The sequence below is a fragment of the Aphidius gifuensis genome, linkage group LG1 (assembly GCF_014905175.1).
Source record: "Aphidius gifuensis isolate YNYX2018 linkage group LG1, ASM1490517v1, whole genome shotgun sequence".
Taxonomy (NCBI): Eukaryota; Metazoa; Arthropoda; class Insecta; order Hymenoptera; family Braconidae; genus Aphidius; species Aphidius gifuensis.
Window position 1 is genome coordinate 27982962 of NC_057788.1, and position 72089 is coordinate 28055050.

General features: G+C 26.3%; 6 protein-coding genes and 2 long non-coding RNA genes across 9 annotated transcripts in view; 3 read left to right on the plus strand and 5 right to left on the minus strand.

Moving 5' to 3' along the window:
- Window positions 1-15922: 15922 nt before the first annotated feature.
- LOC122859667 (protein groucho-like) lies at window positions 15923-41907 on the minus strand. Of its 2 annotated transcripts, none has more exons than XM_044163362.1 (11): window positions 41425-41907; window positions 31035-31132; window positions 30172-30235; window positions 29474-29518; window positions 26636-26773; window positions 21492-21771; window positions 20924-20949; window positions 18658-18798; window positions 17987-18540; window positions 16979-17858; window positions 15923-16231 (listed from the first exon to the last, which is right to left on the minus strand). In XM_044163362.1, exons 1-11 carry the CDS (start codon window positions 41485-41487, stop codon window positions 16124-16126), a joined length of 2397 nt encoding a protein of 798 aa, XP_044019297.1. In that variant the 5' UTR covers window positions 41488-41907; the 3' UTR covers window positions 15923-16123. The 2 variants fall into 2 exon arrangements, with proteins under 2 accessions (XP_044019297.1, XP_044019290.1); XM_044163355.1 differs by having other exon boundaries at window positions 18646-18798; window positions 41425-41893.
- A 7084-nt stretch (window positions 41908-48991) lies between these two features.
- On the minus strand, window positions 48992-50156 carry LOC122859684. The gene is made up of 3 exons (XR_006374378.1): window positions 49958-50156; window positions 49808-49857; window positions 48992-49100 (listed from the first exon to the last, which is right to left on the minus strand). It is a non-coding gene; the product is annotated as an uncharacterized LOC122859684 (long non-coding RNA).
- Window positions 50157-50824: 668 nt separating this feature from the next.
- LOC122859692 (large proline-rich protein BAG6) lies at window positions 50825-55844 on the minus strand. The gene is made up of 6 exons (XM_044163380.1): window positions 55605-55844; window positions 55352-55449; window positions 55086-55203; window positions 52162-54998; window positions 51974-52084; window positions 50825-51897 (listed from the first exon to the last, which is right to left on the minus strand). The coding sequence occupies exons 2-6, from the start codon at window positions 55412-55414 to the stop codon at window positions 51475-51477; spliced, it is 3552 nt and encodes a 1183-aa protein (XP_044019315.1). The 5' UTR covers window positions 55415-55449; window positions 55605-55844; the 3' UTR covers window positions 50825-51474.
- A 114-nt stretch (window positions 55845-55958) lies between these two features.
- LOC122859714 lies at window positions 55959-56822 on the plus strand. Its single transcript, XR_006374379.1, has 3 exons — window positions 55959-56186; window positions 56243-56377; window positions 56706-56822. It is a non-coding gene; the product is annotated as an uncharacterized LOC122859714 (long non-coding RNA).
- Window positions 56823-59972: 3150 nt separating this feature from the next.
- On the plus strand, window positions 59973-67130 carry LOC122859703 (insulin-like growth factor-binding protein complex acid labile subunit). Its single transcript, XM_044163391.1, has 8 exons — window positions 59973-61336; window positions 62359-62527; window positions 62839-62972; window positions 63040-63301; window positions 63405-63677; window positions 63749-63994; window positions 64077-64278; window positions 65138-67130. The coding sequence occupies exons 1-8, from the start codon at window positions 60666-60668 to the stop codon at window positions 65353-65355; spliced, it is 2175 nt and encodes a 724-aa protein (XP_044019326.1). The 5' UTR covers window positions 59973-60665; the 3' UTR covers window positions 65356-67130.
- Window positions 67131-67231: 101 nt separating this feature from the next.
- LOC122859723 (GRIP and coiled-coil domain-containing protein 2-like) lies at window positions 67232-68435 on the minus strand. The gene is made up of 4 exons (XM_044163409.1): window positions 68213-68435; window positions 67773-67994; window positions 67503-67709; window positions 67232-67418 (listed from the first exon to the last, which is right to left on the minus strand). Exons 1-4 carry the CDS (start codon window positions 68352-68354, stop codon window positions 67249-67251), a joined length of 741 nt encoding a protein of 246 aa, XP_044019344.1. The 5' UTR covers window positions 68355-68435; the 3' UTR covers window positions 67232-67248.
- A 531-nt stretch (window positions 68436-68966) lies between these two features.
- Window positions 68967-72089, minus strand: part of LOC122859734 (60S ribosomal protein L17-like) — a 3717-nt gene continuing 594 nt past the window's right edge. Inside the window, exons 3-6 of the mRNA XM_044163420.1 lie at window positions 71895-72054; window positions 71632-71802; window positions 71387-71533; window positions 68967-69666 (exon numbers count right to left, since the gene is read on the minus strand). Of these exons, the coding sequence (XP_044019355.1) occupies window positions 71388-71533; window positions 71632-71802; window positions 71895-72054 (477 nt within the window). The 3' untranslated portion in view covers window positions 68967-69666; window position 71387. The remainder of the gene's footprint in view (window positions 69667-71386; window positions 71534-71631; window positions 71803-71894; window positions 72055-72089) is intronic.
- Window positions 69726-70995, plus strand: LOC122859745. Its single transcript, XM_044163431.1, has 4 exons — window positions 69726-69902; window positions 69978-70106; window positions 70173-70328; window positions 70408-70995. The coding sequence occupies exons 2-4, from the start codon at window positions 70053-70055 to the stop codon at window positions 70687-70689; spliced, it is 492 nt and encodes a 163-aa protein (XP_044019366.1). The 5' UTR covers window positions 69726-69902; window positions 69978-70052; the 3' UTR covers window positions 70690-70995.

A 72089-nucleotide genomic window follows, 5' to 3' on the forward strand; every position in this document is an offset into this window, starting at 1 on the left:
ATTTTTTATTATTATTATTATAGACTATATATACGCGTTCACCATAAGCTCGTCGCTTTTCCAATTTTCTGCCTCGATGAACGACTTTCTTTCATATACTTTTTTTGACACGTACGAACAAGCACTTCACACAAACCTCATGGATTTTGATGATTATATTCCTACTTCATCTATCGTCATTTATATATTTTTATTTTTTTTATTTTATTTATATATTCAAACACACATACACACACAAATAATATATGTATAATATTTTTTTTTTTTTATTATAAATTCATAAATAATTGGTACACGTAACAATAATAATGACAACAACAAAAAAAAACCAGCTGAATAACATTAATATTTAAATTGAGAGTAATGAGTGTATAATATAAAGAAAAAAAAAATTAACCGATACAGATAGAAAAAAAAAAAGGAAATAAAAAGCGAGCAAAAGACGGAAGATTTAACAAGAGGGATATTATAAGGTTTCAACCCAAGATTTCATCGGCCAGGGAATTTGATTTAGCCGATTGAGAAACACGTTTTCATTCGTGCCATTCTATACCATTAACCACAAATCCGCCCTCGTATTTACGCATATATATATGTATACGAAAAACGAGCTCTATCTCTTTAATAATCTCTCTTACTCAGTTCAATACATTTGCACGGTGTATCAGTCACGAATAGCTTGGCAAGGATTCTCCACCATCCACAGAAAATACCTTTATTCATATATACACAATCACACTCAGTGAGTTGAATTGTATATATATAAAATCTACCAAGCTATCTCAACCCCTCACAACAATTCAACACAATACTCTTTGCTTTTCTATACTCATACAGTTGCATTGTACATAAACAACCTACATATCTGTATGTCTGCTGTATGTATATTTATATATGAAAATTCAGAGAATATTTAAGGTATAGCTTGGTGTTGTGGTACCGGTATTCTCACCACAGTAACCGCGAACAACTTACTCGACTGTATAAAGGTGGAGTATTGTCGAGAGAAAATGAGAGATGCAGGGTGATGTTAGTAATGGCATAGCCATGAAGAGGTGCAAGCAAGACAATTGTTATGAAGGATACAAAGTCTTGAAATATATGTATACTCGACATAGACAAGTTGAGTCGGTATTATAAATGTGTGTGTGTTTAAATGTATTGCAGGAGCTTTTCTAGAGAAGACACAGTGAAACCAACTGGCATTCTTGGCTATTAGAACATCCGCACACGGTAGTGAAAATTTACTGTCGTATAACCCAGTCCTAATGCACTCTATATAGTCTTCTCTATATATATAAGCAGTTGTACAGCTTTATAGAGCTATAGTTATATGAGCTGCTCAACAAAGAGACATGTTATATCAATGTGAATATAATTTTGTATATGTATTTGTATATATATATTGTGGTAATGTATATTTATGCACATATGTCTTTATGTATGTATATGCATGTAAAAGTAGAAGGGGTTTGTCTGAGTCAAAGTGTAAGGTATCACTAACACGTGAAATCAGGTAAAGCAGAAGCCGTAAAGTGTCTTTACTGTATAGGCGTTTGTGTTCTCTCGCTTCTTGATGTACTTGGTTTGACCTCTCTAGCTATATATATATATTTAGTGGCAAGCAAGCACTTTCAAACATTGGCACCAAGAGCCTCAGTGTCATGCTGCAATGTTATCTACCATATGTATACCCTCCTTCTTCTATACTATCTTTGCCGTGTCCTCTCATATACCAGTAATGGCTTATGACCATATAGACCAACAGCCTCCTACTGCTCATGATATTCACTACATCTTATACCCACCAACTCTATCATATTATATTATTATTTCATTGTCATTTGCATTATTAAATTTATACTTGTTATTATTGTTTATTATTTTATTTTTCATTTAAAATTGTTTAATTTATATTAGCAGTGATATTAATGTTAATATTTTTTTTTTGTGAATCAAAAATTTAAAAATATATTTTGTTATTTTGTTAATTTATTTTTATATATAATTTGTTTTATCAACTGATTTATTTAAAAATAAAATTTATCTTTAAACACTTTAACACTAATTATATATATTAATGAGAATATTTAAAAAATATATATATATAAAATTCAGTAGTCGGTAGTTTTCAAACTGTCCATCATGCTTTTACAGATGCCTCGCAGAAAAGTATATACTGTGAGGTCTGTTGAGTGCCTGTTGAGGCAAAAACCTATATAGCTTTGTTATTTACACTGACTACTAAAAATAACTCAAAGAAAAAAAAAAAAAATTTTAATAATAATAAAAGTAAATTTAAAACTTGAAATAAAAATACTAAGAAAAAATGAAAATAAAAAAAAAAAACAGTCTGAATGCAGGTCAAGATGGTTTTGAAACTTTAGACAATTTTTTTTTTTTGGTATATATAGGCAGGTCGAGAATTTGAACCTTTTGCGGTCCTACCTAGAAAAGAAAAAAAAAAGAACAAGCTAAAAAAAACCTAAAGCAATATATTTACTGATTCATGGGGAGCCTCAATTCAATACTACTGCGAAACTAAAACTCTTATCTTGCTTCTTTGAAATCGTGCCAGTTCGTATGTGCTGAGTTGTAGACACTGCAGTAAAAAATAAATAGTAAATAATAAAAAAAAAAAAAAAAAAAGCATTGAGTACGCTCAGGAATATATTCAAAGGCTTGTAGTAAAATTATTTGGATACAAAATTTGTATGTATATACATAAATGTGTATAAATCGTGGTGAATAATCTGCACGATGACACAAACTTTTACCCAAAAAGGGTCCTTTGAGAGTTTTACGTACCCAGAGGCAATATTAATTTAAACGAGTCTCCATGGATAGTTGTAAATAACGAGAGACAAAATGTTTTAAAAAAACATCACAGTTTTATATAAGGATCATTTGAAAGTCATTCTACTGTACATATATAAATAAAAACATTTTGAAATTTATCTTTTTTGCTTTATAACTAAAATTTTATTTGAAGGTTACTTCAAACTTTTGTGCTATACTAAATTATCGGCGTTTAAAATTGAGTTAAACTAGAGTTAAAGAAAAAAAAATTAATGTAAAAAAGAAAAACACCATTCAACAGACAAGCACACGCTAGTTAGGGTCCTTTGGACGAATTTAAACAGGGTATATATTTGTGAGGGCAATGTGGACACAGTCCAGACAATACTTGACACGCTTTCAAGCAAGAGGACCATCCTCTTTCATAAACCTCCTAGAAAGTCTAAAAGTTAGACGTGTTTTTTTTCTTTTACTTAATCTTCTTTTATTTTTATTTTTTTTATCCATATATGTTGCCTTCATTCTTTTTTCTCTACCAGCACAAGTTGGAAAAACAAATTTATGAGCCGAAAAAAAAAAAGAAAACAAGAATTTTACCAGAAGAAATTTTATGATTCTACGATTTGTGTTTAATAAATCTTATTTCTGTCTCAATAAACTACCCCATTTTCATTAAATAATATTTTCAAAGTTTTTTTTAAACATTTAAAAAGCAGAAAAAGAAATTTATTATTTATTTTCTCTTCTTTTCTTCAACTAAATTTATTATTTTGTTTTATATATATAAACACACATACGTATGTGCGAATACATGTGGGGATATAAAATGTACAGCATCAATTTGGCTGTTGAATCATATGGCATATCAGTTGAAGCATGTATTTATCCTATATACATGTTCATATGTGCGATAGTGTAGAACGTAATGGTCGTAACATTTGCCACAGCCACACGAACCTGGCGTTTATTAGCATTGGTCCAGAAAAGTTGGCTGGCTGGCTGACCATCGAATCGTCCGATGTGGTTACAAGCTCGACAGCAACAGCAGCAGTACTACCACTGACCAACCAGCAATAGCCTTCCAGCAAAATAAAAAGCGAGACAAACACACACGTAAAGACAAACAAAGACAGACAACACACATAAAATCAGAACATGAGAGTGCTCAATGAGGACCAAAAGCACCTAAAACCATCAGACACAGAGAGAAGACAGATAGACAGTTACAACAGAGAATGAGAAAATATATGACACTACAAGAACAATCACCATCAACATCAGTAACAACAGCACCACCAGCAACATCAGTAGTAGTAGTAGTAAAAGCACTAAACTCAAAATGGCCAACTGACTCATTCCAAAATTTACCAACCAACCAACCAACATACATATAAATATAATTCATTTATTTATTGAAGGGTTGGTTGAGAAAGTCCGTTGACGAATGATGGCGTGTCCACTTATTTCTCATAATGATCAACGGCGTGTGCGCAAGTGAGCAAATTATAGCGAATGATCGAGGGGAGGTTACCACATGTTTTATCCTTCTTGCATGTATATGTTAACTAACCCACACACATGTGTTAAAATATATACATGCTCTTGCATGCAATTATATGTATATAGGTTGAAAATTTGCGGGTGAACATGCAAGCCACGTGTTATGTATCGCTGTATAGCTTGGCCACGGGATTAACGTTAAGTCGGCGTTAAGTACGCCAGAAGCTCGCGACAGGGTTTGCAAGTTGATAGGCAATTGGTACAGTGTGTATATATAGATATAGAGGGAAATGAGATGAAATTTTGTGGAGGATGAGGATATCAAAATGAGACGAGGGAAAACAGAAGAGATTATTGTATCGACCGATATTAAAATTGCTTGCCACAACCACGTTGTTATATGTGCATATAAATGCATATATATATGACCGGTTTTGCATTTTATATATAGCATGAAATATATATACAAATTCCAACGTCAGTGTTAGGTGTTATTGCTTTCCGTTTGCCAGATATCTCTCGGTTTAATATGTCATAGTAAATTTATTTTTTATATTTTATTTTTTATGTTTTTTTTTTTTTTGTGGCAGTGTTGGACGTATAGTTGTTCACTTTGCATATGGAAAAATGTGTGCGACAGATTGTTGGCTGTAAGGTTTTACATTTACATATGGTATCTTTGAATCAAGTGCTTGTAAATATATATATTTTTTTTTTTATATTTGTATATATATGACGTGTTAAAATGAAACACCTCGGTTTGAGGAAGCATTCGTTATTATTTTTAATAGCATGAATATCAAACATAAACTAAATGGTTAGTCATTAGTTTTTTATTTTTTCCAATGATTTCTGTTTTTTTTTTTTTTTTTGATAACAAGTTTCTATTTTTGAATGTGAATAAAAATAAAGATAAGATACAGTGGCAAGTTATTTTTATTATTGAGGTAACAACGTCAAGTGGATAAAAAATATTTTTAAAATTGGAAAAAAAAAATTGGTAAATATAGTTAAACAAAATATACACGACGTAAATTATTTATTATTTTAAATTAATTTTTTTTCAAATATATTATTTCGTGTTAAAAAAAAAGAAAAAAAAAAGCTGGCTTGAAAAATAAATTTTCAATAAATATAAATAATATCTGTAAATCAACAAAATAAAATCCTAAATAATTCCCCACGACATTTAATAATTTAAATAAATAAATAAATGATATATTTTATTCAAAAGAATATTTATAAAAATAAAATATGCTCTCAATAACTAACAAAAAATAAATTTTAAATATTTTCATGATAATAATAATGATAATATATTTTTTATTGTATATCATAAAGAATACTGTTAACGTTACAGACACATTGTCAAGTACTTTTGCTGCAGACACATGCAAAAAAATACACTTGGATGCATTATAGAGAAGTACACAGTGGTACTTGAAAACACTTATAATGACACATACTCACAGACAGGCATTCAAGCCACTCAACAGAAACGACCTCTTCCTCACAGACACCCTCTCTCATCAAGATCTACTCATAGACGCACTCATAACACCCTCTCACATATGTACTTGCCCAAGCACACACCAAATAACATTATAACTTTATTATAATATATTATATCCATCATATGGAAAATATATTTTTTAAAAAGATAAAAATTATTATCATTAAAATATTTAATTCTTTTAAAAAATCATAATAAAAACACACTAAAAATTACTTTGTATAATTTTTTTTCATAAAATTTAAAATTTAAATAGTCACATTAAAAAAAAAAACTTGAAATTCAACTATTTTTATTATTTTTTTAAATTTACTATAAGTAGAAAATATTTAGTAGATTAAAAAAAAAAAAAAAAGAATTACGATAATGTAAAATATTTTAAGTGTTGTTAACTAATCAATGATAACATCAAATTTTTATTGAAAAAAAAAAATAAATTATAATAAAAGCCACAAGCTATTTGATGTTTGAATTTATTTTTTTTTAATTCTCATGAAAGAATTAACACTAACAAAAAATATTCAACCAGAAAATTGAAAAACAAAATGAGTAAAAAAAAAAAAAAACCAACAACAAGTGAATAAGAATGATGAAATAATAATAATAAAAGTAAAGAAAAAAAAAAAGGGGATAGAGCAGCTAAGCGAATCAACAGTCAGATAACAGTTGGACGTAGTACGAGATTAAACAATGTGATTAGACACAACGGTAGTAAATCACTAAAGAGGCTAATAAATATGCTGGTACCATACGACATTTTTTCAAAAATAATAAATAAGAAAACAACATGATACGTTGTTGGTGTTCTTGTTGAAAATCTACAAAAACACAATCAAAAGATAAAAGAGTCAAAAAAAAAAATAAAATAAAGGGTTGTAAAGTATTTTAAACTTGGCAGAGAGCTTTTGTTGATTTTTATATTATTTTTTTAGTTTGACCTCATTTTTAGTAGTAATTATTTTTTTATTCCAAGCTTGTTGCCAAAGTCCATGGAATATATCTTTTTCATAAATTAAAATTAAGAAGTCAAAGCTCACTAGTGGGGTCGTCAAGCATCATTTATAACTAATAATTTGTCTGTTAGCTGTACAATCACGCTGACATATCTCACTTTTATTTCAAACACAAAAAATATATTTTTAAATATAATGATTCATACTTGAAAAAGCTATATGAGAAATATATTTTATATTTTACTTAATTTTCTTTGTACAGAAAATTTAAGTAAAAGCTTTTGAAAGGCTATATGTATTAACTTAACAAAAACTATATTATTTGTTTATCATGTGTATGTCTTTGAATTCAATTATCCAATTAGTATAATTGCATTAGACATATACTCTTGTAAAAACAAAAAACTAGAATAATAAATTAAACTCAAATATAAAAAAATTTAAAATATATATTTAGATAATTATATCTTGAAAAGTTGTATATAAATTTATGTCTTTGAATTATTATCATTCATTAAATTATTTATTTATTTTTTTTTAATTTGTAGTAATGATAATGACTGAAATATTTTATATCAAAAGTACAATGTCTACATTGATTTTATTCTTGAAAAAAAAATTTGATGACGTGTTCTTTCAAACTGATTTTTATTTATGAACAAAATTTTTATTTATAATTGTGCGTATTTTTCTTTTATCTATTTTTCATGATAAATTTTAAGCACAAAAAGTTTATTCTATTTATTTGAGTTTATTTCCTGAGTATATATTTTTTCACCTGTCTTGCAAAATACTTGGTGTATCACTGTATGAAGGCGTTTATATAGGTTGATTTTGTGCTTACATGTTCACATATCCCTGACCCGCATTGTCCGGGTATGTACATATTACATACACAGAAAGAGAGATAAATAAAAAAAAAAGAAAAAAAAGTGAGATAGAGCAAGAGCAGAACATTGACGGCTGCCAGAAAGACAAAAGAGCTTGCTCCTTGGGTGGCTCAACGGTTGAGACACACACAACATCCCAACACTAAACAATCTAGCAATATGTGCAATATCTATACACTGTGATAGGTAGTTGTAGTAGTTGTATAGTTTCAACTTCACTAAAGTGTCTTGATGGTTGAAAATTTCACGATTGGCTGATACAGTATTTTCATTGGTGAATGAACATAGTTAAGTCCACGCGGACCACTAAATATCTCCATCATTGTTTAACTTTTGCAATAACAACAGTTGTATAACTATCTCACTTTGACCAATGAATAAACCAAAAAAGTACCAGATAGTTGTACTTGTTTCATCTTGCTCTTGCTCTCTTGCTCTTTGCATATATATATACAAAATTTCTCAGCGGCAAAGCAGCAAGATCCCTCGATGAGATATGAATTCTCTTCTTCCTTTTATATTCCACGCTTGCCTGCCCTCCATTTTGCTTGCTCGAGTCCTTGTCTGGCTCGCCGATCAGCGACTACCGTATGTGTAGTTGGAGCCGCGGAGCTGCTTTATCTCACCCGCCAGTTCTCATTCCAACACACTCTACTCTTTTCATCTTTTTTTGTCTCTTCATGCTCTTCTTATTCTCTTGGCTCTTGCCCCAATATACCATGTCTATATATATTTTATCAGAAAGAAGAAAAAAAAAAAACCAAGACGACGACGACGATGATGATGATGATGATGATGATGAAGAAGACTTTGCTTGCGATCAAAACCTTTTCACTTCTTCTTCTTCCACTTTTTATGTACCAGTCGCACATGTCCTTCATATATATATTTTTTTTTTTCGTTTTGGCAGCTTATTTTTTATTCATTTTTTATCCATCTATCTTATTTTTTTTTTTCATGTTGCCCTCACCTTTTTAAAACTGCACCCCAAGGAGCCCTCTTATAAAGTGAGAGAGCTGTATATTATATATTATACGCTCCGGAGGCGTCTTTCACTTTACTCGATGAGGGCCAATGCTTTATTGTGCATGAGTGTTGAGAAAGTATGTACATCGGGTCACATCCGTTTCAAACGACAGTCTGGATAATGTATGTATTTATTTGTTTGTACACGTGGTCAAACGAGACACAAGACTCAAATATAAAATATAAATAAAAATAAATAAATATATAATTGATTTTAATCTTTATATAAGCATCATGTTTTTTTTTTTTTATTTTCATCAATTAATACTGTACAACTTTCCATCATGTAGCTGTTTTTTTTCGAATATTTTTTTTTAACTTGTTGGATATATATTTTCAATAATATATACACATAGAAATTTATATCAAGTGATGCATGAGCAGATTTTGTGTTTAATGAATGTTTAATGTTGATTGTTTTGTCAGTATAATGAAAAAAAAATTATTTTTTCTGCATGAGATGTAATAATGAGTTTGAGAGATTATATAAAGTACACATATTAGTTGAATATATACATATCTATACGCTTTTTAAAATACATATTCAATGTATTTTTTTTTATTTATTTATTTTTCATTTACACACGCACAATCATGCACTGGATGTTTAATACAACCTGGTGCGTGTTGAATATTTTTTTTTTTTTATGTTTTTATTATTCTCTTTCATGCTTGGTTGATGCCAACTCATTAATTTTGTTTTTTTTTTTTAACGTTTATTACGATATTATTATAAAAAAATTCACAATATAATTTTAAAGTGTTTTTTTTTTTATCATTATATTATCATTTGTTGAGTATTAAATTATTATTTTTTTTATACAGTCGCAGAATATGTTAAATATAATTTAAAATATATATAAAGATTATAAGTGTATTTTAAAAAAATAATTTATTTAGTTTAATATTTTATTGAAGGTCAAAGTGATGATAAAATATATATTTTTTTTAAAAGTTATATATGCTAAAAGCAGAAAGCACAGGTTGTGCTGCTGTCTGCCTGCGGATAATGTGGTTAAGGGTGGTTGAGGGTGGTTAAAATAGAGCATACCACAAAGGGTGGTTAAACCACAAACGAGACCACCGGTGCTGGCTATCTGCTATCTGAATATAACCACAATACACTAGACTATACGATGACGACTATGACGACAACGACAAAGATGACAACGACAACAACGACTCAGAAGACTCAGACAACTAACATTGTACATGCCACATGAGAAAACTTGTACATATATATATCTCTCATGTGGCATAGCACCACTGGATGGAAATACCAATACCCGACAGGTTGTTAAAACCCTTGGGGCAATCACCCTGCACATATACTCATATGGATCAACCCCATTGACTCAACTATCACACTCTCCATGTATAACTTTACAAATCCCATGGGCTATTATGAAAATTATTTGTCGGAAAATATTCTAGACACATATTTTTAAAAATATACTTGTTACATCAAATATAAATTTATTTATTAATATATATTTACAAAAACCCTGAATTTTTATTTTTTAAATAAGTAAATTTTTCATATATAATATAATCTAAATTTTTTTCAACTAAAATTGATCCATAAAATTTAAATTAAAATAATAAAATATTGTTTATTATTTTATCTATAGTAATTTAAAAAAAAAAAAAAGTCAATTTAATAGCGTTTATAAATTTATATGACCAGATTCTATTAAACACTGATGTGTGTAGTATTATAATTTTCATTGTAACCCCAAACGAGCGCGAAATAATAGCAACGATGTGGTATCCATGTGGAAATTTTGTTTGCTGATATTTCGTGCACACGCGAATCATTACGATGCAACGGAGGAAATCGCTGGGGAAAACAGTGAATAGCTAGGTGTATATATGTATATATATATTATGTAGAAAGTGAAACAAAGCAATGTAGCCAGACAGAGGAAGTTGATTCGATTGGTCTAGCAAAATACACATGTACACTTGTGCATACGTATATATTTAATGTATGCATGTGTGTTATTTGGTTGTTACTATGCATTGTAAATATATATACAGGATATTTGTTAATTTGCTGGTTTTGCCCACAATATGTGGCCGTGAGACCACAGAGAGATCCCTGAATGTGCGAATCTAGCTCTATTTATTCACAACACACTATACCATATTATCTGACGGCTATTATTATCTTCATTATTACCATAAATTATTTTGCTTCCGAGTAAAAGCTTATACACAATATTTTCTTTTTTTTTTTATTCTTGTATAATTATTATATATTTTTTTATTTATGAAATACAATATTTTAATATAATTATATACTATTTTTTTTATTTTTAAATATGTATTATGTTTAAAATATCTTTGATGGTGTTTTTTTTTTTTTAACTTCCTCAGTGACTGCAGACTACTGTCGTTTATAAAATCATGATTATAAAAGTAAAACCGTTATTGTTGTTGTTGCCTCAAGCTATGATATATATAACAAAAATAAATGCAGCATGCGTAAAAGCTCATTTCCTGAACTCTTTTCATTTTCAATTCAATTGACACTTGTACAAATAAACACGAGAAATTAATATAACCAAAGAAACAAACAAAATAAACACGTAAATTCTTTTTTTTTTGTGCAATTCTTTTTACTTTTTTTTTAAATAAAAAATTGTTTAAAATTAATCATACTAAAAAGAGTAAAAAAATCATATTTATATTTAGATTTATTTATTGATATTAATAAAATATTTATGAATAAATTTATGGCAAATATTTTTATTGATATATTTGATATAGAGTTTTTTGAAAATCAGATAAATTAAATAATGGACTTTGAAGTATAATATATTCAATAAAAATTCCAATGGGTAAATTAATGTACATTGTACATAAACACATAAAATTTAAAAGGGGAAACATTTGTGGGCTATTATGTGTATATATGTGAATTCCCCCTTTAAAGTTTGTTGTTGTGAATCTTATACAACGTGCAAGATTAGCACCTTACTTTTGATATATTCTGTATATATGTATATTCAATATACATGCACACAAGAGTTATAACGTGTGTTTATGGATATATACCCTTCACATTGCGTGATCAAAACAGTTTTAGGGTGATTGTATTTGACTGTGCAAGCGGGTAATATTTGTTACCACATTAAATGATTGTTTATCACGAACATCAAGCTCCATTAACCGTTTTTTTTTTTTATTTTGTTGAATTTAAAAAAAAAATTATAAAAAACAAGAAACAATAATCAAATGAAAATTAAACAATTATCATTATTTATTTATTGTTTTTTATTGTATTTAATAATCAAGTTGTTATTTGAACTTTGTAATAAAAATATTTATTTATTTTTGGATGGATTTTTAAATTTATTATTTATTTATTATTTATGATGTAGTTAATTAAACAATTTAAAATTTATATAAATTAATATTTTTAAATATTATAAATTTGATTTTTTAATTACAATAAAAAAACTATAGGTCAACGCCATTGATTAAAATAAGCATTTTTTTTTAATTTATATTATTAGTTTTTAGTTTTATAAAATATACCCCCTTTCCCCCCTAATGTTATAAAAAAAAATATAAAATAATAAAGATTAAAGTGTCATAAAATACTAGACACTAAAATAATAAAAATAACAATTGAAATTTAAAAAAAAGAGCTGCATATTTTGACAGATGCGCAAGGTCAAGATCTGTCTTGTTATTGTTTTCGTTTTTTTTTTGATAAACCTAATTATGTAGAATTTAATCTACTATGTTAATTATTTTTTAATAATGTTTTTTTGTTAAAAACATGTTGGTTTTATTTTGTAAATATTTTTGAATCCACTCGCGATTATTGTTTATATTTTTGTCACGTTATGTAAAAAAGTTTGAGGAATACGACGATAATTTATTTTTGCGTTTATTTTCTCGGTTGTTATTGTTAAAAAAAAAAAATTAATTATTCGTATGATATGAATTAATTAATTAGAAAAATATTACGGCTAATAGATAAAATAAAATTACATTTACCTTTGGTTGACTAAACTTGCTCCAGTAGATCCAACAGCCAATTACGTCATTATTTATTTTCTTCATAAACTCCAAAAAAAAAAAAAAGTAAATAGCTCAATTTTTATTTCACACACTTAATTTTCACAATAAATTAAAATATTTTATTAATTAAATGTTTTTACTAAAAAGTCAAAAAAAATTCATTTGTATTTTCCCGCTCCAAAAAAAAAAAAACATGGCCGGTGATCAAGTTTTTTTTTTTTTTTGTTTTATTGTTTTTTTTTTCTCGCGGTGGGGGAAAGTACGTAATACGATAGAAAAAAAAAAAAAAAAAAATTGCCATAACTAGACAATGACACGCAAATAATAATAATTAAAAAAAAAAAAAATTAATAATCACTCACGATGTAGTCACTTGTCCCGAAAATTATAAAAATTATTTTACTCACGACACTGTAATTATAATAATTATAAATATATTTTATAGAGAAACAACGACACGAATAAAACCTTGACCAATGACAATATGGCGTCTTTTTTTTTCCACAAAAAAAACTAATGAATAAATAAAAAAATTTAATTAAATTATCACTTTGTCAATGCTAATGCACATGCTAAAAATTAAATTAAACTGCCTGTTAATTAATAATAACCCGATTAATTAATTTGGAGTCGAAATCACGACGACAATATTTCGAAAAAGAAAAAAAAAAATACGACGCAATTTTTTTTTTTTTTACAATAATCAAAGAAAATACACAATATAAAATTATAACTTTTTTTTTACACCAATGTGTTTTCCTCTATTTAAACTATTAAATTATTGTATTTTTGTTATTAATTTTCACTTATAATTAACAATATAATAATCGACAATCCGGAGCGTCGTAACTCTATGCGTGACCGAGACATAATGAATTTTCCCCTTTTTTTTTTTTGAGGAGAGGGGAGCGCTGGACCAGAGCCCCCATAAGATCCCCCGAAAAAAAAAAAAAAAAAAACAAAACAACTTAAAATAAAAAAAAATAAACAAATAAAAATTATTTTAATTTAATTATTAATAATTAATGTGTAAATTAGTATGTAAATTAGCTTTTTAAATTTTTAAATCAGTATAATGTCAAAATGTGCAATGAAAAATTTAAATAATAATTAAATAAAATAAATAACTTGTATTTTTTTATGAAAAAAAATATATATATTTTTTTTATAATAGTAAACATGATAAATATAAAATTATTATAGTTGTTAAATTTATGACAGATGTTATTATATAAAATGAAAAAAATAAAAAATTATTATTCATAAAAGTGATAATTATATTGTAAAATTGTTATCCATCAATCAGTGAATTTAATACTAGTCAACATAATCCAGTACCTAATAATTTCAAAAGAACAATAGAATTTATTTATTTTTTTTTCATCGAAATAATTCTAAAATATATTACAACTATTTTATAAATATTTTAAACTTATAAAACATGATAATATATTAGATGTATCGTGACCCTCGATCATTATGTTTTACCATTAAAAATCACAAAGGGTAGATAAACACTCTGAACAATAAAACCAATTACGTAAATGAAAAAAAAATAATAAAACTATCAACAGAAAAAAAATAATATTTTAAAAAATTTTTTTTCTCTTCATCATGAATTTAAAATAGACTTGGTTATTTCAAGGATGAAAGAATATTCATAATACCACACACACATGAATACTTAATCTATATTTTATTTTTTTTGTGCTTTTTTTTAACTCTGGTTTCTGGTTGGCTGGATGATGGTACGTGCCAGTGTCCTGTATAACACTTTTATGCAAAAAAATTAAAATAAAAAAGCTCAGCCACAGTAGCAAGACCATTTCCAATTGGCATATGTAAAAATCCAATTCAACTATCATAATAAGAATAACATTTTCGTCCAATGAACCTTTTTCATATATAAAATACACCATGGTTTCTCTTGTGCATGCAGAGCATTGCTAATTATACACTGAATGTGCAAAATGCCCACTTTTTATCCCAACATTATTTTTATGTTTTATTTTCATTTTTTTAAATATTTATTATTTTACTCTATCTCTTATTTCTCGTTCATCCCACCTCATATGCTATATACATTAATTTTTTTTTTTTACCTTTTTTTTAGCTTGATGCTTTTAACTATCCAACCAACATTTTTGCTCTTGTACATGTGAGGCACGCTAATCTTCTCCGTGACTGTGTTGTATTTTTTTTTTATTTTTCCTTTTTTTTAAATGTGCTCCTGGAATTTGTATTCCATGAAAGTGAGTCCAGGTAGAGTTGCAAGAATATATACCGCGTGCCTCACTTTGAAACGTGAGAAATACTCCAATAGCGTGATACGATTCTTTGGATTGACGGTACACGTTTGCTTATAAGGACAGCTTGACTATACACTAAAAAAACTTAAATAAATAATAATAAATATATAAATAAATACCATATTTTAAAAAACACAAGTCTCGAGAATTGATGAAATTTTTCTCAAGGGATCATTTCAGGTATATCATTAAATTGAAGAAAGTTTATTCGGATTGTTAGTTTGCCGCTCACAAAAAACAGCCGAGACGATTCATATAGAAAAAAAAGAAAAAAAATGTAATTTATTTTTATGTGTGTGTGTGTGTGTTAAATAAAATTAAAAAAAAATAAATTTAAAAGATAATCATACTTGATAGAGGAATATAATAAATAAAAAAAAGAATTAAACAGTTTTATTTTATCTGTTTTATTATCAATTATCATTTTTCTTGCTTAAAGAAAAAAGAATACGTGAGACATATTGTATATATATTTACAAAGCTTAAGAGTAAATCGATTCTACGACGTATAAAAATATGACAGTATGTTTAACGATGTTAATATATACAAAGTGTACAAGAAGTAACAATTGTGTCTATCACTTTTATTTTTACGATGATGCATTTAAAGCATATCTTTTTATATTTTTTACTCCTTTAATTATTATTATTTTTTTTTACTGTTTTATATTTTTAAAAATCATCATAGAGTTAATGAGACAGTATTTGTGTTCAAGTCATGGTGTTGTATTTATTCTAAAATGATGGCAAACATTACCTTTTGTTTTTTTTTTAAATTATTTTTCATATAATAATTATGTTAAATAAATTTTAATATTTAAAATAAAAATTAAAGATTTTTTTTTTTTTTACTAAATAATGAATTTAAGATATCAATATGAAGATAGCAGCAACAACAATAACAACAACAATGATATTGATGATAATATGTAATAACATTGATAACTATATATTTACAGTAAAAGTTAAATTTTTATCATTGTTTAACTTTTCATTATTATATTGTAGATTTTAAATCTTCAATAATATTATTTTTTTTTCTTAAGACAATTATATCTACACGTTGTCAACAATCAATTTCTTTTTTTTTTTTTCTTTTTAGTAAATGACTTCATAGACTGTTGCTTTCTTATCACCTGAACCTGTTACGATGTATTTGTCATCAGCTGATATGTCACAACTCAACACTGACGATGATTCCTTTGACTGAAAAAAATAAATAAATATTTGTTTTAAAAAATATACATAATACTATTTTTTTTTTGTTTTTATTTTTATTAAAATTGACCTATTTTAAAAAGGCGGCCAAAGTGATATACACTTAATTTGTTTTGGTTGAGATAAATTTGTTTTTTTCAACTGGGTAATCAATATCAATATTAATTAAAAAAATTAATTAAAAATTATTAAATATCAAGTGGAAATATTTATACGTATATGCTTGATACTTTTTTTTTTTTTATTTATTGCGGTTAATTTTATATGTAATTTTATTTTTTTATTTTTTTGTAAATTCAATATTCTTGTTATAGGAAATAGTGTTGAAGAGCAAATGTTGTCGATCTGAAACATGATTCCCATTTGAATATGGCAAGTGGGTGGAATACTCGCATGTAAACATGAACACTCACTCGAGGACGTTGTTACGCCGAGGCAAAACAAGAGTGCTTATGACGCTCTCTTTGGCGAAAATTCAATTTTTAGCATACACCAAAGGTACTTGAGAATTTATACATGTTGCAAATAATTATATACAGAAATTATATCAAGTAAGTTATTATGAATATGATTTAATTTAATGAAAAAAAAAAAAAGATAAAGATAATTTCAGCAAACATATATTATAATACAGATATAATATTAATGATCTATTAAATTTGATTATTATGATAAATAAATTTATTCACGATGTAAAATGTATGAGAAAATAATATAATTAAGTAATTTATTTACCTGGAATATTGATGCTCCATAAGGTGTACGCCATGCATTTAATAAATTATCTTTTCCTGTTGAGACAAACCATTTTCCACATGATGCAAATCTCAATGAAAGTACACATGATTCATGTAAATGAAGTTCATATTTATCAGGTTTTGTTGCATGTAATACTTCGACATTACTATTTTCCATACCAACAGCAAGCCATTCACCAGTTGGACAATAACCAAGTGAAAATATTTGTGATGAAAAATCATGTTGTTGTAATTGTCTACCTTCTCTTAAATCCCATGATCTAACTGTATTATCAAGACCACCAGTCCAAAGTTTTGAACCATCAGCAGATATATCAATACAAGATGCACCATCAGTATGTCCTTGAAATTGTCTAACAAGTGTTTGATTATGTAAATCCCAAACTGCAATATGTCCATCACTACAACAACTGAAGCATACTTTTGAATCTGGTGATATTGCCAATGCATAACATGCTGGTGCTGATGATGTTAGCTCAGCTTTTATTCTTGGTGTTGAACTTGCTAAATCCCAAATACTAAGTTGACTTGCTTCACCACCGACAATTAAAGTTCTACCATCTGGTAATAATTTAACTGATCTAATATAATTATCACGTTGTAAACAATCTAATTGTGATACTGGTTTTGCTGTACCACCACTACCCTGTCCAATATCCCAAACTTTAACACAACCTTTACCACCAGTATAAACATATTTTGTTGGATTTGATATCGTTACAGCACATACAACCTCACCGTGTGTCAATGTATTTATTTGTCTAGCATGACGTGGAATTCCTGGACCAACTAATGCATCAGGTGGAAATGGTACTGGTTGCATTTGACCCTCACCTGGTACATGAAAACTATAAGCACTAAAACACACACAAAAATATAAAATTTATTTTCATTCAACCCTTTAAATTAAAAAAATAAAAAAATTATTTAACAAAAAAGAAAAAAATAAAAATTAATTTAAAAAATTGATTAATTAAATACTTACGGTTTTCCACCAGGTACACCAATTGATCCTGGAGGTGCTCTCATTCCATTATGTGGATCATACATTTGTAATGCTGATGCTGGTGCTCTTGGTGCACCATAACCATTGTATCCCATCATATCAACATGTGGATGAAGTTGTCCACCAGGTGGCATATGATGTGGAGCTGGTCCAGGTGGATAATGATTTGGATATGGTCCAGCACCACCTGTTGGTGGTGGTGGTCCTTGTGGTAATTTATTTGAACTTGTTGCTTTAGCACCACCACCACCACCACCACCAGCTGATGTTGGTGTCAATGGTTTTGATATTGGTGTTGATGGTTTTTCACGTTCTTCCATTTTTTTAGCTGATGGTGTACTTGCATTACTACTTGTACCACTACGTGGTGAATGTGGTGGTATATCTTTTTTAACTTGTACATTTGAATTATGAGATGATGATTTATCTAAACCATTTTCACGTGGTGATGATCTACCATTAACAGCTGGACTTGTTGGACCTTCACTTGCATCATCAACAACTAAATCTTGATCACTTTTTTCACCATCACTCTGTGTATCAATTATTATTAATTAGCTTTTTTTTTCTCTTTTTTTTTTAATTAATAAAAGAAACAAATATAAAATTTGTTGATTTTTTTTTTGTGGATTATTTACCGAGATACTTACATGTCCAATGTCTTTATCTTCTTTTTTCATTTTTTTAATATGCATTGGATGATCATGATGATTTTGTGAATGATGACTGTGATGTGATTCTTGTGGTGTTCTTGGTCTACTATATTTATCACCAGGTGATATTGAACTACGCTGTAATTAAAAAACAATAATAACAATTAAATTAATCATCTTTGATTGGTGTGATTTTAGAACAACATATAAATTAGTAATATAGATTGAAAATTCAATCACATTTTAAATAAACTTTTGCTTGTTCACTCGCTTCGATTTCATTGAACTTGACAAAATTAATTAAAATCGTATTGATGTATCTATACGATTGTGCAAACGTTCAACTAGCCGCATTTTCAATTACCATCCAATAAGTGACCCAATATATATATATATGAATATATAAATTTCACATTGAATGAAATTGATTGGGCATTTGTCAATTAACACATTTTCAATACTATCCATTATTATTATCCTTATCATACCACAACTGAATGATCATTTTACTAGTCACATAATCGTGGTCATTTCATCAATTCAATGATTTGTTCTCTTTAATTAATAAAAAAAAAAAAAACAATATGACGATATAAAAATACAATCTAACATTTCATTTTGAGTTATTATTCGTTTCGAATTGTGATACATGCAATATGTATTCAATCCAATTTATATAATTGATAATAATCGTAATTTCACATGTAGATATATACAAGAGTGAGCATGAATAGTGGTTTGCTTTGATGAATTAATTATCGGCTTCTTCTTCTCGTTAAATATATATATCACAACCACACTGAATTTTGAATATATAACATAATGGTACTCGTCTATAATTGGCAATCGAAATGTGTTTTACTCGTACTGTAAATTGATGGATCAAAGTTACTGACAATTCGAAAATTTAAAATAATTATCAAGCTTAATTTCAAATATATATTTTAAATAACTTTTAAATTACTATTAAATGATTTCATGATTTAATAATTTTATCACTAATCCATCAGTTAATTTTAAACTTTTTCATATATTTTATTAACAAAAATGAATAACTCAAATGAATATTGTAAATTGTTTATTATCAATCATTATTTTTTTCTATTGACTATTTTAATTTAAAAAAAAAATATATAGATAAACAAATGAAAAAAAGAATGTATATATAATAAAAAATAGCTATTGTAAGAATAGAGGATGGCAAGAGATGAGAGGTGGCAGTGATTATAGGTATTTGTAAAATAATAGGAAGGTGCTGGATGTGAAAAAGCATTATGGAGAAACAACGAATGAAGAGGATAAGACAATAGATTGTCGAGATGGAAGATGAGACAGCTACAGAGCGGTAAGAGGCGCTTTAAAGTATTAAAGAGGTTTTATTTTGCCGGGAGGAGATGAGGTGTGCAGACAAGAGGAGATAAATAGACATGAAAAAAATAAAAAGAAAAAATAATAATAAAAATAAAAAAGAAATATAATAATAAAAATAATAAAAAAAGAAAGGAAGATATGTACATTCATGAGTACATTTGTAAAAAATAAAAAAAGATAAAATAGAATGGCAAAAGAATATGAGTGGGCGTCGATGGGCGTTTCGCGGTTCTACGATGATTACAGGCTTGCCAAACCTATAATACTCATCTCTACCATATCCTCCTGTCACCCCCCTTAGCCACCCTACTATCTCACAATTTTTTTTCAATTTTTATTTATGTATTTATTTTATATATATTTATTTCTCTTTTGATTTTTTATTTTATCTTGTATACTTTTCTCTCAGTGCACATCAACAAATGTATTTTCATCATCATATAAAATATATCCCTCGGCGCATTTGTGTCTCTTTTAACTTTATATATACCTTATGGTAAATCGGATTTTACAATGTACAACCTACATGATCCTTTTTGATAAGTGACATTTGTATGTACTCATACATCACACTAGGAGTCACATCACAATGCTCACTCAAATCTCATATGCATACTTGGCCGCAAGTATAGAAATAAAAAAAATATTCATCTAAAGGGATTTTCATCGAGATAAAAAAAATTTATATATATATGAATTTATTGAATAGAATATTTATCAAATACTTTTTTAAAATGTATTTATATTTTATTGTCATGATAAATTTTTTATTTTGTATTTTAGTATCAAAGTTTATCGAATTAATATTTAATAATCAAAAGTTGGCAGAAGCAATTTTACTATAGAAATTTTACTATTTTTTAATAGATAAATAAATAAATAAAGTACTTACATGTCGTTCTTCAGTTGAACTTAATCCTGCAACAAAAAAATAGAAAAAAAAATTATTAAAAATGATTTTTAAAATAAATATGAATAATTGTTAAAAATAAAAAACCACCAATCAAAAATTACAGTTTAAAATTTGAAAAAAAAAAAAAGAAAACAATGTATGTGTGTGTTGTTATTTTTTATAATTCATTTGTATTATTATATTTATATTTTTGTCGACATTTATTTGCGCGATATGGCCATGCAGCACATACTGTGTTTGTATGTATGTCAATGTTGTAGATATACATATGCACATGGCGTCACCAACTCTATGATAATACCAATATAACGAGGCTTGACATACGTTTCCGTTAAAGCTTGTATGAATGATTTTCATGCATATTTATAACCGCGATTTTCACAAAACCATCAAGTTCCGATTTCACAATTCCTCGCCTACGCATACATAATAAATATGCATTGAATATACAAACATAAATGCTTTGTATCAATTTTTATATTTTCATATTGAAATTTAAATGTGACATTTAATTATATAAATAATTTAAAATAATAATAAAACATACCTCCATTACTCTTGAGATCATCTGGTTGACTTCTATGAAGTTCTTGTTTTCCCAGCATTGATAATGGATGAGCAGGTGTACCACCAGGAGTTGGTGCTGCACCAGGATTTAAACCAAGACCAAGAAGTGAAGCGGATGCGGATGTGGGTACTGGTAAACCACCAGCTGGACCAAGACCAGGTAAACCAGGTAAACCAGGATGTGGTCCCATTGCTGCACCCGGTGGTAATTGTTGTGCATGCATCTGTTGTAATAATCTTGGTATATCTGGTCTTTGTTGCTGTAATTTTAAAAATTAATCATATTATTATTATAAAAAATTTAAAATAAATCATTATTATATAAATACAATGTAATTGAACGTTTTATTTGGGTAAAATTTGCAATCACATTGACCAAAGAAATACTTAAACATTAACAAGGGTGCCACACCCTCATTTACTGGATAAGGGTTTACGACAAATGAAGGGGGTAGAGATATATATAACAGAAGTGATTAAACGCAACAGCATGTTGCATTTGTGCACGCTCTCACACGTGTCAACCCCCGTTTCCGTTGTCCAAAATACTCCCACAATATATATATATAAACAAGGGACACAATTTACATCAGGAGATAGTTATAGTAACCACCACAGTTTGTTGGATAAAGAGCCAGAGAGACAGAGAGAAAAAGACACAAGAAGATCTGGCATTTTGGTATAAAATCGACTTTAGCTCACCCCTGTTTGACAAATACATATGACATTGATGTCGAGTGACATACCCTCAGGTCATAAATGTATATACATTAGACAATACACACACACACGTATATATATTTATTTTCATTTAAAATCACGTTGTTATATGGGTATATATATAACATCTATAAAATCTTTCAACAAAGTGTGAGAGCACATATTGGGGAGTAAAAAAAATTTAAGGGTAACTTGATGTATCTCTACCCTTGTGTGTATATATATTCCCCTGGCATCTCGATAAACTCGTTACGGGCGCGAGAATCCTGCTTATCACTTAGGCATTTAGGGGTGAATATCCAAGTATTATAATAACCCATCATTCAGTTTTTTCTTTATAATGTATATCTATAGTTTTTATGCTTTTATTCATGTTGGTTGTATATTTAGAAAAAAAAAAAAATAATAATAAGGGTGAGGGGATAATATAATATACATAAATTTTGAATGGCAACTGGGCATGTTGCTCTGAAGCAAGGTCAAAAAGAGAAAACAACCCCTGTTCAACCAATTGCGATATTTTTTCTATTTTTTTTTTTTGCTTTTTGTATAAGAGGGGTTGGTTGAATTGGTGGCCACACACGCCGTTACCGGCTGTCAGAATATACTTTCCCCTCGTTGATCTATTCCCCCCTCATCGCCCCCTTGGCCCATATGCATTTACACAAAAACACTCACATCTATTTATCTTGATACACAAGGGGGTAGATCACTGTGTCGAATGCTGAAGGGTGATAGAAACCATGGGGAAAACGATTGGAACGAATTTTATCAGGACAATGTCAGGGAGAAAGTTAAAATTGGGGAAAAAAAAAATAATAGAGAAACAAGACACAATGAGCGACACGGGTATACACAATTTATTCGTTATAGCATGTAATTCGTTGGGGAATTAACTTTTCGTAAGGATCGGAGAGTGCATTAAGCTCATTGGAAATTAAAAAAGACCTCCAACTGATTTAGGCTTGCTGGGTCTATCTGTGTGTGTGTGCAAGTATACTTTACTTTTACAATTTTATGTACTGATTTTTTATTTTTATTTAATATTTTTTTTTTCATAATTCATCATATATTTTACATCCCTTTCTTGTTGGTGTTTTTTTTTTTTTCTCACCCCCCAGTGTCATGACAAATAACACCCTGTATTTGTTCACTCATTTTCTTCATTGTTATAAAAATGACTGACACTACCCTAGTTGAGTATCTATTTTAATGTTTATTTGCTCTTTATTATGTTGGAAGGATATAATGTTAATTTTTTTTTTTTCATTTTTTCTTTTTACCTTTTTAGTTTTTTTGTTATTTGCTTGCACAGATGTGCTCGTATTGACATGTAAACTTTTAAAAAATTAAAAAAATAAATTAAATGTATACAAGCCAGTAGACTGTAGTATTTTAATTCGTCACAGCAAAGGGGAGAATTTAATTTTATATATATATAAATCTTTTTTTTTTTTTTTTTTTTATTTTCCACTTGATTTACAATAAAATTACAGTTGATTTGATAAATATATTTAAAAAAAAAATTATTATTTCATTATCAATTGTGATTTGATCAAAGTAATTTAAAATTAATAATTTTAATATTAAAAATTATTTTTATTGATCAAATAAAATTGTTGAATAATTGTGCATCAAAATATTCACACTCAACAAACATACAAATGAATTTTAAAATTATATTTAAATAAAAAAAAAAAAAAAAAAACATGAACAAAAAGCAAAAAAAGGTGGAAAAAATAAATTATATATATATTGTCCAACCAACAGTATTCACGAGACGCAACGTAATGGTACAAAACGAGGTTTAACACACCGTGAATAATCTGGTGCATCGATGTGTGGTGAAAGCAGCACACAAATGCACAGTAACAGCAGTAGCAACGCGACAACAATACTAGAAAAATAAAATTAAAAAAAAAAAAAGGGTTGGGGGTAGTATACTGGTACCTGCAAACTTTATTGCATTCAAAATATAATGTTGATGGTATTGGCATGAGTGAGTGAGATGACTAGTCCACATGGACACAGATGATGATAATATAAAAGTGGTACAAACATACATACACAAGAGAGAAGAGAATAGTAAATCACTAAAATTGGGAAAATATATGTATATGTATATATTTATAACAAGGGTGCAAATCAGCCTCTCTACCCCCTTGATCTAGTGTCTGCCAGCTGGCTCCAAGTTGATGTGTGTGCGGGGTGTTATTAAACGAAATATTGATTCAACCCCTGTTTACCAAGTAATACATATTCATGGGGTTGATGCTTTGGTCTGTTTGTCTCACCCTCTTTCTCTTTGCCTTGCTATATATAATTTTACATCATCAATGTATGCGTGTATATACTATTTCAACTCTCACAGATATATGATGTATATGATTTCCGGCCTTTGGCCTTAGTCAAAATGTATCTACCACCCTCTTTTTAAGCTCATAGAGTACAATCAACCAACCAACCCTACTAGATATACATCTTTATATCTATATCCTTTTTATTTCTATCTCTCTTCTCAATTCTCTTGTTCACTTCTCACTTAACCAAAGCCATCACCTCATCATGCTCTTTATATAATATATGTGTATTTGTTATTATCAATCTGATGATGCACGCATGCAAACGCCTCGTGGCAATGTTGTACACGTGTACATGGACATGTCACTATTTCAACCAGTTGTTTAATCATATATGAAACTATCAAATTGTATGTGTGTGCACAAGTATTGATGCAGTCTTGTAATTAGAGTACTCATACTGCCACTGCTGCTGCTACTGCTGCTACTGCTGATGCTATTCTACATGCACATGTAGATTTAAACATTAAATTTATATTTGTTTTAGTTGATATTAATGTTGTGATGCACATCAAACATGTAGTTCTATTTACTGATAATAATATTTATGATAGTTGTTGTTTAAAACTTGGTAAACATTTTGTTGTGGATGATCATTGTAATATGCTATTTTGGCAGGTAATTATAACGAGTTTTATTTTTATTTTTTTATTATACATTTATGTAAGTGAGTAATTGTTATGTCAATTTTAAATATTTTTTAATCAATTATACATATGAAATTTAATCTAATTGTGTGGGTTATAAATATCAATGTCAAAATATTATTCATGAATTTTCAATATTATACAATATCCAAGAAATCAAGTTATGTATATAGTGTTGTCAATGTTTATAAATAAATATGAAATATCTAAATATACATGAATTTGAGTTTGTTTGACCAAGCGAAAATATGAATAGAAATATATATAAATGTTTTTTGTTGCAGACAAGTTTTTATTTCCCAAAGCGCGATGAACTCGTACAGAACAAATTGGATTCTGTCGAATTGGATTCACATTGGTGTGTATATATTTCATGAGAAAAAAACATAAAAAAATAAATAAATGACAAGAGAGGGTCAAACCAGTATATCGACAACGAGCAAAAGTCAATTTCCAGTTAATTTTATATTTAATAATATTTAATTGATGAAGAATAAATTCAGTATGAATTATTAAACAATAAAAAATAATTATTAAACATGTTTTAAATACAAATATAGTTATTAAGTAATTTGCATTTTTTGATATTAATTATATAGTCATTAGTGTAAAAGAGGTCAAAGATAATAATCAAGTAAATTACTAGTACAGATTTAGATTGTCGAAATTATGATATTTCTAGTTTATAGATATATAGAGAAACTCGACAAATTATTCACGTCACATGGTTTGTACCAAAATCTATCCAACATCATCAGCCAAAATAGCATTATACACATAGATACATAAATATATATATATGTGTATCAGTATAGCAAGCAAGAGTACAAACTCGGAACTCAATTATACAGGGACCACGCTCGAATGCCAATTTCATCGCTTATCTGTGTAATACACACTACAAAATAAGTCTGATGATATATACATGTATAGGTAACACACACAATCATCGGTGTCGAATAACGTGCGCTACTGAATTTCAATGTTCACATCGATAGCACATCATCCATATCCTCTATCATCCCTCACACTTTCAAATTCTATCTCTCTTTGGCGCTCTTGCTTTTCCAACCGTGAATCGATTAACAATTATTACTATATCCGTGAATGGATGACTGTTGCGCATCGTCAAACACAATTAAAATTATCAAACTTTCAATAAATGTATTTGAAATGTACGACGATAAAATAATATTGTTTTAAATCATTTAAAACAACATGTCATTGCAAATAATAAAATACATGGATTATTTTTCCCTCTTTTTTTTTTTTTTTTTTCTTTATGCGATGATTAATAAATTGACATTTAAGGGATAATTATTTATTGACAGAGAGTAATATTAATGATATATAGAAGGATATTATTATTGAAAAAAAATTTGTATTGTATAACTTACCCCAACAATGGTATTGAGTTCGGTCATTGTTACTTGCTTTGCTCTGTCAACAGCAGTGACCACCTGCTGCTGATGTTCTTGAGACAAGAATGGCAACATTTGGTGAATTATTGCATTTAGTCTTTTTGATATCTCTGTCTGTAAATTGAAAAAAATATTTAGTATACTTTGTTGGAAATAAAATTAATTAAAAATAATATTTTTTTTGATAAGAAAAATATATTTGATGATGAGACTAAAATGTTTTTGTGCCTAACTTCTTTTTTTTTTTACTTAATATTTTATTACCAGTGATAATTTTTTATATTAATTTTTATTAATATACATAAGCTGATTTTTTTTTCTCTTTATCTTCTTTATATTTAGCCTCTGATTTTAAATACATTAAATTATTTAAAAATACTCAACTCAGTGGGAGATTACACGTCGCGTAGGCCAACTATAAATATTTTTTTATATTTTTTAATATTTACGTAGCAACGTACTGGGAATTAATATTTTTTTAAAAACTTTCAAAAATTTTAGAAAATTATATATATTAAAAATTTATGATATCATTGTTTGTATTAAAAATGTGAAGATAATAAATTTTAATTAAAAAAAAAATTATTTAGCTTTATATTGAAGGAAAAAATATTGATGTAATAAAAAAAAAATGTATAAATAAATATTTAAATGTAAATTTGTTAATATCTGTTTTACACTTGATTTAATATTATTTTAATGTATTTATTTTTTTATTTTATCATTTTAAAATCAGTTTAAAAAATTATTCACGCATTAATGCGTAGAAATAACTTGTACAAACTTATTTTGCATAAAAAAAAAATATATATTAATCACCAGACATATGGTGATTAAAATCGCGAGAATAATAATATTCCAATTTACTTGATAACGTCTCACCAAACTTATCATTAATCTTTTTTTTTAAATAAATATTTGTATGACGAGTTGTTATCAGTTATTGTATTTCTTGAAAATTTATATTGTCAACAAAAGAAACAGGTGAACAAGCAGCGAGAAAATTACATTCAATAAAAGAAAAAAATATCATTCAAATGAAAATTACGTATAACGTTAATAATATTAAACGATAATAAAATAGTTAATTATTAATTTAAACAATAAAATAAATAAATGAAAAATTTACTCGTTGAAAAAATAAATAAATTATATATCAATTAAATTCAATTAGAATGAAAATATAAATGCAGCGTTTAAATAACTTATCAAATAAAACATATCAGCCTATATATTTTAATAAACTCATTTATAATAATTATCAATAAACTAGAAAGTTTAAATATATTATCATAATTGTCAATAATTAAAATACTCGTATAGAAATATAATTAAAGAATTTTTATTTTATTTCATAAATAATATTTCAACACTTGTTTAAAACTGGTTAGAAATTATTATAAAAAAAAAATTTATTTATATTTTTATTTTTAATAAATACTGTACTAAAATTTATAAATAAATAAATAAATAAATGAATAAATGAATAAACGGAAATACAGTCTCGAGGTGTTATTTATTTTTATTTAAAAAAATTTTGTTTTGATTAGTATCGCGAATGAATGTATCACAGCAAATGCAATTAGATTTTTTTTTTTTTTTTATAAAAGAATATTTTATATATAAATAAATAATAATAATGAATAAAATATTATTTATAATGAATATACGCGAATGAAAATAAAAACGACGACGGTGTTATAGGTACATGTAAAAAAGAAAAAAATGAATAAATAAAATAAAATATAAAGGTATAAAGATTGCAAAACATTTGGATAGTTTTAAACCGGTTTGAAAGTACAGGCATGAAACCACGACGAGTGTGTTAATTCACAGGTGTAAGCGTAGCCATTGTTATTAATCGAGGAAAGCGCTTGCTGAGCCGCACCTCGTAAAAGTAATTAGCCCGTTATCCTTGCCACAGGGGAGTATCAACTGTTTGTATGTACATACACTATATACATGTCTACATAATAGCCACGATGCTAGAGGGGCAAATTACTAAAATAAAAAAAAAGCCACTTATAATTCTCAACGAATATAAAATATATTTTATCCACGTATATTAATGCAAGTAAAAAAAAAAAACAAAAAAATTATTTTACATATTTTAAATATACACGTAAATAAGGAAAAAAAAATGTTTTTTTTTTTTTTCATATATTATTTTGTTGAGAAAAATATAATTAAAATAAATATAATTTGTAAATATGTAAAAAATAATTTTTGATAATAAGAATTATAATGTTGAGTGTTTTTTAAATTTTTTTTTGATTTTTTTTTTAAATGAAAAGTTGATTATTGATAAGCTATTATGTACACATCAATGAGAAATAAATACAATGCGCAATCAATGCTGATATTGCGCTGAATGAATTAAAAATTTACATAGTTTATTTTTTTTTTTTAATGCCTGATTCACACAACTGTAAATTTTTGCAATCTCACTAATCACATAATTACATAGCGAGTGTTATTTGACTGTGGATATTTATAAGCGTGATATAAACAATAATTGTATTTTTTTTTATTGTTTTTATCATAATTATTATTAATAAAAAAATAAGTTTAAATATGTTTGGATTAATACGCGACTGTTTTATGAAAATAAACTATGAAAAAATAATAAATTTGTTTACTTGTTGTTTAATGATTGTTGTATTATTTTTAATTAAAAATTTTAATTGAAATATTACGTTACAATGTAGCGTTAATTTTGTATATATATTTTTAAAAAAATTTGCATCGAAAAAAAGAGTATTATGTTTTTTTCTAATTAATAATTTTCATCGTAATTGAATTTTATTTTTTTACCTGTTTGTGCATTTCCACGTTGAGTCCATATGACATTTCGTAGTACTGAAAAAATTGAAAATAATTTAAATTAATTTAAATATATTATTCGATTTAAATATAAAATTACTGTTAAAATATATATTTAATTAAAAAATAAATAAATATAAAGTCAATTATAGAAAAATAAAAAATTGAATTGATGTTTTAATGGAATAAAAATTTTTTAATTCAAACAAAATTTCAAAAGATATATAGTAGCTCAAAAGTTTTTAATTTAATGGACCATTAGCCTGATAATTATCCGAGTAAATTAATTGCAATAAGAGTGAGCTACTTGCTAAAAGAGTCATCTCGGTGAAAAAAAAAATTTTTCAAAATAAATAAAGAGACCAAAGTGGTAATGAAAAATGATGTTAAATGAGAGATGAAAAAGAAAAATTGTATTTCTTGTATAATTTAACTTTAAAAAAATATCATCTCTTGTTCATTGAATTATTTAATGAATTTTATTTTTATAATTGAAGCCAAGATTTAATTTGCCATTAATTATATCGATTAGTTAAATAAATGATGAAAATTTTACTCTTGAATTGAATATAATTGGACAATTTTAAATTATCAATTTTCTTATTTTAATTTCATCATTCTCACGGTGTTTATTTTCATTTAAAATAAATATAATTCAATTTAAATTTGTTGTTTATTAAATATCTTACCATGACATAGTGTCGTTGCACTTCAATTTTATCTGATGCTAATTTTTCACACTCGAGTTTCATACTGAAAAAAAAAAAAATAATGAAATATTATTGATTTTGGTATTGTGTTACAATGTATGTACATTTATTCTTGTAATTTTTTTTTATATATAAAAGCAATACCCTAAGGTAGTACAAGAATATATATATAAAAAAAAAAAAAAAAAAGCAAGCCAAGTAAATAAACGATGAGAGTGAACAAAGTATAAGAAAAAGAATATACAGAAAGAAACAATAGTAAAAATAAAATAAAGGGAATATAACACGTAAAATAAGGAAAAAAAAAAACTGGTAAAGTGCTTTGACTTGAAATATAAATGAAGTTCGTTGAAACAGTCTTTTTCTGTGATGATGCTCGAATTTTCTATAGTTTTTTATATAAAATAGAGTAGCTAAAGTCCAAGAAAGCTTGGCTTGCGTGTTAGCTTTTTATTTTTTTATTTTACCCGTCAGCTGTATTATTTCCCGCGCTTACTTTGAATGCACAATTTAAAAGTACCAAGAATAAAAAATAAAAAAAAAAAAATTGTATAATGTAAATGGATAAGAAAAAAGATGTTAAAAATCTATAAAGCTTAAAGAATTTGCACAGAAAATATTAATGCTAAAAGGGAAATTAAAAGCATCTAATGAATTTTCAATTTACTGAAAAAGCTTTTATTTTTTTAACTGAAAAAAAAAAACATACAATATAAATATATAAAATATTCAAATACCCTCATTACAAAGACTAAACGATTTAAACTTTGATTATAATCATCAAAAACAAAAATAGGCGTGTATGAATATTATTAAAATATTTAAAAAAAAAAGATGCTTACTTGTGATACTGTGCTTGAAGAAAATTAAACTCCTCCTTGATTCTATCACATGATTCGCCAACAGTAAATTTAAATGGCTGGCCAGGTTGTGGTGGTCCCTAAAAGCAAAAAAAAAAAAAAAAAAATTATAAACATAAATACGCTAATCTCATGTTAATGAAACATAAAAAAAAATAACCTCAATAAATAAATTTAAGCCTATTTTCACAGGTGAAAAAAATATATATAAATTTCAATATATATTTCCAAGTAAATGATGATAAATTTTTCATTACATCATGTATATAATTTAACAATAAAAAAAAAAAAAAAAAAACTACATACATCTTATAATTTATAAGTATAAATAACATCATGTATGATAAATATTGATTGCATTTTTCTGTGTAACATTATGAACAAACAAGTCTATATAATATTTACAGTAGTCAGACAAAAAGTGTGAAAGTATTCATCATATGATGCCTTGTGTCACAACACACATACATATCGAATGATTAACTTTGTGCAGCTGCAGCAAGTATACTCATGAGTAGAACAGCAAATAAAAATATGAAAGAAAAAAAAAAAATTATCCTTAAAAGCCATCAGAGCATCTGTAGAGCAAAGGGAAAAAAAAAAGAAACAAACAAATAAAAGTAAATACTTTTTAGTATGTATGATACAACCGGTCTTATCTTTGTTCCTCTTAAACTCGTTTATGTATTCAGTTCAGGTACAAAACACAAGTACCACCACTACCACTACTACGTCATCTTGGCAAGACATATTTTTAAAAAGAGTACAAGTACTCAATGTATATACATAAGATGATATTAACAAAGTGAGTGTATTGGAAGGGAGAGTAAAGAGGGATGAAATCAGGCTCGTGCACGTTTATTGATATAGTAACACTGACTGGTGTGTGTGTGTATATATTATTCAAGTTGATGATTGGTTTGATGGTGATCAAATGATCAGGTGGTCATGATGATGACGATGCTGCTGTTGTATAAATGCATATATAAACACAGAGAGAGAGAGAGGTATATATAATGCAAGCAAGATAATCATGAGTGAACATGGTCCACAATCGACAGAGACAACTAAAGCAAGTGTTAATTACATGTTTGTGGTGTCCGGTTGGATTACACACAACAATATAGCCAAAACTATGGGACACTGTATGGCTGACCAATGTATCCCACTAAAATTTACACACCAATGTCATGATGCATGTTACCAACGCATTGACTACATTTATATATTTTGTATATAATAATACATTTAAAGTCATCATCATATTAAACCACAGTTTAATATTTTTTGTAAATGTCATTTATAATTTATAGTTTTGAAATTTACATCAAATATGGCATTGTATGTTTTAATAATTATACTGTGTATATATTTAATATTATAATTAATTTTTTTTATTTAAATCAAATATACTGAGAATTTATATTGAGTTTTTTTTTTGTTTATATTACTGAATGGCATGATAATGATTATCAGAAATGAGGTCACAATAAACGTGATAAATATAATAACTAGTCAAAAATTTATTCGAGTGTATTTTTTTTTATTTTTTATTTGATCTTAACTGGAGTGTTAATTTATATTTTTTTTTAATTTATCATGAGCATGGATAGTAAATTGATTTTACAAGAAAGCAATGAATTAATTTTTTTTCTTGTCTCTTGATTTGTTTTTTTTTTTTTTTTACTGATTATACAGAGATTCTTTCTTGTTACTTAAATTTTTTTATGTATAATTTTTTTTTTTTTTTTTTCGACGTAATTTTTAAGATGGTAAGCTAAAGCTAATTGCTACTGATTTGAAAAAGAGTCAAATGTATATAGAATAGACTTTGTAAGGAGTAATAAATAAATTTAAAAAAAAAGCTGAGAGACAAACTTCTGGATAAGCAAAACTGGTTTTAAATTTCGAAGGAAGTAAAGAGCATGAATCAAGTATTTTTTTTTTTTATATAAGTTAGTGTGAAAAGAAATTCGTGGAAGATGATGTGGAAATATGAAGAGGATGAGGTTAAAAATGCAGTGAGTGTAAAAGAACCTGGATAATAAAGATGAAAGAGGAAAAAGAAACGAGATAAATATACTTGAAGATATATTAAAATTCTCAGAGAGTGTAATACCAGTGGTTGAGTTCACTCGACTGTTAGAGACTTGACATATGCACATGCAAAATATCCTCATCTTGTGAACATATACTCTCGTGCAAATAATAATCAACATCAACGTCATTTGCTGTCGTTCATTATGCTGATGTGTTTTACTCGAATAAAAAATAAATAAATAAATATATACATTTTGACATTATAATTATATTGTCATGATGAAATTTTTTTTTTTTTTTTAAATTTATGCAAAATAATAATTTGCAAATATATACACAACTAATTTTAATTTTTAAATTTTATATTATTGATAAATAACGATATATATATATTTCAAAAACGTAGAGTCGGACTTAAGGTCGTAGTCAGAGTCGGACTTAAGGCCGGAGTTAGAGCTAGCGCAAGTGGATATTGTTGAATTTTAAAATTTGAGTGTTCACTTATTTAATTGTGTTATTATTAATTCAAAGAGTTCATTTACACATATTTAGATCAAACTTGGAATCCATATTTAAAAAAAAACGTAAAGTCGGACTTAGAATCAAAGTCAGAGTCGGACTTAAGCTCAGAGTTAGAGCTAGCGCAAGTGGATATTGTTGAATTTTAAAATTTGAGTGTTTACTTATTTAATTGTACTGTTATTAATTCAAAAAGTTCGTTCACACATATTTAAGTCGAACTTGGAATCCATATTTCAAAAAAAACATAGATTTGGAGTTAGGGTCAGAGTCAGAGTCGGACTTAAGGTCAGAGTTAGAGCTAGCGCAAGTAGATATTGTTGAATTTTAAAATTTTAGTTTTCACAGAGTTCATTTACGCATATTTAGATCAAACTTGGAATCCATATTTCAAAAAAAACATAGTGTCGGAGTTAGAGTCGAAGTCAGAGTCGGACTTAAGCTCAGAATTAGAGCTAATATAAAAATTATATATCAATCAAAAGAGGGATCTAATTTACTGATGAAATTAATTTTTCCATATCTTGCTAAAGTCGGCATCAACTGGACAAAGCAAATGTCAGTATAATAATAAATAATTTAAAATAAAAAATAAATGGAATGGAATTGTAATCACGTTTTATATTCACGTATATATGCGGCTATGATGAGGTAAAAGTATAGTGAGTATATATATATAATATAAAGTGTGGAAACGAGGCCGAATCATGGGGAATGAAATGAAACACCTCAACCAGGATAGAGATGGGTTGACCACAAAAGAGCAAGAGGGGAAAAGAAACGTGAGGGTGCAAGCATCAGCAGTCGAGTAAGAGGATAGAACACGTTGCAGAGAGGATCGTGGGATTCAAAGTGGTTACGGGATGAGGGAAGTCGTGGTTTTGTGGTTATCGTGGTTGTGGCAGCAAATTGAGATAGTTCGCAAACCACCGCTAGCCACGCTGACCCAACCTGCTGGCAACAGCATCAGCATTGACCAATGTTATACATATATATATAAAATACGAAATATTTTGGCTTAAAGTCATCAATGATAAATGGAAAATTTCCCATTGAGTTTATCATCAATTTATAAAGCATATTATATACATTAAAATTTTCTATATATAATAAACTCACTATATTAAAATGTTAACTTTAATTTGAAGTTAAATTTTATATATAATAAATTGCAGCAAGAGCAAAATGAAGTTGTTTAAATACTAGAACAATAATATATATTGTTTATAAAATTTATTTTATAAAAAAATACAAAGAAAAACGATAGACAATGATTGTCGGTATACTTTAGAGTCGGTTTAGTTTGAGATATTTATATGTAGAGAAAGGGCACCAGAATTTTCAGTGATTCACGATTCAAGCTGTATTTGCTTGACTCTCTGTATTCGTTTGTTGGTCCTTGCTCTCATTGTTTGAAGAACGACTGGGATACCGGCGTTGTGCAAACTCCTCATCATTGCGAACATTGCAGTGCCACTACAGGATGTATATAACATACACATATACACATATAAAATTGACTGTGTACTTGCCACATATCAACCCACTACTATTCCCCTTTTAACTTGCAGCTATAACGTTTTCGTATGGATATACCCGCATGAAGGCATTGTGAATGAGTGCACTTCTATTTAAAATAAAATCAAGATTTTTTTTTTTTTTATATTTTTATATAGTTGATGCTATCCATAGGTTTTTTTTAAATGGTTTTTTTAACAGACAGTCTGACAGTCGATTGCATTGAAAAAAAACAAAAAACTAAAACACAAAAAATTGAATGTAAATAGAGGAAAAAAAATAAATTACTGGATCAGTTTTTTTTTTTTTTTGTTTTGAATAACTCGTAGGATTTAAAATGGGAATTATTTGCTTTTGTTAATTTTATATATATGTGTATACGGGTTGATGGACATCATACAGCCAATGAATTAATTGAAATTAAAGTATCTGCGGGTTTGGTGTATTTTTACATTACAAACATGTTGTTACCCTTAATGAATATATTTTTTATTCAACAATTTAAAATTTATTTATTTTAAATTCAAATTGAAATTCAATTTTAAAAATTCATTGTACCACTTGTTAATGATATTTGTACAAATGTTTAAATAAACATTTATAATTATTTGAATAATTTATTGACCGAGAAAAAAAAAATTGATATAAAAATAAATAGTCAAGTCATAGTAAGGTATAAAGTTGTATCAACAATTCATCAATTTTTTTTATATGAACCGCCATCAACCAACTGACTTTAATATCCTATTATCAATTGACTTGAAAGACTACAATTCCAAAGTCCCTTATATCTATATAAACATTTTTCTTTATTGTAACTTGAAGCTTTGATCTTTGACCTTTTTTTGCTTCATTGGACACCGGGGTATATCCAGCAGCACCAGCAGCAGCAGCCACTGAAGTGTTAAGACTCGGGGAAAAAACAAGCTTACTATATTTTTTTCCAGATTTTCTCCCTTTTTTTTTTTTCACCTTTACGGTATTTCATGATCACAGCTTATATCCTACTGATATTGACAATAAAAAAAAGTTGGTTTGTGAAACATAAAAGTTCCACACACATAAAAAAAAGGGAAATAAAAAAATCTGGAGCAGTGTATACATATAGAAAAATAACACACCAGTAATCTCACTGTGTCTGCTAAATAGCTGCCTATATATATGAAGACTATAAAGAAAAAAAAAATAATAAATTTTTGGTCAATGGCGTTCACATCAAGTATGCGTATAATAAAATAGAAGGGGCGACAGGTCCTTCAGAAGAGTCGCTTCTATTTTATTTTATTCCCTAAAGGGTCTCTCTTTTTTTCCCCATGGGTCTCATTGTTGGTTTACGTTTCTACGAAATACAGTATACACGATGAGATGTCTGTAACAAACCAGCTGTTTCCGTCCCCAACCATCTAATTTTTTTTTTCTTCTACATTTCATTTATCTTTTTTTTTCTCTCTCTCGCTCATTTTTACAAGCTCAATTTTATTATAATACAGACACATATATACACATATTTATATATCTTTATTTTTTTACCCTCATTTATAGCCAACTGCTGATTCATGTGCCTCACGAGGGCCATTGTCGACCACTAAAAACTGACGAGAAATTCTTTAATGCACCGCGAGTGATCTTGAAACTGCCTATACTGGTGTTGGTTTAAATTGAAGGGACATTTAATGGGAACACATCAACGAACGAAAAGTTGGATTAGGTAGGTATATTATTATTTTGATTTATTTTTTTTTTAATCTATGAGGGTATGTGTACAGGCTATGTACACATTATGTGCCTTTATATGCCAAAGGGAGATGATGAAAAAATTATAGCTAGAGGGGAAAATAATATGTATGTATGTTGCTGAGAATATAATAGAAATTGGAGCATTATGCAGACACAATTTCAATGAGACAAATATATAAAAAAAAAAAAACTTTCACACTCGTTTAATTGCAATGTATGAGGGTGCCTATGTTTAATAAATATAATGAGGTTTATGGTATGGTACTAGTGATGATGTGATGGTGCTCTCATATAACAATTATTATAATCATTTGAAATTTCAAAAGTCATAAAATTTATTTTATATTTGTGAATTATGTATCGTTACTTTTTAATAGCCATTGTGGCTGACTATTATCCACTTGTACTACTTGTTAAAATAAAGAAAAAAAAATTAAAATTATTTTGTTTATTAAACAATGATTTTAGTGGTTATTTTTGAAAATTAAATTGATGAATTATTATTATAAAATGAAAATATGAATTTATGATTAATTTAGGTCATTTGTTAATAAATTTAACTTGAATTTTTGGATGTGTGCTGTTATTAGTTGTTAAAAAAAATTTGATATTAAATTTCATGTATTTTTTATCAGTTTGTTTTTTTGGCAGAATAATATTTTAACTGTGCCAAAACGATTAACCCATCTTTGTCATCAATTTTATTCCAATGTTAATTATAAAAAAATAAATTTTAAATTTATACAAATAAATAATGGGGCTTATTCATACTGGAGAATTATAATTTATCAATTGTTCATTTATTTTATATTTTTTTTTTTGGCTAAATCTTATGTAAAAAAACATTTATAAAAAATAAAAAACCTTTTTTTTATCTGACACCTAATCCTAATTTACGATCTTCTTTCGTGATTTTTTTAAAAAAATATATTTTTTTCTCTTTATTTGTTGAACAAATGTAAAAAATTTAAAAGACGTTTTATACTCGTTTTCAAAACACTGTGCTCAAAAGCATTCACAATGGTTTTGTTTATCTTTTTTTTTAAATGATAATCATTCTTATTATTATAACCAAGGTTACATGGATTAACGGAATTTCGATAAATTTTTATTGGATAATTACTAAGCAATAAAAATTAATAATGATAAATAAAAAAATTAAATAAAAAAAAAATTGTTCTGTAGAGATTCCGACACGTAAAAAGAATTAATAGCTATAAAACGTCGTTGATTTAAATCTTTTTTACAAAAAAACATAAATATTTTACGATGATATGTTGTAGAATGTTCTGAAAATTACAATCCTTGAAAAAAAAAAAAAATAATTATAATTAAAATAGACTGTCATAAAAGTTGTTCTATGACTAAAATATAATATTTTTCATAATAAATAAAAAAAATAAATAAATAAATAACTATGAAAAATATAATTTCTTGGAAAATTTAAAAAAAAATATCAACAATAATATTGTTTATTATTACTTTGTGTTGGAAATTTTTTTTTTTTTTTATTTATTTATTATTAAATGATGCAATGATAAGTGTAATCAATAATTGGAGTAAATGTTTCAAGTGAAAGTCCACAAATGTGTGCACGAGGTTATCATCATTTTGAAGAAGACGATAATATTTATTTATACTATTATTATAAATTGATATACAATATATAAATAGTAAATAATTGAAGACCAATGAGCGTGTTTATATCGACAAACGGAAACCATAAAAAAAAATATATAAAATTATTATTATTATTCATCTGACGTGAATGCCATATGTCGGAGTAAATGCAAACAATATAAAAAAATTATCTTATCAATAAACAAATATGGTATTTCAATTGTGTATATATGTCAACAAGTTCTAGAGCGATTGCATCAAAATACAGACACTGTATTTATCAACTTGGATATATTTTTTTCCAACTTTTGTCAATTGACAAATAGTGATAAGAATAATTTAATAATAAAAAATAAAAACAGCAAAAAGTATTTTTTATTTGAATGATTCAAATTATCATGATAAAAAAAAAAAAATAAAAAAATAATTAATCATGAAAAAATTTTAGCTATATTAATTTAAATATATTTATAAAAATAAAATTATAAAAAGAAAATTATAATCTATTGAAAATTATGTTTTCCGATAAAATCATGGTTTTTTTTTTTTTTTCTTTTTTAATTCAACAAAAGAACGATTGTTTAGTCATGGTAGGTTTAGTGTCCAAGATAATCTACAGAAAAAGATATATTATATTTGAGAGATGAAAAAAAAAAAAAATTGTATTTTTCTTTTTTTTTTTTTTTTGAAGCTTGGCAAAATAGACGAGACAACAAGAAGTGCCTCTCTTGGGATAAAAGACACCATGACAACGTAAATCCCCACTGGGCAAGCTAATACATATCCCATGCTTGTCGTGTTCAGGTTATTCTTTTATATACTATTTTTTTTTTTTTTTTATTTCTTTCATGTATTATTATTATTTTTTTTTCTTATCCCCGAGGTCGTCCCACAGGCACCTGTGTTTACCCTGGCACACTTGGAATTGGTGGACCCCTCTTTCCGTATCGTTTTATCTTTCTAAGTTATTCTACCAGGGTCCCTGTCTCAGTCGGGGCCTTAGGTCTATAACATTTACTCTTCGTAAAATAAGAATTTTAACGGTTCCAACGAATAAATAAAAAAAAAACCACCACTACTACTACCTTACCCAAGGCCTCCCCTTTCCAAAAGTAGGCACTAAAATGTTGTTATATAAATGTTTTTTCATGTCGTTTCTATTTTTCATATAACAATATATATTTTTTTTTTTTTAAACGATAAAATTTGTCAAAATTGTTTCATTTATATTTCTTTTTTTATTAAATGTGATTTAATTTTTTTTTTTTTTACATATTTTTATTGCTCTGGTACAAACGCGATATTCCGTGCTCAATGTGACCGGATTTGCATGAACGTGCAATGCGTGATTGGTTAGAGAAAATTTTGTGTTGAATTCTGTGATGCATGGAAATGATTCTATTTACATTCTACCAACGTTTTATCCTTTCAAACCGGTTATTTACAATTCAACGAAATATTATTTAAACGTCATTCAAACATAACTATATTTGTAGTTTTTTATATATACATTTGTCGCTACCAAGTATGTACACCAGTGTCAATTATGTTGTTACATTAAAATTTACATTTTACATGTATTGATAAATTCAATAAAGTATCTAATGCACACTTTGATATAAAATAATATATATATAAAAAAGCAATTTTAAATACAAGTTTCTGAGATTTTATTTGTGATTCCGTATGTTAAATTAGCATAAATCACATTTGTTTAAATAATCAAACTTGCAATGGCTGCACCTTGAACAAACATTATACAATTATACAATTATCAACACATTTTATATGGTTTCAAAATCTTCACAGAGTTAGGTTTCCATTGAAAATAAAATAAAATACAATAATACAAACAAAGTTAGTTAAACCTAATAAATAAAAAAAAAAAAAAAAATTTATTTATCTGTCTGTATTGAAGATTATATTATATACCAACAAAATTTATTTAATTTTTTTTTTTTCATTTTTTTATTCATTCGAATATAATCAAAAAAAAAAACAAAGTGAAGGATTAAAAAATATTGACATAGTGTTAAAAATGGAACACGGAAAATATAAACAATGTCGAGTTGTTAAATAAAAAAAAAAAAAAAATTATACATATCTGGTTTAATGTTTTGCTTGACAGATATATCAGTGATAAAAAATATAAAAAAGATCTCATCATTTTATGAAAAGAATATTTATATTTTTGTTATTTATTTGAGTTTTTTGATAACAATGACGAAAGAGTTTATTATTATTGCATAAAGCGTTAAATAAATGAGCTAAATAATTAAAAAAAAAACAACTTGAGACTATTATTAATTCAGTTATCGAGAATATATGTGATCTTTGGTCTTTTATATTAACTGTGCCGTCGCTCAGTGATATTTTTATTTACGTTTTTTTTTTTTCCTTTTAAATATATATTTTTTTACTAGTACTTGTGTTTGTCAATATACCAATATTAACATCAATAAATACAAGTAATATTTTTTTCTACTAGATATATAAATTACCTGGTAAATTAAATAATAAAACAATGCAAAAAAAAAATTATAATAAATAATCATTGACCCTATTTTATAAGGAAATAAAAAATTGTCGAGGAAACGTTCATCTTATTCGTTATTCATCATGCATTTTTATTACATGATGAATAATAAATAATAATTATAACTCATTATCATATCATAATACAATGAGTTTAAAGAGAGGTTAAAAATATGCGCAAGAAATTTTTTTTTTATCATTGCAAGAAGGCCATGAATGAAAAAAAAAATCAACGAAACTAACAAAAAAAAATCTCGGAAATTTTTAAGACTCATATCTTGATATGCATGTAAAATTATAAATATAATAATAATAATTTTAAATAAACAAAGCTGTTTACAATTATATATATCAAGTTAAAAATATTTTTAAAAATTTGAGTAAAAATTTATTTAACACTTACCGGATGGCGTGCAGCAGCTGCCGCAGCCACAGCTGCAGCATTAATACCGGCGTTTGGATACATCCCTTTACTTTTTTTTCACTTCAAAAGTTAAATTACACGAAAAAAATATACGTAGTTACACACCTGTACACTGTATAAATATTAAATCTCAACTAAATTACACAAAACACTAAAAAATATATAAACAAATCTTTTTTTTTTTCAAAACAAAATATCTTCACAATTTAACACACACACAAAAATGCGTCATTTCTCATCATAGCACTTCACTATTATCACTTAGCACATAATAATATCTAAAACAATGTATCCAATTGGTGTTCACAAATAATAATTTACTCCGTTTTTTTTAATCAATCGTCACACAGAATAAAATATTGTAAAACAAAAAAAATAATCAGCAAAGTTTAGAACTATATGATTTTTAAGAGACGTTATAAAAAAAAACGACCCAACTTCCACAACGGACGGGAATCAACTAATCACACACCGGAGCAAGGGGAACTTTAGCGTTGCTCCCACCTAAAATCCAACTGCACGAAGAGAATGTTCGTTCGTTTGTCTCCATCTTTCTCACTCTTGCTGTATTATTTCGCGCCACAGTTTATGTGTTAAAACCACGTGGTTTCATATCACCCATCTTTTTTTTTTTTACTCTTCTATGTTCAGAGCTTTTAAAGCTTATACATAAACATAGTCGTTATAGCGTGCTAACACATTCAAAAAGCTCGTTTTTATTTTAATTTCTTTTTGTCAAAAAACTTTTACAAATGATGCTTTTTAATATATGATTTTTTTTTTTTTTTTTAAGCTTTGTGCTTGCAGGGATTTATCAATAAGAGTATGGTATATTTTTTTTATACTTGGCTATATTTTATAAATCCAGTGGCAAGTTTTGTGGTGGTGTTGTTTCTTGTGAGGTTATTTTTTTGTGTTGTATTTTGTGGCAGACTGCTTCCTTCAATTGCAACTGACTTGTACTTAGTACACATAAGTATATAACTGTGCTTAACACACACACACACTTTTCGTTATTTCCTTTCCCACCTTTATTGCATTTTTTATTACTCTAAAATACAATTTTTTTACACTTTTTTTAATAATATACTGAGAAATTCTTGTTATATTTATTTTTTTTTTTTTTTAATATATAAACGAGTGTCAGAATCAAAACGTGTTAAAGCAACTATACTACTACGATTAAATATTTGTTTTTTATTAATTGGAGCACTGAATTTATATTTCATTCGAATGTTTTTATTTATTATTTATTTTCTTGTTATTATTTTCATGCAAGAGTACACTTATTTATAAACAGCTAGTCTGATGAATCAAGTGAATTAAGAAATTTTTTATTTATTTTATAATCTATCCACAATGAAAAAAAAAAAAAGGAAAAATTCTTAATTCAAGTATTATTTGTACTATAAAAACAAGTTTTTTTTTTTGTATTTTTTTAAGCATGTAGTATAATTTTAAATATATATTTTTGTTGTAACTAGTATTTTTTTTAAAGAGGCCACTTGATATGTTGACACAGTGACTTTGAAAATTAATATAGATAAAATATATAAACTCAGTATATGATAATTATTATTATATAAAATATGATTGGTAAAATTGATTAAATTTTCTTGTTATCAAATAAATTACTGATTAATATAAAGTGGATTTTAAATCAATGATAAATGACAGATTGTTGGATTGTCTGTATCACAAAGGATTTCTCTTGTATTTTAAATAAAAATAAAAATGTTAAGATCGATACTCATTGTGACACAATTTGATAAGAATTTATATATATATTTGTGTTAGCTGATATATCTATATGTATAAGGGAAAAATAAAAATCAAGTATGTACTTGGACTCAATGGCGCTTTGCTTCAACATCAATATTCTACAGCTCGAGGGATTATCATCATCATCATCATCATCGTCATTGATAAATTCGTAAAATGAGACATTTGAAAGCTGACGTCAGCTTTATGTACACAATTTACAAACTACATATATAAATATATTTTTTCAATTCAATGCAGTTTTAAAAAAAAATCTTTAAAAACATTATCAACGCTTGGACTCTAGTAAAATTAATTTTGCAATTTTCTTTTTTGAATTTTAAATATAAAACTTGATGGAAAAAAATAAAAGAAAAATTGTCTTATTGTTGTATGTTTGTGAGAAATAAAATTAAAATATCCCAACAATGTAAATTATAATTAAAAATATTTTTAAAAAATCAATATAGATTTTATTTTTAATGCAAGCCATAAGTATTTATATCTTATATCGATGTATAAATATAAGTATATACATCAATTCAGTGTACGCAATGTATAATTATATTTGATATAAAAAAAAAAATAATTCATGTCATAAGATGCCAATGGATATTATGGTATTATTATTTCTCCATTAAAAACGTGATATCTTTCTGTCTCATCAAAATATATACATACACAATTTGTCTTTACATCTATACTTAAATTTATAATTCATTTCAATACAGTAAAGCACGAATGTCTGATGAATTTTATTATAAATTATTATTTGATGATTCAAATTTGACGATGCGCATATTACATATATAAATCTCGTGAATATAGTCTGATCTTGATTGCCATTAAAATATCTCAACACATAAAAATAAAAATAAATAAATAAAAAACCACCACGCCGGAAATAATGTGATATTATATTTTTTTGATTACTATGACGAACCCTGCGCTTTCCAATTAGAAACACTTCTTGACAGTAAATTACATACACATCATCAAAAATAAAATAAGGGATTAAAAAAAAAAAAAAGTCTATATATTTTTTTATACATGAAAAAAAAAGCCCACATAAATATAAAAAAATATAAAATTTATAATGGCTGTAAATTTCACACCTGAGATATTTTTTGATGAAAAAAAAAGTTTTTATAATATGGTCAAAGGGTTCATTATATAAAAAAAAAAAAATAATAATTTTGAAATGTTGTTGTCCTTGTTTTAAAAAAAAAAATTAAAAAATAAATGTATATTTAATTTTATATTAATTCATAATGAAAAAAAAAATAAAAAATTTATAAATATACGTCTAGTGCACTATGTGTATATGTAGACATAGATTATAATTATATTGTACATATATACATTTAAGTACATGTACATATATATACGCTTACTTGTTTACAAAATAATTTTTTATTATGAATTGCATATTTGATATCTGATAAACATGTTTCAATCGTAAATATATATAAAATAGTATATATATGTATATTTATTTATTGAAGCTCAACGAGGGCGTTGAGAGTTCACGGTACGTCGGTTACAGTAATAGTTGCATACACTGTTTTTGTGTTGGAAGTGAATATATATACTCAAACCACGAAACGTAACTTTATAGCGTTTAATCACGTCCCTGATGGGTAAGCACGCGTGCGTTGGCAGACCAATGAAAACATATGGCCAATAGCGCATTATATACATTTATATTTTCATATATATATACATCATCAATATATACATGAATTAGTGGGATTAGAAACGCAGACTGGCATAATTAAGCTGCGGTGAAAAGTCGAGAACCGATTAGTTTGAACACGCAAATGATACACTTGATTCTAATCAATTTATCACGGGATCATTAAAAATATATACATGATCAAATTATTATTTTAATTTTTTTTTTTTTTTTATTTATCATCTTGCGCGCATATATAACACCTATTATTATTATTTTTTTTTTTAATTATACAAATGTTTCTTATCTTTTTCCATATTTCTAAATTAAATATAAAATTATGGTAATTTTAATTGTATGTTGATATGGTGGATAAATGTTGATAAGAAAAATTAATATTAAAATATTATTTATATATGTGCAGTGTATGTTTATTCATTTTAATTTTTTATTTATATACCTTTCAAATGTCTATTGTCATTTTTTTTTTTTTTTTTCTTTATATTGAAGAAGCTTTTTTTTTGCATGCAATTTTTACTTGGTGTATGCGTTGATATGCGTGTTTGAAATGATAAAATAAAAAAGGAATATATTGAACCGACATTTCAACGATTCAAGTTTCATTTTGAGCTGAGAAACGACGTCATATTATATCCACATAAAAGTGGTGTGAGAGTAGAGGTGATATATAAAAAAAGGTGAGATCCAGAAAAAGCTCTCGACAATTTTATATATCACTGCTTTTTTTCTTCTTTTGCTCTTACTGTCATTTTTTTTTTTATTTTTTTGCTTTTGGAGCCTGGATGATGATGATGGCAAAAAGCGTGCTTGAAAAGCTTGTCTGAAGTACTCGTAACACACCATTACATACATTCAGTACACATGTAATTTGTTGAATACGATGTATGAATGGTGCACGTACGTACTGTGGGTGTCAGGTTTCATTTTCGTCGCCTATTTTTATTTTTTTTATATTACTCTTTTTACCTTTGGAGCAAAATATTATACACAATAAACCATAAAAACTCTGCTGAGATTTGATATGGGTCAAAAGCACATAACAAACATTACACACTCTATGTACGAAATCAAATATATATACAATCTTTTAAAAATAATAATAAAAATATACATAGAAATTCAACAAAAAGCATTTCATGATTTTTGGGAATTTATATATATACCAAAAAAAAAAAACCAGTTCGACGAAGTTGATGCATAATTTTATAAACCGGTTGTAAGGTAAATATTATATTTTTAATGAGTAAAAAAAATTTTTTTTTGATTGGATAAAAATAATAAACTACTGCTGAATGTTTAATTTAAAATTCATAAAAAAAAAAAAAATATGCACTCAATGATAATAATGCATTAAAATAAATAATTTACAGGTAAAGGTAATATAATTTTGTATTTTCAATTTGAACAAAAGAAAAAAAGCCAATTGTATTTAACTAATTTTTCCATAAAATTATCGAGCTTTTTTCAACTGTAATTTGCTGAAGAGCTTTTTTTTTTTTTTCATTTATTTATACGAAAATATATATAATAGGCCTAGGGATTGATGGTAAAGGCTAGTCTGATAAAATAATTGCACCATAAGCCCCAGATATATAGTAGAAAGAAGGAAAAAAAAAAAAAACTTTACTAATCCTCATTGGCTCTTGTGGCATAGAATCGATTCTAGAGCCACGTAATAAGGGAGATACACCTGAGGATATCCCTTTTGAAATAAGCGTATGTATACATTCGACCGAAAAAAAAAGAAAAATAAATAAGAAAGAATCCTGATAAGTAAAAAAAAAAAAAAAGAAAAGTGTATACATATATACTTATAATAAAAAAAAAAAAAAAAAAAACTTAAAGCCACCATCTCGGAACCGCTCCTCACTGATTTCCTTCTCTAAATATGGCCGCCTCTTTTCTTCCTTCCTTTAGTCGTTCAAAACCAAGTATTTTCCTTCAAATTCTCTCTTCACCATCCCCCTCTTGTATAACCACCCATAACCGCCCCTGCTTGCCCCAAGGTTCTACTTGATTGCCAAGGCATCTTAACCTCGGCATTCATTGAGTCCGCACGGACTAAATATCTATAAAATTTTCATATAAAACATTGCACCACTTGCTCAACCTATAAGAACATGCTATTTTTAAAAATAACCAACAAGCATACGTTGGAAAATTTTTATCACGCCCAGATAAAATAAAGAGGCGTAACACTTGTAAAAAACACCAATCATATTACAAATAATACTATATTTAACCAATTGAATTCAAACTCATTCATAAAATTTTATATCATCGAGTCCGCGTGGACTTTTAAATCTATATATCTCTTGTATATATATATTTTAGAGCTTTATATGTACGCGAGGATAGTTACATAGGCACCAAAGTACCAAGGACTCGGTATATACTCGGCAAAGCCTCAGGGGTAACAGCGCGGCAAAAGAAAAACAATATATACATATATATATATTTTAACTGAAAAAATATCTATAAAAATTGCGACAGAGAGAGAAAACGAATAAAGAAAAAAAATAAATTCGAACGTTTCCGTGGCACGAACTTCAAACCAACCAACCGGCACATCATTCGCCACTATATATATATTTATTTATTTATTATATATATATATATATACCATGAGCATCATCGACAATTCAAACGTGTAACCACCCCCTCCTGCCACACGACGTCCGGCCAATTAATACCCCAAGTACGCGCTCGTCCACTAAAGTTTGCCTCCAGTTAAACGCCAGCCACAACTGTACCATACATCTGCGAAAAATTTTATGTCTATACTTTTTTTTTTTTTTCTAATTATTTTTATTATTATTGTTATTATTATAACCTGCTCCAGACTCTTAAAAAATATATGTACATCTTTAGCCGAAGCTTTTGGAGTTGTTATGTATTTTCCAATGGGTGAGAGCTTTTTCACTCCATATGTTGTGTTCTTGTTTATTTTATATATATATATTATTTTTTATTATATACTTAATCATCATCATCATCTTGTTTTAATTTTATTTTTTATTTTCATTTACCCTCATTCAATCATCATTTTTTTAATTCTTCATTTTAATACAACTTAAGGCTTCATGTTAATTTGCCACATGACCCCCACGAATTAATAATTTAAAAGATATTTAAACAATAAAAAAAAAAAAAAACATCACGCAAGCTACAAAATTAACGGTTAAGTTGTCAACGGAATTTAAAATGAAAATGCGGGTGGATTCATCAGTTATTATATGAGAATATGACGAAGCCGGAAAATGTCAATCCTCAGCTTGTATATGTATATTTAAAATGTATATATGGATGTAGTTAATGTTATACTTTAATGAAAGCTAAGTTGGCGTATTCGCGGATGAGTTAACACCGTCAGGTGCCAATTATATACTGGGTGTGGGCGTAGTTGTGAATCTTCTTGGAATTTATAGTTAACATAGTCTTTCCACTTTCAGTTGTAGCCATCAACCTCGGGGAATATATACACCAACACATATATTTAATACTTGACTTTCTCAAAGAGTTAACAAACGACATTGCTAATAGACTCTGCCAAATATGAAATTATGTTCATATGAAAATTACCAAGTTAAATTTATATATGAATATATCTACGCGTAGAAAATTTATAAATATTATATAGCTGATACAGTTGAAATTTATTTATAAAAATAATATAATATAAATATTTTTATCATTGGTATGTCTCGCCAGTTGGACGCCAATATTGACCGCTATATATATACACTATAATAATAATTGTCGGTTGACGAATTATTTGTTTTGGCATAATGCCAGAGCATTTTATTGCCAGTTCGTTTATGTTAAAATTTACTGTGAAATCGACGAACGTTTACATATTAACTATCGTATATGCATCACAAATAATAATTGCTGATGGTTTTTATTTATATATATATGTATATATACACAGACCCGCATGTGCACATGCAAAAAAGGTTTGTTATGCCGATGAATTACAAAATATATATATAAATGCTACTGGTTTTGAATTTTCAATGTAAATGAAAAGAGATAAAGCGTCAAGTAGATATATGTATAATTAAATTTAAATATTATTTTTACCTTTTATCAGTGTCATTTAGCAAATGGAAGCTTGTGTTTAAATGCTGGATATAAAGATGTTCCATGATGTTACCAGATTCTCTCTGATATTTTTAAAGCCAAATATTTATGAAAACTGTTGATAAAAATTAACATTAAATAGTATTTATTATTTTTAATTAATTGTAGATGTATATTTAAAAAAATATAATTAACATGATTAAAGTTACATTTAAAAAAAAATAAATAAATAATAGGATGTTTTAGAGTGCATTTAATTCAACTTAGATGATCCAGGCTAATTTAATTGATTCATCAAGTTATTTAATAACTTATATTATTTATTGTCAATATATAAAATCATGACAAGGTCAAGATACTGATTACGATATTGTTTAAGTAGCTAAATTTATTCTACTTATTAAATGAGTAATCAACATTTCATTTGACATCAACAAAGTATGTCTGTAATTAATTGTTATGTTTGATTTTTTGTATCTAGTGTCAAACAATACAAAGAAATAGTTTAAACTAGTTTTTAAAAAAGTCCTGAATTGGGCTTTTAGACAATGATATGTTTAAAATCAATTTATATATACATTGTTGATATGTATAAAACACTAATGTGAGTATTGATATGACGTCATTTCATAATCATACACACACACATGTGCAATCAGGGCACTGCCAAAACCACAATGATAAAATAAAAAAAAACAATTATTATCAATTTAAAAATTAATAATAATTGATAATAATAATCATGTAATGCATCCTATATTCATGTTGATTATTTTTTTTCTTGATAAATCATATTAAAAATAAAATAAAAATGGTACATACCCATTTGAGTGAGACAGAAGAGACACAGATTTTTACCAGCTAATAAAATTCTAAAAAATAATAAAACAATGCAGTTTAATTATTAATAAAGAAATTAACATTATAATAGATCAAATAAATTTGATAAAAATAAAATAGTAAATACATTACGTGAAAACAGGATACCGGCATCAACGACAGACCAAAAAATAATCAAGTAATTAACTCAAATATTCAAATATTTATATTGAAACGTAATCTTGATAGTTTAAACTTTTAGATGAGACGTGTATTTTTAATTGATTGACATTATTTATTAATTACAAAACAACAATAATAACAGAGCAGCCTAGAGACGCAAATTCCCTCCAAAAACCGTTTAATAAAAATGGCGTAGCAAATTAATTTTTTTTTTTTATTTTTTTTTCGCGACATTAATGCTGTACTTGACAAAAAAATGAACTGAATTTAATCCCGCGAATATTTAAATTAATTCATCAAATTTAAAGAAAAGTAATTAAATCATAAAGATAAAGTTAAAAAAAAAAAAACAAAAATTAATAGTTGTGATATAATAAATTATTAAATAAAATAACTATTGATATTATTGCAATAATTAAGTGAAATTTGTACTTGGCAATAAAATTATTTATTGTTAAATTATACACTGAATTAAAGTGGTATAATTATTATCACTAAAATACATAATAATGTAATAATTTGCTTAAAAATAATATATTGATTTTATATAATAAAAAGAAAATTAATAAATACATAAAATAATATATTATATTAAAAAATAAAAAATAAGTTTTAATTGAGTAGGAAAGTAATAAGTGAATTGAAAACAGCAAAGTAAAAGACAGGTGGATTTTAACTCTCTCTCTTTTTTTTTCTCTTTCCATTAGTGGGGTTGAATTTTTTATTATTTTTCTTTCCCTTAATGAACGATCAACCCCATAAATTTTTCGCTTCCACGCCCAATTACTTGATTCTTTTTTATTTTTTTTTATTTTCTATTTTTTATCCACTCGCAGACTCATCGACAGACGAGTTCTTCTCCATCTAATCGACTGAATATATTATACAAAATAAAAAGAAATTCTTTTTTTCATTTTTTTTTATTCAATTTCTTTTATTTATTTTTTTTATTTCACGCTCGTTGAAATCTATTATACTCAATGCTCTCACTCTCTCTCTCTTTCTCTTTTTTTCCACCGAATTATAAATGCCAATTAATTAATATTATTTTTCATTTATTATTATTACTTTTCTCTCAATATTTTATATACGGTTATACAGTGGATTCGATTAAACTACCACGTGCTTTAACACCTCTGTTTTCATATCTAAATAAAATTAATAAAAAAAAAAAAAGTATAATTGTAATTTAAAAAACCATTAATTTACACAGAAGAAACTTATACAATTTTAATTTTGATAAACAGTTTATATTATTTTAATTTACACGTACAAATGCAGAATTACTTTTTTTTTTTTTTTGTTTAATTTTTCTTAAGATTTTCCGGTACATTGAAATTATTTTTTACGTGTCAATAAAATTAAAAAAAAAAAAAAAAAAGAAAAATTTGTTTAATTGTTGATGTGTTTATCAACGTTTAATTAATAATAGAAAGATTAATTGATAGAGAGGAATAGTATAAGTAAGAGATAAATAATAGTATCATCTATTGTTGTGATGATCTATCTGATTCAGTAAATAATCTTGATGCATTTGGAAAACGTAGAGAATCTGGAAAATCAGATGTTTGAAATCTTCTTGGATTTAAGCATTCTCTAATTGCTTGTCCAAATGCACGTCTAACTGTTGGATCAGCAGCAACAGCACTTGCTGCACCATCAACTTGTTCAATACCAGCACGTTCAACACTATCTCTAACTAAACGTTCCATTGATGTTGGCACTGGTGAATTATTTGATGTTGTATTTGTTAATAATGTTGGTTTTTGTTGTTCAACAAGTTTACGTCTTTTTGTTGGCATTGTTGATAAATATGCATCACTTAAATTTGTAACACTTTCACCAGTAATACCAAGTTGTAATTGTCTACGTTGTCTTGAACCATCACGAGCAATTATTGGCACCCATTCCTATTTAATTTATAAATTAATAATAATATATAATATTTTATTTAATTAATAATAATAAAAATAAAAATATATTTACTGGTAAAAGTTGTTCATGGCCTGGGAATGTTGTAGGTACATCTTCACCATCTTCTAATGCCAAAGGATCATTTTCTGGTTGTTCACTTGATGCAGCATCAATTTCCATCGGCTAAAAAATTATTTTTATAACAAATTTTATTAAACAACAACATAAATAGATAGTTTTTTTTTAAATTATTTATTTACCTCTAGCTCTTGTTGTGCTGATGATTGATTGAGAGATGATGTTGATAATGTTTGTTGTGCTGTATTAAAAACTGTAGTTGGAGTAGCAGTTTCTTTGTAACGTAATTTAACAACTGCTGCTATTGAATCATCTGTTGTAACTGGAATGTTTTGAGCAAAACGACAAAACCATTCAACAACAGTACCAATAATCCATTGACGAAAAGTTTCATGTGTACCTCTTGACATGTTAGCCGCAAATCTTGCAATAACTCTGTCAAAACCAGATTGTCCTCTTAAAGAAAAACGTATGAGTCTTGTCATATCAACAGCAAGTGTACGAATAGCAGCAACAATACCAGAAAATGATTCTTCATTGAGAATTGAACGTACAATACCCTCACCACGATCAGCAATAAGTTGATTTATTGTAAAACATAAATCAATAGGTCGCATATTATTATCAAATGCTTCTTCATTTTCAAATGTACTTTCTAAATTTGGTATTAATTCATCAATAAATAATTTAACAATTTGTCTTTCATAATTTGTTGGTGATGGAATAGCTCCACGTAATAATTGTCTCAATGAACGACCAAAATCTTCAGTCAATGGTGCATTACTACCATTTAATATTCTAAACCAATCACCAATTGATAGTTTTGATAATAAAGTATAAATTAATTGAATAATACTTCTTCTACGTGTACCTCCACGTGCACTTCCAATATTAATTCCACGACTTAATAAAAATCTATTAAGTGGAATTGGACGAGATGTACGATTTGATGTTCTTGCTGCTTCATTAATAGCCTCAGCCAATGGTCGATCACGAAGACTAGATGCATTAATAACTTGTACACCTGCAACTGTTGCAAATCTTGGTGTTATACCACCAAGACCACCAAGACCACCAAGACCACTAATACTACCAATACTACCAATACCAGCTATACCAGTTATACCACCACTACCATTACCAGGACCAAATCTAATTGTACCAGCTTGTAATGGTGTTGTATTATCATTTGTTGAAAATGCATTTTGTCCAGTTTGAGTTGATGTTGTTGTATTATTTTGTGCTTGTTGTCCACGACGTAAATGTGGTGAATTACATGGTAAAAATGGATCAAATTCTAAACTTTGAGCAACATTAACACCAAGTGCTTGTGCATGTTGATGAAATACATGTGTTCTTGGTGTTGTACGTGTTTGAGTTGATGTTGTTGGATGTGTATCAGTATTTGCTCTTGATTGTGATGTTTGTCCTGGTGGTGATTCATTATTACCAAGTGCAACAGTCACTGTACGATGTAATAAACCAATTGTTGGTGTTGAATTATTTGATGTTGTTGAATTTGCTTGATTTGTTGATGTTGGTGTTGATGTTGAAGTAGCTAAAGCAGTACTACCTTGTGCCATAGAACCAGCAATAGCTTGTATTAAAGTACGTATCATATCAGGTGATGGTGCACCACTCCATGGAAATGAATCTAATCCAGCACCACCAATAGTAGTTCTTCCACCACTACCACCATTGTTATTATTATTATTATTATTATTTCCATTAGCATTTGCATTATTATTTGATGTATTTGTACTATTATTATCATTATTATTATTATTATTATTATTGTTGTTATTGTTGTTGTTGTTGTTGTTATTATTTCCTGTTGATGTACCAGTTGTTTGGCCTTGACCATTAGTTGAATAACTCCATACACGTGGTGCTTGTGGTCCCATTTCCATGACAACTTCAACATTACTTGGAAAATTAAATAGTGAACCAAAACCATTGTCTGATTGATTTTGACCAGATGTTGCTTGTTGTTCTTGTTGTTGTGTATTTTCTGATTGTGTTTCTCCTGCTTCATCTGATTCTGGTGTTGGTGAAAATGTTCGTGGTGGTACAGTTGAACCAGTTGATTCACGTGATGGACCATTATTACTACCATCTTCACTATCAGCATTACTACTGTCACTTTGTCCATGAAGACTAATATGTGCTTCAACTTGTATTGGCATACCAGCTTGAATAATTGTTGATGATGGAATCATCGTTGGACGACAACGTACTGTTCTTGGTGGTGGTTGTTGCATATCAACACTCATATCACTTAATGCATGTTGTGCATGTGATAAAAAGTGAAAACATTCAGTAACACCATCAATAATACGTTGATTTTGTTCAGCAGTTGTATCAGATTGTGTTGTTGAACTACCTGAACCATCTGATGTTAATAAAATTCTTTCTCTTATATATGGACTAAGACGATCTTGAGTTGTTAATAATTTTTCTAATAATTCAGCTAATTGACGTGGAACAAGACCTTCATTGTCATTTTCAGTTGTAGATTCATTGCTAGTACTTGCAGCTGGTTGTTCAGCATTATCTTCTCGTTGTTCTTCCTGTGGTGGTGGTGTTGTTGTTGTTGTATTAGTTGTTGTTGTTGTTGTTGCAGTTGATGATGTAGTTTCAGTATCAACTGTTGATGTTGTTTGTTCACTTTCAGCTGTTGTATTTTCATCAGTAGTATTTGATGGTGTATCTGCATTATCCATACCATCAATAACACGATTTGCTTGATTCAACATATGACGTACAATAGCCAAATGTGAATTTGCTGATGAACTACTCAATTGTGGTATTGGCCAATCATTTGATTCCAGTACGTCAGCTGGTATTGATACAGAACCAACATACAGAGGATTTCCAAATTGAGCTTGACGATATTGTATTCTTGGTGATGACATAAAATCTCCACCACTTCGATTATCATTTTGACTTGAACTACTGCTTCGTTGGGTAGTTGATGGTGGTGCTCGTTGTACCAAGTGTATAACCTTTCCATTGACATCTTTAAAACCAATTAAAATCAATATATTATAATACAACATTACATATTATTATTATATTATTAAATATAAATAAATGCTATTGTTACCATATTCACTAAGACGTTTGTCATCTTGAAGAACTCTCCCACAGTAAATTAGTCTTTGTAAATCAACAGGAATATCAACTGTTCCTGTGATATGTTCTTTAAAATCTTTGACAGTAATCTACAATTAAAAGCAACAATAATTATTAAAAATTTAATCAAAAAATCAGCATTGTTACAGGAAAATTATGTGGTACATATCAATGCGTATAATTTTAGAAACAAAAAAATCAATACGAGGTTATTAACAAATGTATTTGATAACTTACGTCGTCTTCCAATGTAAATGCATGATTTTGTGAGTCCAAAGTTTTAACCGTGACATCAATCATCTTGTATATTTTACGTTAAACAAATCAAGATAATTCTGTAAATAATAAAATTTAATTAATTATAATAATGTAAATATTTAAAAAATTATGTTAAAATTTTAATCAACACAAGAAAATGGCTATCGTCATCATCTATCGTGAAGATTGTACTATATATGCTTCAAGCTGACGTATGTATATCGACTCTTACTATAATTTCAAGTTTCAACTTCAGTGAATCCAATGCTGAGAATTAAATATTTATCAAAAAACTAAATGTTAATTATGCTTTTTAATACAATAAAAAATCTAATACTTTTGTCTATTCAAGTTTAACCATAATAATTGATTTTTCGAACACTATTATGATGATTTTTGGAAAAATTTATTCACAAAAGAGACAAGCATTTATTATTTTTTTTTTTTTAACAATTATTACTAGAATAAAACTAGAATTTTATGTTGCCTTGCCAACTTGATGGTTTAAAATTTACTAAAGATTTTTTTGAACTGGATGCTGCTGCCAACTATCGTCATTTACAGAAACTAAAAATTATTTTCATGTAAATAAAGCATTTTTTTTTTTATAGAATTTTATTTTTGTTCATTTGAATTTTATATATTTATTTACTATTATATTATTTAGGATAAATAGTTGTTGTTATATTTCGACATTTTTTTTTTGTAATTAGCTTTTATAAAAATGACTTGTATATTGTTGTTGAACTCTTTTTGGTTGGCAAGACATGTCCAGGCAGTTCCAGGCTTTGTTTATATTATCATCTAAACAAAGGTAAATATTTTTTATACATAAATGCCAAATATTTATTTTATTTATACTATTTGCAGATTAGATGATGAATGAGTTTGATTTATTAATTGTCATACAGAGACAAATGATGTAATCATCAACATGTCCTGCTGATTGATACAGAAACAATGCATGTCAAGATGCATCTTGTTTACATCAATCATCTTCAAAAGGTAATGATTAACTTGAAATATAAATTTTAAATTCATCTTAATTATTTATACTCGTAAAAATTAAAAACAATTGAACGTTATTTTAATTGACTTAGCCAAACCTTTCAAAAGAAAAATAAATAATTATGAAAATCATATGTAACAGTGGGTTTTAGATACCCTTAGATGCATAATATTTTTTTCATTAATTTATAATTGATTAATATAAAAATGAGGATATATAAAACAAGTGAAAAAAAGACATCTACAATTTGCAAATAATATAAACAATTTAATATGTCAGATAAGAATTTTAATGGATCATTAGTTAGAGGGATTTTTTATGCAGGAAGTGTGGCGCGTCCTGGTGTACCATGTCCCGTCAAATGTAACGGACTGGCGTCTGCATAAAAAATAAAAAACAATCCAACAAATCAACTTGAATTTATATATAAATAATAACAGTCCGTAAAAAAAAGCCATAATCGCAAGACAGTTATTATATTTTTTATTTCGCTTATTTACAATTTGATATTGCTAAAACAAAATAACAAAAAAAATCATGTTAAATTCATCATTTAATCATTAGAACATTCCAATAAATTTGATCGATAATAGCTTCCATCAATATAGATTTAAATTTACCATAAATGTCAGGATTTTTATCAGCTTTTTTACCTATTAATTAAGTTAAATTATCAATTTTATTGATCATCAAAATTAACACTTGAATTAACTAAAAATGAAATTTATAAAAAATAAATAATGTTGATGATAAAATAAAAGAAATAAACTTGAAATAAAAAGAAAAATAAGTATACCAGGAGCACGCCTCTTCATAATGATGTAGCTGTCTCGATTTAGCTTGGATTTTCTTGTTAGTCGTCTACTTTGTGTTAGGGTCGTCGTGGATTTTATTTTATATATTTTTTTTTATCACATAGCACGACTCTCAGGCTCCTGCATGTCCACAACAGTTCCGGTATGCAACTAAACTTTTAAAATTAATTCCTACATAAATAAATATATTTTATAACTTTTAAACTTGATAAAAAATTATATATATATCATTTTTTTTTTTTATAAAACAAAAAAGTAATAATAAATAAAATAAATATAAGCTCGTTGTGGGAGAGATACGTCATGGACAAGTAACATGTTAGATTTAAAAATGAATTTTATATTTGTATGTTTTATTTTTTATTTTTTAAATTATAATTATATACGTTGTCTCCAGGAGGTCTTCATTTAAATGACATTATTATTTTGTCCATGTGAACATATTGTAAATTTCTCATATGAAAAGAAAAAAAACATTTAATTTATTTTTTATTTTATTATACAGTTAATGATCGTTCATGAGTCATTAAAAATCCATGAGGCGCCCATTCACTTGTATATACATTGGCGCCAGGCTGCATTCTCGCGTTTATTTTTTAATTTTTAAATTTTATTATTTTTATATGCCGCATTATATTATTCGTCTTTTGATAAATTTTATAATTAATTTTAACTAATTATTTTTTGTACCAAGCATGTTGCATGATCATGATTATATTCATGCAAATTATGAATATTTTTCAAGTACAATTATCACATGATTAATCTAAGCTAAACAATCATAAAAATACGGTATTTTAATAGTCATTTTTACTATTAATTTAGAGCTTAATATAATTGAGATTTTGGTTTTTTTTTTTACAATTTATTTAGTTGTTTTGAGGTACTATTATTGAATGTAAAATGAATTCATTAATATGAATGATTTAATTAATTTATAAAAAAATTATAACATAACAATAATAATTTTATGTTAATGTTTTTTAGTACATAGGTATTTTTATTAAATAAATAAATAATAATAATAGCGTTGGTGTTATTTGAACAGATAAAAAGAGCGCGGGTTTGCTCAACTTTTGACCTCTGTTCAACCGCATGTCTCGACATATGCAAAATAAAATATATTTGATTAATAACCACTTTAAGGAATTTATAATATTCACCTAGTATTTTTTATGTATATTTTTTTCATACACCCACATAATCTAAAATATCTTTTTACGTATCATATTGGTATGTAGTTTATTTTTGAATTTTAAATTCCACAATATCAAAAATAAAATTCAAAAAAAAAAATAAAAACCAGCATCATCTTAAATTCAATTTTATTTATATAATTTCTTTTTAAAATTAATTAAATTTGATTTTCAATTGACTCATTTGTTTTTCTATAAATTCGAATTCTAAATTTTTTAATTATTATCATTTTTATTTGCAAAAAAAAAACATACATCAAATTTTTTATTTTTTTAAGAAATAAAAAAATTTTTTTATATAAAAAAAACGCTAAAAAATACCGTCGAAAGTCCGTAGAAACAGTTCGATGTCCGGGCTCGGAATGTCCAGCAGTAGGTGGGGCGTATACAATTTAAGAAAATAAAATATATAAATCTTTTAAATCTTTCTTTGTCCTCATTTAATTCGTGTTCAAAAAATTCGAAAAAAAAAAATTAAAAAAAAACTAAGCGCCTCCGAGCAAATTTGATACTTGAAAATTTCCACGTTGTATAAATAAATAATAAATAAATATAAATAATAATAATAACAATGATTATATATAATACAAATCAAAGATACAACGACACTTAAAATTTTGGGGTGTACGACATTGGAATGTCGTTTCGACGCCTAACTGACGCACACAATTCGTTTCTTGCTGTAGCATTTTTGCACCTTTAAAACAATTTAAAATATTTAATTTTATTTAATTTATTTATTTATCTTTATTTATCATCAATTTGTTCCTCATTGGTTACACTTACAAAGTCTCTATCTAAATTAGAAATTCATTTAGGCTTCTTATGTTTTTTCTATCAATATATAAAATTAATTTTTAAAAATGATTACTGTCTCTTTCATTTAATGTCAATTAAATATTAAATTCGAAAAAATTATATTAACTGCATTTGAAAAAAAAATGTATGAATAAACTAGTAGGAATATACGTCGTATTTGTCAATCGGGTCACGATTAACCCAATTAACCCGATGAAGCCCTTTACAAGTTGTCCGAGTTACGACTTTATGTATAATAAATTTAAATGAAAAAAATAAAATACCAATAAAAATATATATTAATTGAATTTTTTATTTAATAAATAATTTAATTATTTATGGGATTTTAAGGTCATCAATTGTGCAGTTTATTAAGCTAGCTAGTTATCAAGATATGAATGAAAAAAATTTATTTTTTATATTGTATATAAATTTACTCTTGACCTAGCTCACAAAGAAAAAATTAAAAAAAAAAAAATTTATTTACGTAATTATATAGTTAATTGCCTTCTCGATAATATATACCTTTTTTTTTTTTTTTTTATTTTACAAGTGTGTTTAGTAATTACTCGATTATGTTTAAATAAAAAAAAAAATATAATAAATCATCAAATGGATTAATGATAAAATTGTACATTTCATCCTACACATAATTATTTATTTATAATCAAAGTGTAATAAAAAAAAAAAAAAAATAACAAGTACCCGGTTTAGTTTATTACAATGTAGTTGTGAGAGAGATCGAGGTTCTTCTGGCTATAAGTAAGTCCCACACTGACTATCATGACTTAATGTCGTTGGTGCATTCGTGGCGCCAGGAGTTTAACTCAACATATTGCGCACGTGATAAATTAAAAATATTAAAATTTTAATTATCATTTTTACTAGTAATTCAAAAATATAATTCAATGTGACTCTATATTTTTCTTATAAATTAAATAATATTATTAAATATTAAAAAATTTTGAAAAATTAAAATTGACAGTGATCTCGAGTTATTAGATTTAGATATATTGGATTGAATATAAATTGAAAAAAAAAAAAAAATTTACAAATAATTGTTGATAGAAAAAAAGAGAGAGATAGTAAAAAAAAAAAAAAAAAAAAAAGTTAAGGAATCCCGGGTAAAGCGAGGAGAGACAATTTGAGATCAGGCCAAGGGGTCAGGACGTCAGGAGGGTTGAGAGAAAAAAAAATATATCTACTATCTTTCTCTCTTGTTTAATTCGATACGCGATTAATGTGGGGTGGGGTGTATTGCTTATGGAGGGAGGACAAGTTTATATACAAGCTACTGGTCACAGTGATTGATTGTCGCGTGGTATAAAGTGTGTGAGACAAAAAAAAATAAATAAATAAAATAAAAAAAATAAAGATATATATATATATAAAGAACGAAAGAGTTGAATTTATAATCTTTCAAGTTTTTATACATATATATAAAATTTGTCGGCGGTTTGCGGGGGGTTGCGCGCATGGTCCGTCTGTATATTATTGCGGATGGGGTATTCGGTGTTTGGATGGTGATTAGAATAGTCGTGGCATTGCGTTCAAAGAGTCTGGTGATAAACGCTGCTATGTCTGGTTTAATATATACATTACTCGGTCTTGCAGCAAGCTCGAGTCTTCATTGTGCTGTTAGACGTGAAATAAGTCCATGTACATGTAGACAAGAAGAATTTTCAAGTCCAGTTATTATTAATCCTGTAACAGTAACACCATCAAGTGATCCTGTTAATATTAGTGGTATCAGTGGTATTGTTACAAATTCTAATACTGAAATACCTGGTGTTGGTGGTGGTGGAGGTGGTGGAGGAGGTGGAGGTGGTAGTAGTAGTAGTAATAGTAATAGTGGTAGTAATAATAGTGGTAGTAATTTTAGTAATAATAATAGTGGTAGTTCAAGTGGTAGTGATGGTGTTGTTAACAATTATAATCAACATGGTCATGGTGAAAGAATTGAAGTTGTTTGTGAAAGAATGGAATCATTTGGACAAGTTGCTGATGCACTCAGGGGTAAATTTACTGCTGAACAACAGATAACCCTTAGAGTATCACATTCACAACTAAGGGATATATCAAGACATGATTTTAAAGATTTAAGAATGTCCATTACGAGACTTGAACTTAATCATGATCAGCTTGGGTATGTTTATATATTGTTTTTATTTTTTATTTATTATTTTGTTTATTGTGTCAAAAGTTTATCATATATATTTTTTTTTAAATTTATTATGATCATCCTGACGTGATAATGTTTTTTTTTCTCTGCCATTTTCTTGGGTCAATGCGTTTTTTTTTTCTCATTATTATTACAAATATGCTTAGCTAATCATTTCATTTTTAATTAAAAGAAAAAAAAAATAATACTAAGTTTTGATAACAAAGTTTGAGTGATGTAGGTAACGCCTCAATTGCCTGACCATTTAGGTCTGACCAAACAGTGCCTTTAACCACTTGATTAAATAACGTAAATATTTTTTTTATGTATGTATTTTTTTCTTGAGCTTTTTAAAGCTTTTAATACATTGTCGTTATTGAATTTGATCAAGTGTTTTAATTTTTTTTTCTTATCATTGATAAATACATATTAAATAAAAAAAAAAGAGATAATAAAATAATAATTGGAAAAATAATAAATTTCGAGAGATTGTTTGGTTTACATGACATTTTATTAGATATCCAATTATTTGGTAATTTTAAAATTGTCTCATTTAAATTAACCAATTATTTATTAAATTTAAATAATTTTTTATGAAAAAAAAAATATTCAAATTACTTTTTTTTAAGTTTTTAAATAATTAAAAATAAAAAAATTCATTTACACATTAAATCACAATGTCATGATTTATCTCTCTTTTGAAATGATATGACATGAGGTCACATCACATTATTTAAAATAATAATTAAATAAAAAATAAAAAATAATAATTTAAAAACAATTATTTCCGATAAAATAAATACCATTTCGATAATTTTTTTATTGCAAAAAACTAAAATATAAATATTTTTTTTTTTTTCTAATCAAATGATTGAGTAAAAAAAAAAAAAAAGAGGAAGAATCATATTTACACATGAAAAATAAATTTAAAAAAAAAAATTTGTTTAGTCTATAATTTAATGATAAATAAATGATGTGTTAATAATTTTGTTATTTAAAAATTACAGTAATGTTGATGGTGAAGTATTTGCCGGTTTGGGTCGTACTCAATACTTGAGTCTTGCTGATAATGAAGTACCATCAATACCACGACATATATTATCACATTTATCATTATTACGAACACTTGATTTAAGCAGAAATAGAATTGGTCGTATTGATTCTGATGATTTTAAGGTATTAAATATAAATTATATTATTTATTTAATAATATTATCGATGAATAAATTAGCCTTATTCATTCATATATTTTTATTTGAATAAATCATTTGTCATTAATCAATGTATAGTGCAACGTGAATGACACGTGACAGGCAATTTAAATGCACAATCATTGGTGTCATTCAATAATTTCATTATCATTATTTATTTATTTTCCATGAAATTCATTGAAATTGTCTGTATATTATATTTTATCATTTCATTGACCTTTTCTAAATAATTAAATGATTAATTAAATTAAATATTATTTGTTTATTTGTTTTCAGTATAATCCAACATTACAGCATTTATTAATGGCTGGTAATTTGATATCAGAAATGATACCTGGTTCACTTCCTCCACTTGTTAAACATTTACATGTTGGCAGAAATAATTTAAATTCATTAAATCGTACACTACGGTATGTTTTTCTAAATAATATTTAGATAAAAATTAAATAGAAATTTAATAATTATTATTAATTTCAGTGATTTAAATCAACTTGAATGGTTATTTATCAACTCAAATGAATTAACATCATTGGATGGTGAACTACCAGCATCTGGACATAATTTAAAAATGCTATATGCTGCTGACAATGAATTGACTCATTTACCAGTTGAATTTCGTCAATTACATAGATTAGAAACTTTATTTCTTCAACATAATAAAATTCATAGTCTTGATGGTACACTACAAAAAGCTAAAAGACTTAAATTTCTTGAATTATCATATAATAAACTTCAAGAAGTTAGTACAACATATTGTTTATTTATTAATTATATTAATATTATTTAATTATTTTTAATTAAAAGTTTTTTAATATATTGTTTTTTTTTTTTTAAATAAATAGTTAACTGAAGAAGATTTTATTGATGCAGAAATGCTTGAAGATCTTGAGTTAGGTCATAATTCACTTAAATCATTAGGCGGTGGTACAAGTGCTGGTGGTGATGGTAATGGTAGTAATAGTGCCTTGTGGCCATTAAGATCACTCAAGTGTCTTAATTTGACACATAATGAACTCAGTGAATTTTCATTTGCCTCATTACGTGGACTAAAAGAACTACGTTTACTTGATCTTTCAAGTAATCAAATTGCCAGATTATTTCGTGGACCAATTGAGGTATTTTTTAAAATAATTAAACATAAATATTTTTTAATTTATATATTTAATTATATAATTATTATTTATAGAATCTTGTGGAAATTGAAGGTGAAGAAACACCTGGTGCAAGTATTCAAGATATGAGATTACAACACAATGAACTTAGAACACTTGAAGGATCATTATTTGTTGGCATGCGTGAATTACAAAGACTTAATTTAAGTTATAATGCACTTGGTCCAACAATTGGCCCTCAAGATTTACGAGGTCTAGAGGGTCTTCGGGTTCTTGATTTATCTCATAATAAGCTAACAACACTTGAAGATACTTCAGAGGTACTTGAATGTATTTTATTTTTTGTATTTATCATTTTATTAATTTTTTAAAAATAATAGCTATTGTTTTTTTAAATTTTAGACAGGATTACCAGCACTTGAAGAATTAAATGCTTCACATAATCGACTAGTGACACTTTCAGAAAGAGATTTTCGTGGTTTTCCAGTTCTTTGTTGGGCTGATGTCAGTACAAATGAGATTAGATCATTAACACCAGAATTAGTTGCTAATACTCATTGTACAATTCACGGTGTTCCAGATGTTTTACGAATTTATTTACAAGGTATATATTTTATTATTTTACATTTTAACATTAATAATTTAAAAAAAAAAAAATGAATAAATATATTAACAGCAATAATCTTATTTGTGTCATGAATCATGATTGATTGAAAAGAAAAACAAAAAAGGTCATAAAGTATTGTGGTCAAGTGAACTGGCGCCAGTGATTAATGATTATGTTGTAATGATACTCAAAGTTGGAGTGTAAACATAGAGACAAACGAGTACTAGTCGCGACTGACTTGAATTATTACATTAATTAAATACAATCATTGGTTATACGCATTGAAAATGATAATATATTTATATGGCGCCATAAACAATTCATTCAAATTTTAAACACGCAATTTTTCCTTCTCATCATCATCATAATATTAAATAATAATAAATATAATATTTATTATTTATTATAAATTTATTTTATAATACATTTATTTCATTCAAGCGGAGTTTAACCTCGTGGATAAGAAATGGGGTTGCAAAATGTTATTATATATTTTTTTTTTCATCAACTTGTTGCTCAATTATATTATAATAATAATATCTAAACTTTATCATATTTTTCTATCAAGTGTTTACAATTCATTCAAGTTGCTCAAGTAATCTTGATTGCTGTTAAGCCAACAAGATACTGGGTTTTTCCAAAGTTTTTATTATTTAATTATTTCAAGTGTTTAAAGTACACAAAAGTTACAAAAACAATTTCGAATTTACAAAAAAAAATTCTAAAATATTTGCTGATAAAATATTTAATCAAATCGCTGATTCTAATCATACTATTTTATTATTTTTCTAAATAATAAATAACTTGACTGTCTAGACGTAGTAATAATGAATAAAAAATTTAATAATAATTACAGATAATCCAGTTTTGTGTGATGCTGGATTGGCTGATTTAACAGTTGCATTGGAAGTAAATCATGCAAAGGTTTACGGGGTTGCAAATAATTGTCCAACAACAATTAAACCACCGACTGAAATAACATCAGCTCTGCCTCCATTGCCACCAACATTTTTCATTGCAACAGCAGCTGCAGCATCTGGTGGTAATGTATCATTTGCTGCAACTCTTGAATAATATTTACAAAATAAAATAAAATTAATAAAAAAAATACAAAAAATAAAACTGTTACATAATCGTAATTATTAATAATTAATAAATATATTTAAGATAAATAAAAGAATGAGCAAAGAAAAAAATTATAAACTGCAGATCAAGCTGCAATGGACAATAGGTACCAATGAAAAAAAATAAATGAATAATATATTTGCTTGACGTATTATACAAATTGCATTGATATCTGAGCTAAGAAATTTAATAGTTAATATTATTATTGTTATTATTATTAATTATTAATTATTATTGACACCAAAATCATTATTAATATTGTTATCATCATCATCATTATTTTTTTAAAATCATGTAGGCATGATTGTTTCTATTGTAAATAGTTTTCATTTATTTTCTTTTTTTTTATATATTTTTGAACTTAAACTGCGATATATACCAAACGTTTAAACAATTATTTAAATCTTTAATAAAATCATCTATCTAACAGCATTTAAAAACGTTAATAATAATTTGTCCAATAAATAATATCAATTAGATATAAATATATATATTTTTTTGTTTTTCAAAAAGAAAAAGTAAAAAAAAAAAAAAAGTAAATTTTATCATTTAAAAATAATAATAATTATCAATAATTAAAATTAATAATTAAAATATTTTTTGTTCAATAAAAAAAACAAAGTGTTTTTAATAAAAATTGTAAAATAAAAACAATAAAATAAATCTTATTTTTTATAGATGTAATAAAATTGTATTTGAGATTTATTTAAAAAAAAAAAATTAATTAAATACAACGAATATAGATTATTCGTAAATAATTAATAAAAAATAAAAAAATAATTGATTTTTTAAAATAATAAATAACTTGTGTAATAAAAAATATTATACTGTTGATTCAGTTTTTAAATTCTTCGACTGAATGGAATATTAAAAGGTCAAAAAAGTAAATAAAAAAAAAATCAGTTAAATCAAAACTGATTAATTGATAGTGGGCGATTGGTTGATCTTTCATTGACACTTGTCAATGATGAAAAAGAAAAAACATATATTAATATTATCATCAAGGAATGCATACGTAATTTTATATTAAATTTTTATTATTTTATTGAAAATTAAATTGACCACAAAATAACTTTGTAAATTGATCAATGATAAATCAATGTAGTCATTCATTAAATTTATTAGAAATAATATAACTTGATCTACAGTCCAAGTTCACTTGGACATCAACTGATCAATGATTAAATAAATAAGTTAATATTAAAAAATAAAATTAAACTATTAAAATGATCAAATTATCATATTTAAAAATCACAATTAATATTGAATCAACTTCATATGTGCATAAATTAATATCAAATTCATTTGATGAAAATAATATAATTTAAAATTAAAATAATAATATTCATGTATGAATTAAATTTGTCCTGTTATTTCTAGCTGTTAAGTAATTTATCAATGCTGTGATTTGCAGTTTTTAATTTTTAATTCAGTCATGGATAATATATATATTTATAGTTAAATTATATTAAATATTATAAGCAAAATAGACGTTTCCTGACTATGAAAAAAGGTAAGGAAAATATACAATGAGGACAAAAATTATTGCAACAAATGACAATGTTATATTTTAATAAGAATTTCATAGTTAATTTAATCATAATTCTAAATAATAAAAATTAATCCAAAATGTGTCTAAAATGAAAAAAAAAAAAATGAATTATAACAAAATATAATATTAAATATTTTAATTTTTATTATTAATAAAGGCTTTACTCTTCTAATAATGTGTTAATTTATTTTTATTTTTTCCTTATTGATAATATTAATAAGTTATTATAAATTTTAAAAACTGATGATTAATATATTTTTTACAATTAAAATATATACTTTATTTTTTTATTATACTTTTTTTTCGTTGTGTAAGCTTCTTTTACAGTCGTAATTTTTTAAAAAAATATATCTTATTTTACATAAAAATGCTGTCATGTCATGGATATCATAATCAGCATTAAAATCTAATTGAATTTCTCTAAGATGTTCTTCTTTGAGTGAAGGTTTAATATTAAAAACTGAAATTAAAAAAAAAAAAAGAAATTAATATTTTACATTTGTTTGGAAAATTATTAGAATTATTTGATTTAAAATAAACTTACTTTTCCAAGTTGAATCATAATTTGAACACTCAATGTAATAACTATCCTTGTCTTGATTTTTATCATAAAAAAATGTAATTTTTAAATTATCATGATCATCAATTTCTTCAAAGTCAATATAAATATTTAAATGTTCTTTGTAAATTCCATTTGCCATATTAATTGCATTATGTTCTTTTTTCATTGATTTTTTATTCTCTTCCAATTCTATAGAAAATTATAAAAGTAGTTTTAATTTTATGTTAAAAATTTTATAATAAATATACAAACCTCTTTCTAAATCAACCATATTTAATGCATATTCTTCTTTTTTAATTTTTAATTCTTCAATATCTTTTTTTAAATTTTCTTCAGATTCTTTTCCTGCTGAAATTTGTTTGTTTAATACTTTTTGTTGTAATAAGTATTTTTCAAGTGAAGATTCTAAGTTTCTTAAATCATCGTCCAATTGTTCTTTTACATTTTTATTTATTTCATGATTCATTTTTTGTTCTGTAATTAATTATTAATAAATATTATTATTTATATTATTATTAATATTTAAAATAGCAACTATTGCCCTCTATATAAACAACAAAATCAAAACAAAATAATTCAATGTTTTGACATTGACAAAATCCCGCCAATTTTTATCCAAAACTTTGAATAATTTAATGGAGTAATAAATAAAAAAAGCATTTAAATAGATTATTATTAAATTAATTAATTACCATTATGTATATCAAGTCGTTTGTTTGTATATTCTAATAGTTCAGAACGAAAATTACTTGTATGAGAACATAACCTCTTAAAAAATGCCTCTTCAGTTTCACGTGACAATAATATCTTTTCGATATCTTCCTCGAAATCCATTTTTATTATTTATTATTTTTTACGATTGTATTGATTATTTCTATTTATTTAAATTTATTATAAACAATTACATTGAAGTGTATTCAATAGAGCAAAAAAAATGTAAACAACAACAATTTATTTTACTTGGCAGTTGACTTTTAAACGATGAGGTTGATATACCAGAGGGCAGCACGCGTTAATCATAGAAACAGTCATTACTATTTTTTTTTTTATCTATTTTAGTAATAGACTAATAGTTTAATTAACAGAATTAATTGCAAAGAAGGGATTAGATACTTGAAAGAAATTTAAAGGCAAATTATTTATGCAAATAGAAATTTCAGCTTGAATTTCTATCAGAGAAATAAATTAATTATCCAAAGTGTAATTATTGTTGCACTATGTTAATTAATTTGCAAGCTTTAAAAGCTTCAATAAAATATAATATGATTTATTTTAGATCTATAATTGTTTGTCAGTTATGAAAATTTCTTGGAATCATATTTTACGAGGTCATATTATTAATGGCTAAGAAAAAATAAAAAATAGATCAATACAATAATTCAAAATAAAGACTGATAAACTATTAAATCAAAAAGATATGAATCTATTAAACAAATAAAATTTACATCCATAAATTTTTGAATATTTATTCAACAAGTGTTTGCATGTATTTCGTCGAATCGTAATTTTTCAATGACAAAATATATCATGTTGTTATCAAATATTTTAATATTATTTGACTATTTTTCCATAAAATATAATAAAAATTATAACTTCCGTAATTTTTTTTTGTCATTGATGGATTATATTTGTACAGTTGAATTTTATTTCATCACTAGTTGAGAAGTATTTCTATTAAAGAGCTCAATTTTTTGTTGCCATTTGTCGTAGTTGTTCAAGTAACACAACTTCTCTTAAAAATATTAAAATGTTGTTTCGTATAATTTGCGTAGTTTTGTTTGCAGGATTGCATGTCCAGGTCAGACAAATTAAAAAAACGAGTAATTATACAATATAATTAACTAAATAATTAATTTTGTTTATTTTTTTCTTTTCAGGGATACCCTTATGTCGACTCCAGAGCACCAAATCTTGAAAATGTAAAATTAAAATTAATAATGATAAATTAAAAATATATTTTAAAGTAAAATATTTATGTTTATTGTATTTTTGTATAAACAATAGGTAAATGGAAATTATCAAAAATTTGTTGATAATTTTGGTCGTGCAACAAATGATGCTGGTGAAGCAGTTGAAGAAGGAGTTAACACAATTGCTGGTGTTGGCCAAGGATTCATTGAAACAGTCAAACAATTTGGATCTGGAGCTGAAAATGTTAATATAAAAATTAAATTCTTTTTTATTATAAAATAATAGCTTTGTTTTTTAAATTAATTTTTTTATAATTTCAATTATATACAGTTTAATAATGATGCCCAAAAAGTATTTCATAAAATTGGTGATGCTGGTAGACATAGTGCTGAAGCTGCAAAAAAAGGATTTTCTAATGTTTTTAATTTTGGTAAATCAGCAGAAAAAGAAGGAGAAAATCAATTAAATAATGTAAAAATTATTAAACTATTATCTTTAAAATATCATGATTAATTTTTGTAAATTAATAAATAATTATTTCAACAGATAAATGAAGAAATTGGACATGTTGCTAAAGATGGTAGTGATGCATTTAAAGAAAGTACAAATACATTTATCAACATGGGCAAAGAAATGCTTAAAAATGGAGAAAAGTTTAATGAAAAAGTTGAAGATGTAAGTATAATAAATAATTAATAAAGTCAAGAAAAATATAATAATTAATATTTTAAATTACATCAGGTAAATGAAGGTATCCAAGGAATTATTGATAAACTTGGTGATGCTGCCAAGCACACAACTAAAGCTCTTCAACAAGGTTTTTTTGCTGTACTTGGATTGGGTCAAGATGCTAATGGTGCTTTTGATAAAAAACAGGGACACCCAGACACTGTTGAAGTAATTATAGCTACATTTTAAGTATCATTTATTAATATTCTAGTTAATAAATAACATAACTTAATTTTAATTTTTTAAGAATATCAAAAAACCACAAGGAGTTGTAGAAGTTATTGGTGATGTTACCAAAAAAACAACTGATGGAATTAAGAATGGACTATCAACATTGTTTAATTTGGGCAATGGATTCTTCAAATTTGGAGATAAAAAAAATCAAATGGATGATTCTTCAGCAAATTTAGTTGAACGTGTTGATGTACGAGGTGGTGGTGAGGATTCATTTGACGACTTCAAAAGAAATTTAAACAATGAAATTAACTCGTATAAATATAGTGCTTCTGAACCGGTAAAAAAATATTAAAATATCAAATAATTTAATAATTATTCATACTATTTTTTAATTTTGATATTTGATAATAAAAAAAAAAAGAAGAGTATAAAAAGTAGACTAAAAGTTTGGAGAGAAATTGCTGCTGATACCAAGGAAACAATAGGAGATACTATTAATGCAATAAAAAAAAGTATATCATCAACATTAGCTGCTGGTGGAAAAATTGTACAAGTCGGTGTTGATTTACAAAATGCACAATTAACTATTGAATCAACATTTCCAAGAATGGGTTTAAAATTTGTTAATTTATTATTTTTTCGTGGAGATAAAAAAAATTAATTTCTGTATCAATTGTTTGATGAATTTTAATATTTTTAAAAATAAATTGTAATAATTTCATGTGGCAAAAGGAATAAATAAAAATAATTTGAAAATAGAAAAAAAAGCTGTGTTACTTAATTTCATAAGAAATATATATTATTTTGTTATTTCGTTTATGGTTATTATTGACACAGCTGTTGTTGATGAATTTTACTAATAGAAAAAGAGTAATATTGCTTCAACAGTTTGTTGATTAATCGATTATTATTTTTTAGTCAATTGTTGTTTGTGTTTTTCAAATTGATGGATTAAATAAAATAAGGAAAATAATAATAAAAAAATTTGTATAATATAATGTTGCATTTTTATTGAGTTTGAAGTACAAATTATTATAACAATGCAATACCTTATTCTCTCATCATTTTTTGTTTTTGATGGGCAATCTTCTTTTTGCTCAATTTCTTTTGGGTTGGTTTTTCTTCAGCTGCTTTGGCAACAACATCCTCTTTTTCAGTCAAGATGACTTCAATGTGGCATGGGCTGCTCATGTAAGCTGAAATAATAATAACAAACAAAATATTATTATTTATAATGACAAATAATAAAAAAAAAAGAATCAATAAAATTGATATTAAAATTAAATAAACTTACGGTTGATTCTTCCGTGAGCACGGTAAGTTCTTCTACGAAGACATGGAGCAGCATTGACCTGGATGTGTTCAATGACAAGACGATCAACTTCAAGACCTTTGTAGTCTGCGTTTGATTCAGCATTTCTCAAAAGTTGGAGCAAGAATTCAGCTGATTTCTTTGGCCAACGACCTAAGCAAATTATCAACAAAATATTAAAACAATGTTCATGTTATCAATAACAAAGCTATGATTATCATATGAATAATAAAATGATAACATACCTTGAGTTGTGCCAAATTGTTTAGCTTGAGCACATCGTCCAACACCACCATTGAATCTACGGAATGGAACACATTCTTTAAATTCAATGACAGCCTTCAAGTACCTTTGGGCACGTTTGAGGGTCATGTTTTTGATTGCACGAGCAGTCTCATGAGTGTTCTGAAATTAAATAATTTACATATTAATATTATGAT

Bases quoted from the DNA above. Each gene is read 5' to 3' on its own strand.
- LOC122859667 (XM_044163355.1), bottom strand. From the start codon at position 41,487: ATGTATCCAAACGCCGGTATTAATGCTGCAGCTGTGGCTGCGGCAGCT. The intron at 26,774-29,473 runs GTAAAAAAATAA...TTCAATTTACAG, and splicing joins ACGTGGAAATGCACAAACAG to ACAGAGATATCAAAAAGACT. The intron at 20,950-21,491 runs GTATGTTTTATT...TTTTTGTTGCAG, and splicing joins TGATCTCAAGAGTAATGGAG to GATTAAGTTCAACTGAAGAA.
- LOC122859745 (XM_044163431.1), top strand. From the start codon at position 70,053: ATGGGCAAAGAAATGCTTAAAAATGGAGAAAAGTTTAATGAAAAAGTT. The intron at 70,107-70,172 runs GTAAGTATAATA...AAATTACATCAG, and splicing joins TTAATGAAAAAGTTGAAGAT to GTAAATGAAGGTATCCAAGG. The intron at 70,329-70,407 runs GTAATTATAGCT...TAATTTTTTAAG, and splicing joins GACACCCAGACACTGTTGAA to AATATCAAAAAACCACAAGG.
- LOC122859692 (XM_044163380.1), bottom strand. From the start codon at position 55,414: ATGATTGATGTCACGGTTAAAACTTTGGACTCACAAAATCATGCATTT. The intron at 55,204-55,351 runs GTAAGTTATCAA...TTTTAATTGTAG, and splicing joins CATTTACATTGGAAGACGAC to ATTACTGTCAAAGATTTTAA. The intron at 51,898-51,973 runs GTAAATATATTT...TAAATTAAATAG, and splicing joins GCCATGAACAACTTTTACCA to GAATGGGTGCCAATAATTGC.
- LOC122859703 (XM_044163391.1), top strand. From the start codon at position 60,666: ATGGTCCGTCTGTATATTATTGCGGATGGGGTATTCGGTGTTTGGATG. The intron at 63,302-63,404 runs GTTAGTACAACA...TTAAATAAATAG, and splicing joins CATATAATAAACTTCAAGAA to TTAACTGAAGAAGATTTTAT. The intron at 64,279-65,137 runs GTATATATTTTA...TAATAATTACAG, and splicing joins TTTACGAATTTATTTACAAG to ATAATCCAGTTTTGTGTGAT.
- LOC122859723 (XM_044163409.1), bottom strand. From the start codon at position 68,354: ATGGATTTCGAGGAAGATATCGAAAAGATATTATTGTCACGTGAAACT. The intron at 67,995-68,212 runs GTAATTAATTAA...AATTAATTACAG, and splicing joins ACGACTTGATATACATAATG to AACAAAAAATGAATCATGAA. The intron at 67,419-67,502 runs GTAAGTTTATTT...TTTTAATTTCAG, and splicing joins TTATGATTCAACTTGGAAAA to TTTTTAATATTAAACCTTCA.